Raw genomic sequence first — 69740 nt, forward strand, 5'->3', positions numbered from 1 at the left:
TGGAGGCGCAACATTACTGAAATGATACAGACTTCGTTGTCAAGTGCAGTCGGATACTGAGAGCTGTACTCAGCTCTGTGGTGAAGGTGGTCATGGTGGAGCGATTTCTGAGAGAAAGCCAACAGAGCGGGCGAGAGAGAAAAAGAGAAAGATGGAGGGGGAGAGAGAGAGAGACAGAGAGAGAGAGAGAGAGAGAGGGGGGGGGGGGGGGGTGAGAACTTGTGACTGCTAAAAATGACACTGGGCTGCCACGGTAGGGCTTAGCGGGAGATGGCCTTGTTAAATACTTATCACATTTTATTGGATTTTTGTCTCCCCCTTTTCCTCTGGGGAAGGATGTGCTGGGTTATGTGTGTGAGAGAGAGACATAGAGAGATACAGAGAGAAAGTTGGCTATACAAACAATGATGTGTGCGCGTTTCCCTCAAGAAGAATAACCTCGTTTCAGCTGTTACAAGGTACAGAAATCACCGCATACTGTAACCTATGGACACGTCTGTCCAAGCTTGCCCAGTATTTAATATGTCCTCATTCTCCCCTGCGTATGTACGGGTCCCCCATCTCTCTGCCCTGTCTCTGCAGGGCCGCTCTGTCCCCAAACAGTCCCCTCTCAGGTGACAGGCCTCTGGTCCTTGTCATTTCAACGCTGCCGGTGGCTCAGATATCTGGGTCATCTGCCTGCATGTGGGGGGGTGGGGGGGCGATGTACTAGCGTGTGTCCATCTGTGGGTGTGTGCTCCAGAAGTGGAGTGCAGTTACCTTTGGTGGCCACGCGGATGACATCGATACCGTGACTCATCATGGCACAGGAGGGGAAAAACTCCTCCTGGAGGACCATGGCCTCGATGCGTACCTCGAACCTGCAGGGGGGGGGACATGGAGTTCAGGGGACACTTGCGCAGGGGACAAAGTGTGCACTGGGGTTTGAGAGCAGGGTACAAAGGGACAGGGGGGGGGGGGGTGCCAGTCACAGCCTTACCGTGGTACCTGGATTAGGAGGTACATGAAAGAGTCGGCTAGAGTCAGCTTGCTGGAGTCTCCCTTGAACTCTTTGAGTTTCTTAATCTAAGGAGGGAAAAGACAACGTTGATCTCGTGCTGACTTGTTTTTACTGATCGGCTCTTGTACAGAGAGCAGAGGATGGTACAATATGTTCTCACACACTAAACAGGCGTGTACACACACACACACCTCCTCAGACTCAGGCAGCAGCTTGAGCAGGTCTTTCAGCAGCTCGGCACCATACAGCTTGCCGTCCCCCTGGCGTATGTCCTCCACAATGGAGTGGTTGGACCTGGAGAAAGAACACACACACACACACATTGGTGTGTGCACGAGTGGAGCTTCATAGGCAGGAGCGCCTATTCATCTATTGTTTACACTTAAGTGTGTCTCCTTCTATTTCCCTCTCTCCCTCTCTTGCTCCCTGTACAGGATAATAAAATCAGTTCTCTCACATGGGTGGTCTGATGTGTGAGCTGAATGGACAGGCTCAATGTGGATTTATTGGCAAGCAGGAGAAATACAACCGTTTTTCTATCTGGGACTTCTGGGTATAAGTAGAACGCAACCACTTAATAGTGCAGCTCTAGACAGGAAGTTACCACATTTTGACACAAGATGGACAGGCATAGTATATAGACTATGAATGACATTTTATGCGCTGGTAGGATGTAAGTGTTGATGGAGGTGTTCTTGGGACACATTCAAATGCAATGGAAATATAGTCAGTCATGCAAACATGCTATGAGATCAGCTGGCGAAGCTTGTATGCAAAGCAGCAGCAACAACGTTCTCCACACCCCTCCCTCTCCCCCCCCCCCCATCTCTTTTACTCCACACACCTATGTAGGCTATAGTACTGGCATGCACATACAGTACCAAAGCCTTTAGGTTGAAAACATGTTCTTCCGGAAAGATTCTGATGTGTCTATTGGACCGGCCAAGCTCAGGTTGCATTGAGGCCCCTCACTATTGAGAACTACTTAGAACAACTCTTTTCTCGCCTGAAGTCTTGAAAACCTTTTTTGTTCACACACACACACACACCCTTAAGGTTTCAGCCCCTATGCTGGATCCAAATGTCATGTGACCTCAGTTTCCCAGGTACCTGCTACCTCACGCAAGCCGTTGGGACCTCGCCACTTAAACCCGCCACACACCCGCATTGGGTTTCACACACCGAGACCCACACGCGTCCCTCCCCCAGAGCGCTCAGCAGCATTACACACACGCTCCACTGCTCTCACACACAGGGCACTGCGGCCCAAGACTTACTTCTTGAACTGTTTGAGGAAAATGCCCACGTTCATTCCCCGCTTTGAATCCAGAATGCTGATCTGGAAGGAGATAACAGAAAGGTGACTCAGCATAGATTTTATGGTACATGGGGGTACATGGGTTTATGGGACAGTGTTTTATAGTCAGTTTACTACTTCAACCCTTCTCAGTCAAATTGGTGATTTAAAATGTGACCCTGCTGCACCTGCGAATGTGTTATTCTCCACAGCTCTCATGTTTCCAAACCTCCCAGTGATGAAATCATCTCATTAAATCCAAACAGGCTTGTGCACTTGCGCGTGGCCGTACACACAAAAACACACGCGCGCACACACACACACACACACACACACACACACACACACGCACACACACACACACACACACACACACACAATCCTTCTCCTTCACAAACATACAAGCTCCTCCCTCCTCCAGATCTCAGGGGACCAGTGTGTGTTCCCTGCTGCCTCTGATGTAACCTGGAGCTTCACACGGTGACACTATAGGGCTTCTGAAATTCCACCTGGGCCACACGTGTAGTGCGCACCACCATCGTAGACAATAATGTCAGGCTCTGCCTTCAATTCCCAGGTGAACAAGTTGTACTCTTAGTCCTCAAGCCGGATACTTCTAGGCCTGATTATAGAGTTAAGGCATCACTGTGGGTCTATTAACAGAGGTCCAGTACAGGATAAGTGAATGAGTGTGTGTGTGTGTGTGTTTAAGGCAAACTGTGGTAGGGAGACTGATTAGTGGCAAACTTACCAAATTGTAAAAAAAAAAAAAAAAAATGCATTTAAGAGACATATACTTTACATGAGATGGAGCTCACTGGCAACAAAACATTACGGGAGGTGAGAAACGTAACGTTACAGTAGTTATGGTAACAGGCGTCAGGGTCTCCTGCACCAGCAAACAACAACCAGTTCTGTATTACAGAGCAGCATTAAAAAGCACTTCAGATATAGCTCTGGTACACAACACTATTGTTCCTGTAGCCATAGTATCTACGGTCTGCCTCCACTCAAAAGGCACTGCATGTGCGTGTGTGTAGAAGCTATATTTGGACTCCCTGAGGACAGAACAAGAGGTTTGTGGACGTGATAACAATTGTTCTATCATGTATGGTTACTGAAGGCACCATTGTGAGAAGCAGAGGGGATGCTGGGAAGTCCTTCTGTGTTCTGAGCCTCCTGACCCCTCACTAGAGTATCGCTTTACAGGACTGATCGTCAGGGCTGTCCAGGACAATGATCTGACACACCACCACAGATCAATACCTACATGTACAGCCAATGCAGTTGTGTTACTGTTTTGGTTAAATGTGAGTAACAGCAATATTCCTGGAAAAGAATTCCAGACTGTATATGGACAGCAGTGGATTCCCTGAATGAACAGACTAGTATGACACACAGTAAAGGGTTTTTGGCATTCTCATACTTATGTTTCATATTTACAGTCAGGCAGTTTTTCCTCACAAGACCACACCGCAAAGGTCCTGAGGTCCTACTGTGACCTCAGAGACCCCTCCTGTGCGGAAGCCCTCCAGGTTCCCATCAGCCCCTGGGGGCCGTGTCACTCACCTCGTCCTTGCTGCTCTCCTTGAAGGAGCGAGAGCGCGCGATGCGTGCCGAGGATCCGGCGGCCGGGGTGTCGCCCGGCCTCGACCCCGCTTCCTCCTGCTGGCCGAACAGCTCCTCCACGGAGCGCACGTCGATCTGGTACTGCTGCTGCCGCACCGCCATGGTCCAGATGTTGGGCTTGCCCCGCACCTTCTCCTCGGGGATGGGCTTCCAGAAGAAGCTGCGCACGCGGCGCTTCTTCCTGGGGCCGTGGTTGGATAGGGACGCGGGCAGAGGGGGCGGGACCCCAGGGAAAGGTGGGGGGAGGGGAGGGGGAGGCGGGGCTTCATGGCGGTGGGAGAGGGGCGGGTCGGAGGAGCTGACTCCAGACATGGGGTCGGAGGTGGTGGCGGCACTGCTGCTACCTTCGCTGCTGCAGCTCTCTCTCTCATTTGTCGGGGATTGGCTACTCATAACATGCATCACAGCCCGACAGGGGGTAGGCTGGGTGGGGGGCGGGGCTAGTGCCAAGGGGGAGGGGCCGACATGCAAGTGCCACTCTAGGCCCTCCTTGTAGGTTCAGGGGAATTTAAGTCAATTTAAGTTTATCACATCAGCTTTCCTCAGGTGCACTAATACTATGTCTGCAGGACTTCACCAAGACAGTCTAAATGGTCTAAACGCTTTAAAGAGTCAGATGGCTGAGCGGTTAGGGAATTGGGCTATTAATCAGAAGGTTGCCGGTTCAATTCCCGGCCGTGCAAAATGACGTTGTGTCCTTGGGCAAGGCACTTCACCCTACTTCCGTTGGGGGGAATGTCCCTGTACTTACTGTAAGTCGCTCTGGATAAGAGCATCTGCTAAATGACTAAATTTAAATGTAAATGTATGTAAATTCCTAAATGCTCCTAGAGTCTAAGCCTTTCCCTGAGTTTAAGAGAGGGTCGGTTTTGTATGTGATGTCAAAATTAAGTAGTCAGCATGTTCCCTGGCTCTGTCCATCTTCCTCGCCCAGCAGGTATCCCATCATGCTGTGCAGGGCATGCGGAGGGCACCTCCCGTGGGGGCGGAGCTTATGGGAATAGCCATGGTTCTGCAGGAGGAACAAAAACAACACAGGGGAGGATTATCTGTGGGCGCTCAAGCATATCACACCGGGGGGACCTGAAATTAAGGGGTACCAAACATCAAAGAGCCCGAGGTCCCCCCAGCCCAAGGAATCACAGTCCAGGGAACTACAGACATCATTGTTTCACGTGGAAGTCCTTGAAGTCAACCTGTAGGGTGTAAAATGGCCAGTGACACTCCAGGCAGGAGGCCTGACATTACCCTTGGGGGAGGCAGCAGGAATGGTTAACTGTAGCAGAGTTTGTTTTGAACAGTTTGGAATCTTGGGAAGGTCAAAAAAACGAGGTTATACTGTAATGATAGTGTATGTTCAATTTTAATTTGAATTGGGTGCTGTATATTTGCCGTTTATATCTTTGAGGAAGTGACTTTAAATGGATAAGCACACAGATCCCTTACTTGACAGTGAAAATGCCACAGGCTGCCCTGACTCTCCATCTGTATCTGTTTACCATAGTACTGTGACTGGACAAGGGGTGGATCAATGGGAATATGTGTATCCTTGTCACTGAGCTTTGCATAAAATGTATAAGATATCTAAGTTTGCATAATAACTTGTATTTCAATAAGGAAATGAGCTGATTAAACCACTACCTAGCGTTTGCCTACGTATGAGAGAAAGAGAGGTGAACAGATGTTCCCAGAGCATGACTACACAAAATGACTTCACTTGAAAAGGAAAGTCCCTCAAAGTTAACGTGAGCAGTCCCTGGAACATGGTGGAGGCGATGTCTGTCGGCGCCCCGTGAACCTGACACCCAGGGGAGGGGTCGTTACTAATTAACGTCTCTGATGTCACAGACTACCTCATGTTCCACAGTCGTCCGTGCTGTCTTCCGTCCCGGCCTGCCTGGCTTGTGTCTTATTCATGAGCGAGATGTGGAGAGGGGAGGAGAGCGTCTGGCCCACCCTGCGGCTCCGTGTTGAAGGCCCAGGGACGTGACGGGGCTCTAGAGGGGAGGGGCCGCGGCTGGGTACAGTATGAGGTAGGGGGGTTTGAGGAAGGGTTAAGTCTGTCTGCTGGCTCGCTCATCGCTCCTCTCTCCCTCTCTCCCCGTCGTCTTTGCAGCAAAGTCAGCTGCTTCGGAGTCGCATGGTTCACACACGCACTCTCTCACACACACACACACACACACAAAAAAAAACTGCTGCAAGCTCTGATTCTGTGAGAGAGGTGACTATTGCAGCTGCTGTCCTTGATGGACATTCTACAAGCATACATAGCAATCTTAATGCTATAAAGTCAATAAATGCTTAATGCGTTCTCTCAAGTATCCTTCTGGAGATTTTCCTAAAAACGTCCCATTTAGAAGCTGAGCCTCATGGCAGAAGCGCCCTCATTTGAAATCACCCGTCAACTCCCTTTGCCAAAGATGTCTCAGGCTTGTGTTCCTCCTACAGACACAAAGCTAGCAATGACAGTTATTCTACAAACAACAGTGCAGACATGCCATGTCGCTGGAGGCAGACTGACACAAAAGCCAGGGAAATACTCCAAAACACCTAAGGTGTCTGTTTCTCCCTCCAGACACCTGAAACCACCTGTAACACTATGAAGGGCCCTGGGGGAGCAGACAGACAGGCCTGAATGACCGTACCCCAGCGCTCTGTGTACCTGGAGCACACAGCTCTGAAGGAGGGACACAGGTGGGTAGGAGGGGGTGTGACTGGACAGAGTCCTGCAGCTGTCCTATCCTGCAGCCTTTGGGTTAGAGTTAGGGTAACACTTCAGATCCAGGTGCTTGTAATAAGTGTCAGTTCAAATGTAAGAAGGCCCTTATCTGATACTTTTTAACATGAATATGTCTTAGTAAGACTTACTAACTTACTAAGGCCTTACCTACTGACTGACGTTTATAACCTTAGAATTTGGATGTAAAGTGTTTCCCAGCCTTCCTATCACCATCATCAGTCACCATTAGTGACAGGACTGCCCCTCCCAGACTTGATACGCTAATGTAGCTCCAGCCTGTATCCAGAAAGGGTGGAGGGTCGAGACAGTGGGACAATGGCTCTCCAATTCTGGTCTTTAAAAGTAGTGGGCGGGGCTGGGTTGGGTTGGGGTGGGGGGTGGATGACAAGGAAGGCCTTGGAGGTCATACATAGTATCTACTCACGAGACTGGGAGGGTTGAGTGTGTGTGGGCTGTCAACTTTGACAAGGGGCTCACCTAATATGAACCCCTCACCAAAACCTAAACCCTCCCAGACAAAAAGTGCTACAGTACTACAGTAGCCAAAACATCTCCTTATTTGGGGGGGTCAAAGGGCCACTTTCTGCCCCAGATCAGAGAGGAAAGACTCGAACACAGCGTCCCCCAGGAAGCTGTTACATCCTGTCACTTCCTGAGCTGGTTAATCCCTCACTGGGTCTTTCATTCCCACAGCAGGTTCAGAGGGGCACGCTCGCTCAAGGGGGTTTGCTCAATCCTGCTCCGTCATCATCGCCAGGGAAACACTTGGTGGAGGGCTCCGGCGCTCGATCTTTTTGTTTTTTTTGTTTTTTATCCTTCCAACAGCCTTGATCTGCACGTGGGATTACGCAGGAGGCTTCAGGTTGTCAACAGTCAGGGAGCGACACCAGGGGTTAAAGGCACATCACCGTTGAAACTCAGTGGTCTAAATGGCCACTGGCTTCATTCCCTCAACCTGATATGACTCAGTCTGTTGACACATTAGATGGAGGGTGGAAAAGTGTACACACATTCACACACACACACATACACAGACAGAGAGACCCAGACAAAAGATTAACTTAGCCAAACACATCTATGAAACTGAACCTTAATGGTACATGAGGCAAACAGGCAGACCCTTGACAGTACAACAGTTCCTGGCTACTGCAGTGATAGCACAGCATTTCATTCAGATTTAACAGATGGCCACAGGCTGCATCAACAATGTCTCATCTATCTGGGGTGTTTCCTGATACGTCCCTCAGCCACACCTGTCTGCTCCATCCATTTCATACTTCACTGGATATCCCTTCCTGGTGGCGTCTGTGTAAACCAGACTAAACTTGTCACTGTGGGCCTACATGACAAGAAAGGGAGTCAAATAGTTGTGCAGAGTGAAACAATATGATGTCATATTGTGTGTTTTTTTTCTGATATCTATCAAAGTCATTTTTGCAGACTATTGAATACTTAACATCTGCTGCAGTGATGTCGTTTTTACTTCTAGATGTGTCACGTTATTGAAGGAGAGGAGATGTATTGCATGTGGTCTGCAGTCTCATATTGAGTGTATGGTTATGTTCTGACTATAGAACAACTCCATACTGGTAGATAAATATGAGAGTCTCAATAAAAGCACGAGCTAAGCTGTCGGAAGTTGGGCAACAACACGGACAACAATGTTTTTATTTGAGAAATTCAAATCAGACTTGAGAAGAAGGGGGGATAAGGACTTACCAAATACTTGATACGATTGAAAGCTTAGTGCTTGTGTGGAACTTTTTACGTAAATTTGGTCTAAGAAACTTGGACCAAATTGGTTTGAGGATCACTGAATATTCACATTATTGAAATAATCTCTCTTTCCGTCTCACATTCTGAGACTGACCGGTTGTCCTAAGCAGAGACACACCAGCATCCATCTAACAGGGCCACATATACCTTACATACGTTTTCATACAAATGCTTTATTCATGACCCCAAAAAGGAACACATACTTTGCATGTGTCATATCAATATTGAAAGTTGTTTCCCCTTCAGGTTGTGTTTCAAAGATTTCAATCATGATTAACTTTTGTTTGATCAACATGGTGCATTTGAATCTCAAATTGTGAGTTCTACCAGGTTGGCGTTCATTCAGAAGGTTACATAGATGGATCTTATAAAAATTATGAATGCAGAATTTAACTAAATTTAAACAGGTCTGACCTGTAGATCGAGGGTGGCTGGTACAGACTGGCAGAAAGGGCAGAGATATACAAAAAACAACACAAACCAAAGTGAAACTGGCAGAACGTTCCGGCTCATTCCACTGGGTGTCAGAGAAATAAATGAGGTTTCTTATTCCCAAATCTGTTAATGAGCTTTTGTCAGATTACCACATTGTTTTCTTGCCTACTCCCAGACCCCTGTAAGACCTACTGTTGTCTGAACTTTCTGGAGGGAAGTCAAAACGCAGATGAACAGAACAGAAAGATTGTTCTCAAACTAGACTGTTGCATCCAACTGCTGTATACTCAAGGAGTATATCATTCACATATATCTTTCACCCTGTTCTACTAAATCCATTACCATTTAGCATCAAATGTGAATATTCTTCCACAACTCAAAGAAGGTCTGTACCATATCAAGTCTTTTTTCATACCAACATGAACCTAGTTTCTAATGTAATCACTGGGCAGGTGACAATAATCAGTACTCTAAACTGCCCTGATTCTCCCCCGTCATGATACAACAGTGACCTATAAAGTTTGTCAACTATTCATACCCTGCAATTCCTTCTCTCTTTAGTATGAACCCACTCGCTGTGAGAGAGAGAGGGCTCTGTCTGGAGGTGACGGTAATGACACTTCAGTTCATTTCTCGACTTAGTGCCTCAAATCTTCTTTCCCTCCGCCAGTGGAGTGTGATACGACACAGAGAGACGAGGCCTACGTTCACGCATCGTCTGAGTATACTCATGATCTTTGACATTTTACAGTGGAGGAAGAAAGAAATAGAGCAAGCAAGCAACCATTCGACAGCGCAAACGAATACGAAAACAACATTGTAACTCTTCAAGGCCTGTAAATGTTTCACATCAGGCAAACAACAACATAATCAGTATCATGACATCCAGCAGTATGGCAGAGCCTGTCAGTGCACAGCTAATCTCAGTCCATCTCTCCTGTGCCGTCCTCATTATTGATCTACTGGCTCATTAGAGAGCATAAATCCACTGCGGAAACACTGAGCCAACCTTGCGGCTAGTCCCCGTGCTAACTCAAGCTGGCCGGAGATGTTGTTTTCACACGTTATGCACACACACACACCCTCACACACACGCATGACTGACACATATAAAACGAGGCTCGGATTGCTGTTGCTGCGTGAGGCCGATGTTGGCAGCTCTGCATTTGAGTTTGACCTGGTAGGTACCTGTAACATTGGTGCTTGTGGGAGGAAAAGTGGGTTTCTGGGTTACAGAGCCCTTATCGTACGATAGCGGCACAATAATTGGGCCATTGGCTTCCTTGCTTCGGAGACCATTCAGATGTGAAAGATTGTGCTTTGTGAAATGAAGGTTAGGGAAGCCTAGGAGCCTGGGGTAGCAAATGTGTTTCTACAGTGGGTCTTAATATATCAATAATATCACAGAACTCAGCATGCACTTAGTCACACTCTTCTTCAATACTCTTTCTATTCTGTCCACTTCCCAAGGCAGGCAGACATGAAAGTTAGAATCATTAACTAAGAGCAACATATTTTGATTTGCTTCAAGACTCTTGCAGGGTCAGTGTCTTCTCATCATGTTATGGTCTATAAGGCACCGCACACACACACGTACCCTGTAGCATACACACCCCATTGACTATGGATAGTGCTGAGACAGGCAGAAAGAGATTGCTTGCATGTCAAATGGCCATTAATTTACAGTACCTTAAACATCAAATCCCTGCCTCGACTTATTTATGACAATAAGGGGTATCATTAATTTAATCTTTGTTCATCTACATAAATAAACCACTTCTACACGGTACAGTACATGTGTATAGGTTTCAGAACCCGTCTGAACACAGTTGGTCTTCACGTAACGTGTCCACAAGCAAAGCACCAATCCCTTAATCATAGCCTGTGGGTCTGAAGGCAGGAGGCGGGGGGAAGACAGGTTCTGTTTTGCTCTGTCATTGTGAGATCTACTGTACCAGTATAGGCTAGATGCTGACGAGGAGCCACTGTTATGAATAAGGTGAAATATCCAAACATGGGCCTCAGAGAGTACATGGCCACTCTTACGCTGACATAGATACAAATAGCAAACATACAGACTGGATTTCCCCATCGTAAGTCATATCATACAGTACCATTACTGGAACTCACTTGTATTGTGATACCTCCGACGTGCCACAGCAAGCCTGACGATTCCCTGCTAAAGTCTCTAAAATACCCATTTAGTGTATGGTGCTTCAACCATATGTGTTACAGCAACATAAAAACACAACTGCCACCCAAGAGCAAAATTCTTTATCCCATAGCTGATTAACGACTTAAATCTTAGTCTAGAACATAGGTTCATGTGTCTACGAAAGTAATTCTGTAAAGTAATTCCATCTTTTTATCAATTTTTAAGGATAGTTGAATAAAAACAACAGGGATTCTATTGAGAGGACAGAGTGTATGCCCCACAGGGAAACATGGTGAACTGAAGCAAGCATCAAAACAAAGGTTTGAATCTGTCTCCTTTGTTCTGTTGCAAACAGGTGGTGAGTGTCTGGGCTGAAGCTGAACTAACGCTCAGCTCTTCACTCTAACTGCTGTTATCTTTATAATTGAACCCAGCAGACTAGCCTGGTCCCAAGTTTCTGTCACTATTATGGTCAGACATACTGGTCAAACATCACATGCTTAGTACAATTGCTTAAGCTTGGAAAGAAACACTTAAATTACTAAGGTTAAATGATGTAAACTCCAAACAGGTGTTTGTTGACAACACTAGTATGATGAGGAGAGAGAAGGAGAGGTTGTTGGGGTTACCATATAGATAACCGGTGGAAAGATGGGAGGGGCTTGAAAACACCTGATGTTTACTTGGTGGTGTGTGTGTGTGTGTGTGTGGAGGGGGGGGGGTACCTGAGGCATAGGCTCACTCAAAGCAAGACTAATGAGAAAAGAAGTCATAAGGCCAAACAAGGAGTAACTCACACAGCTTGAATTACCTTAGTGCCCAGAAGGACACTCCCATATAACCGGACAGGAAACCCCTGGAAGCAATCTTAATTCGAGCAAAACCCCCAAAGCCAACATGCTACCTATAATTTACCTGTATTCATGTATTACATGTATACATTTCAAGCCTTTCAAATTCATGTATAGATGAAATATGTTTAAAATAAGTCTATATTTGAGCCCTTACATTCTGCTTGAGTGAAACCAATCATACAGTATTCGGAACAGGTTTGCCTTTCCACCACAAATTCTAATTTGTCTTCCAGTCTGTCAATGCAGACGGAAGACTTGACATTTTCTGCTCTGTACCAACACCATGCAGTTTACAACTCTGACCTTTTCCACTGCCAGGGCATAGCAGTCCAACAGCAGTTTACATTCGCTTTTCAACATGTAATATCAGTGAGACTAGTACACTGTTACTGGAATAACTTTCAATTCACCCAGTGTTTAGGTTACATCTCTATCACAAGCTACAGTATTTAAAATACCAAAACACAGATTTGACTATTTTTAACACTGTAGTCTTCAACTAAAAACACATTTCACATTCCATCCCAGTATAATAATATGAATTCAGTTCTCAAAAACTGTTCCCCCTTACTATGTCTCCACAAAATTGAGTTTCACCCCTTAGTCTCTATCTCCTGGGTAACAGGGGTGAAACCATCCTCCCCCTTGACCTGTCCCTGTGAGCTTCTTTTCCCTTCTCTGGAACATTGTTCCTAACACTTGAATGGATCGCTCCCTAATTCATCCCAGCATGAGAAATATAATACAAAGACCAAAGAAGTCAGGATCTGGGGACTTGTCTACACAGACATATTTACAAAGACTTACATAAAGACAGACAGATTAAGGGGTCACAAAAAAACTGGTTGATTCAAGAACATGCACAATAAAGATAGAATTGTTAGAACAGTTATGAACTTGTTTCCAATTGTGTAGAAGAGTTAGATGCTTCAGGCAAAAGCAATTAAATAATTATGAGAAATTGTCTGACACACAAAGCCTACAATTTTCTATAACAAATATTATGAGTCCCCTATTGATTCATGCAATTTACAGTAGCCTACTAATGAAATGAATATCGACATTGCATAATGTTTAAAAAAGAGGCAAACATCTGTTTACAATCTGCTGGAGTCAGAGATCTAGTTGATGTCACCCAGTGTAATTTTTTATAAAAGACTGACTACTACTCATGTGTAAGAGGATTCAATTAGTAAATTTGACCTCGAGGAATTAGTTTATCTGCATTTTAAGCAGTAGCCTACTGTAGTATAATGAACGCAATGGTTTCGTAACCACGCTTTATTCTCTCTAGTCCACATTTTGAATACTATAAACCGTGACAAGATAGGACAAATTAAGGTTAGGTGAAATCCATATATTTTTTTAAGATTCCCGGAACTTTACGTGAAAACATTTAACAGCCACCTAATTTCTTAATCACAGGTTAGGCTTCATCACAAACACAGCTGCACTGAGTAAACCTCCTTGATTGCAGACCCTTAAATTCAAAGTCATAACAAATATCAATGCATGACTCACCGTTTCTTACAGACAGAATGGTAGGACACATATTAAATAATCCGCAAGGATAACGTAGTGGTTAGTAAGAGCGCTTTCCAGAGACTGAAAAGGTGTTGCGTTGTAATTTGTTCGTTGGTGCAGCATCGGTGTCCTCTGTAGCTGCTGCTCAGGAGGAGACCAGCAGGAATTAGTAAAGGGCGGCACAGGCGGCAGTAGCATCAGCCGCGACCAAGGCGGTCGCGTGCATTCTCTCAAACGTGATTGGTCCAGGTGAACGCGATGCGACCACCCCTTGCTTGCGGCCCAGCGCGCGACACTATAGGAGGCTGCGACAAGTGGTGCACTTCTCTCTCTTCCAGTCTATTGTTTTGTTATTACAAGGTGATACATTGTTATGTGTGACCGGTTAATGCACCAGTCTAGGAAATAATGTTTCTTGTATAATTTAAATTACAAATAAAAAGTTGAGGCGCAGAAGTTTTAACTACTGTGCCTTAGTTAGTTGATGTCTAATCACTTGATAAACTCTAGATGGAACTGATAGTTTGACTCTATTAGTTAGTCATTGCCCAGACAGAAATAGATAAATTAATCATTGAATGAAACATCTGCAGGGTATTCATTAAAAAAAGGCATGAATGAATTAGTTCTCAGTGCATTTGAAACCTTATTTCTAACCACACCCTTTCCTTCTCACTTACCCTGCAGCTATCTATCTCTTGCTGAGGTGTATAATAAAAGTTTTACTCAACTGGAGATTTGGAGCAATTAGGAAAAACAGGGAAAGCAAATTATTTTGTTTTAATTATCTTGAAAAGAAATTTGAGTACATTGCAGTTGACATTGGTTGTTGATGCAAACCTAATTTGGGATCTATATTAAAATTATTCCAAAATATATAGCAAAAATCACAAGCACATTTCAATCCATGACTGTCAATTTTTGTGTTCCATCCGAAGGATAAAACATGTTTTCCGTAAGTACAAAACACACAATAACATCATGCTGATGTTAGTCAAAACCATTGCCTTGTTTTGATGTCCTTGGGGAGGTGGATGGCTTGCATGTGTGCTGTATAGATGCTTGATGAGCACTTAAGCAAATGGGCCTCTAACCCTTGTGTAATAGTGTAGATTGGCTGTCACTTTGTATGCTAGATCAGCGGATCTGTGGACAAACATGCATATAGTGATCAGATTTAGAACACACACCCGCACACTTGTGTGTGATTGTTTGTGGGGGGTTGGTACTGTCACCATGGTGCCATATAAATGCTGACAGTTGTTGCAGTCGAGTGACACTGGAAATGCCAAAGTGAATTCATAGCTTTTGTTGCCATTACCTGTTGGCTATCAAAATAACGTTATTAAGAACTGTATTTCACATGTCCTAACCATACTTTTTGACAGTTCTGGATCCCCCAGACACAGAATAATACATAGGGAGAAAGATGGGCAAGATGTGTATTCATTATTGACACCATGCGCCCTGGGCCTGTCACATGTATTTTTAATACAGATGGGGAAGATTTAACTTTTGAATTGGCCGTGAAGTCAGTGAAACCAAAAATGACTGCGTTCGATGTATTCCCAAGCTCTGTAGCCTGGTTGATAAATGGCAGAGCCTGGGGCCATGCTTTTTGTAGAACATCTCTGGCTCCTGAAGAGTCTGTAAGCTTCCAGCCTTACATTATAATGTTGGTTTACATTACATTTAACACAGAGGTTCCACCCCACTTCCTCTCTATGTTTAAGAGGATAATCAAGTTCCTGTGAAGTTTATAAAAGAAGCTGGGTGTGGCATTGATGAAAAGAAAAAGTTGTCCACCTGTAGAAGCCTCAACTCAAAGGAAATGGACCTGGAGGGAGTCCAAGCTGCAACATGACCCACCTACCACCCCAAGATCCCTACACTGAAGCACTTTTAAGTCAATAGAGGTGCACCCATTCTCAATAGTGAAGGACCATAATAACAAATCTAAAGCATTGGTCTAAAGACAGTACCTCTGCACACTAGGCTTTGGTGTTAACATGAACAAATGCATCATAAAAAAAACATGAAATGTACTGGAAACAAATTGAGTCGTTCTTTTCTCAAGACATTTTTATTTAATTTTTCCCAAAAGATGTTACACAACATTCAGAAACCAGTTTTTTTAACATTTGTTAATAAACAAGTCATATTTACAAGATATAACTCCACAAGTCTTCAGAAAAAGAGGAAATTACAAATATATATGTTCATCTATGTTTACATCAGAAAGTTTGTGAACATCAGATTGTTGTACAATTTACACGCACACACACTCGCTATACGAAGGAAAGACAAAGCGTCAAAGGAAAGTCAAGGTTGGTTTAGAATACCAGTCTTCTTAAAAAAAATGATTCAACCCACATAAATGAGGTTAGCAGCTCAGACAGATAATGCTGGTCTTTCCTATGTACAAACAGTTTCATTCCGTTTTGGTTTACATATCATTCAGTTCTTAAAATGTGTTGTCATTAGTTGCAAAAATACATAAATGTGTGGTATAATATCCTAAAAAGCAGAAAGATACATGGAGTAACATTTCAAAAAGTCTGAATGTCATTAGTGTCTGTGTGATTGCTGTCTAACGCTGGGATGTTGCTAACGATCCCACTAGGAAACGTGTTCCGTTCGTGTGCATGTGTTTGATTGGTCCATTATCCACATCTGACCAGTTTGGGACTGAAACTGGCTGAGTGTTGGTATTTTGAAAAAATTACTTATTAAATGATTCTTCATTGAGGCATATGTGCAATGTGATAGTACTGGAGTGCAACATCAAACAACAGGGCAGGTAAAAAGACATAGATACAAGGCACGTCAAGTTGCAAGGTAAGGTTGGACCTTTAACTTATCTGGAATTACTCAAATGTAAAGTCCTCCAGACAGAGGGTGAATGGGGAAGTATTTCTTAAAACTGGACATCATTAGGTTCTACAAACTGCATGACAATCCTGTCACTGACACTGAATTAACCAATGAAAGACAGGTATACAGGTTTAGCTCACACTGTATACACAGTGATTTCCTGACAACCTGAACACATTCCTATTGTCATACATATGTTAAAACCTATGTCATATCATGGTTGTGGTGCTTCATTTAATCCTAATGATTACTTCCCCAAGAACCACTCACATATGGGTGACCAGATATTTATTGATTTTTACAAACCCCTTTCTCCGAAAGCGGAGATGTCAAAATGTTAGAAGTACTGTCCTACTGAAGCACTAATGTAGCACCACCTCTTCTGATTTGCAGATATCCATCATTCATATGTTGGAATAAAATAGGCCTTTACACGTTCCTAACGTATTTAGAGTCTTCAACTGCTTGTAACTTGATCGTCAGAACATACAAAAGTGCTTTCCCCATGATTTTCGAAAGTTCTGCCACAGTTCAAGTAAAAAAGATGAAGAAAAGAGAGACTAACTTCACTACACAATATGTCAAAGAATCCCATCAGTAGCAGAAAATAGGAGCATAACTTATTTTTTTCTTTGAGTTTGATGTATATATAAGTTTTTTTTTTTTCTTTCTTAGTTTGATTTCCTAATTTCTTTGTTTTTTTTGCTTTGCCTAAGAGGTACACAATTCTGAAATAAGAGGAAAAATAAGAAGCTTGGAGAGGCTTTTGAATGGCTTCTCTGGAATTCTGGAATCTTCCCTTCCCGCCAAAACTCTCAATTGAACCCGAGTGAGGTTTCTAAAGAGAGGGTGAGGGTGTTTAGTGCTGCTCCAGCCAAGATGGAGTGTCCCCACCGGGCATTTTCAATTTGATATGGAACTGCTTGAGCGTCTGTTCCAGCTGCTGCTGGTTCCCTGCATAGTACGCTGCTATGGCATTGTGGAAGAGGGTTAGCTGGTTGTGCAAAACCTTCACCTTGAGGAGGAAAAAAAAACACATACAGCAGGGTAAGTCACTGCGGATTGTAAATACTCTAAACCATTAGGGGATTTCTCTCGACAGAAAACTGTGATTGATTGATACAAAGCTCTCCCAGTGTAATGTACAGTTGTATTAAGTACACACTTTAGACAGGCCAAATGGAAGGTTTGTTGAAGAACTTCTGCTAATGTGCAGACTGTAAAACCTTGCTTTCAAAGATCAGCTAAGGTCAGCGATGTTAGTTAAGTAAAACCGAATTAATTCTAACAATCACTCTGTTTACCGACACTCAGGGCCGGCCCAAGCCTTTATGGGGCCTTAAGCAGAATTGATTTGGGGGCCCCTCCGAATTTGTATAATTACCATTAAAATAATATATATACGTTTTGAATTAAGCTGTAATTTCATGTGCTCTTGGGGGCCCTCTGGTGGCCACGGGGGCCCTAAGCAGCCGCTTAGTTTGCTTATGCCTTGGGCCGGCTCTGCCAACACTGTACATATTTAGGCACACATATCAGTTTCTGAAAGAAGCCCATCTTCAATCCCACCTTATTTTCCTCCAGGAACTTTAGCTTTACGGACACATCATTGCGCATCTTCTCATACTTGTCGCGATGGATCTGGAACTGCAGCTGGGACTGCTCTATCTTGGGCAGGGTGGTGGCGTCGCGGGGGCCCAGGTTCAGCTCCTCCAGGTCCGTACGGTACGCATCATACTCAACCCTGGAGAAGAGGGCAAGGGTCAACCACTGACTTTATTTGAAGTGTATTCTATTTTAAGGATACTCCAGTAGTACATCAAACTAAAATGTGATTAAACTGAAAAAAAAGCTGAAAATTAAAAAATATGTTGAATATTTATAATACGTAATTCTATGTGTAAATACTATGTAGATACAAAAAAAAGCTGTGCCACATTCTGTGTCTGTGCAGCAGACAACACAAGACGGTGAAGGGGGACATCACTGCTATTACCTGGCTGTTTCATACTGTTTGATGTTGATGATGGTGTCCTCAATTGTTTTGTCCACCAGGGTGTTGACACTGCTGATGAAGAAGGTGATGGCTCCTAGAAGGGTTTCTCCATTTTTGGACAAGAGCTTTTGGGTATCAGCGTTGTAGCCAAACTCCTCCTGAAAGAGGAAACATTCACACAATACAGTTATTCAGTTTTTAAGACTTGTAAGTCTCACACACAAACACTATAATTTAGAAACAGGTGTGTGTGTGTGTGTGTGTGTGTGTGTGTGTGTGTGTGTGTGTGTGTGTGTGTGTGGGTAGACATCCGATAACACAGAAGTAACATGGAATACCCAGTTTACGGCCCCAAATTGTCTTTACAACTGACGTTTACACAGCAACCATAAACAAAACAGATTGTTAATGCTCAACCAGATATGAAAATAAAATAATGTAGTTGCTGCATGCATCAATAATGCACCACCAGTATAACTTTTATTTTCATGTGTTTTGATTCATTCACATGAAATGGATGCAGCTTTATCACTTTTTTATTACAGGTTGCCTTACCAAACCTGCATAATAATATAAACAGGACCATACAGAACATGAATCAAGGCAGACTGATGTATGACATCAATAATGTACTATCGCTGAGGTTTCTGAAGAATACATAGGCTGTTCAGAACGACATATACAAAGACCGTATGAATGTATGAATACATATAAAATAAGAATACTCCATAAGGTGTTTGAGAAGCTAGACCAGCAGTCTAGAACCAGAGCTTCCATGGTAACGGTGATGCTTTTTGGGCAAACCCGGAAGTGACCAGACATCTACGGCTTACGTGGAGTTCAGGTGACTTGAGGCTGAGGTCGGCGAAGGCGTCTCCCAGCTGCCTCTGTGTCTGCATCATCTGGGACAGCTGATTGGCCAGAGTCTGGGCCAGCTTCACCACGTTCTCGTACTTCCTCTTGTTGTCTCTCAGCACCTCGATCTGGGCCTCCAGCTCCAAGTCCACGGTCCGAGAGCCGCGGCCCAGCTTCTCCGACAGAATCTGTCTGGTGCACTGGTGCAAGGAGGGGGGGGGGGGGGGCACATAGGGACGGCTAGGGTTAGTGTCAGGCTACTGGTATTTGGCATCCATTGTTGAGTGCTACTCACAGTTTATATCAACCTAAACAATAATGATAAGTATTTAAAACCTAGTTCTGGATAAGTCCAAGTACTCTGTGTTGATTAGGTAAAGAGAAGAAATAACTCATCAACTAGATTAGAAATGCCAATAATCATTCTCTCTGGGGCTCAGTCACTTCAATGATGTTGAATATGAAGTCAAACAGTAGTTAAACATGAACATGATCAGATAAAACGGACTAGAGATCCCTTCACCTATTGGTGAGCATGTGTGTGCGTGTGTGTGTGTGAGATTGAGACTGTGATTGTGTGTGAGGGACTGTAAGAATGTGAGTATGTGTGTGTGAGAGCTGCCAGAAGCAGATGCCAGTGGCTTCAGTCCCCCTGCTGAGATCCCAACAGACTGGGAGAAAACTGAATGAGGAAGAGAAGAGGTACGGAGAAATCAAAAAAGGAAAAGGAGAAAATGTATATATATTAAAAAAAACTTTACTTTGTAGGTGTTGACACTCCACTTCCTCACTAGGTCCAGCTTCTCCATGGCCGGGTTCTTCAGATCATCTGCCAGAACCACCGCTCCGCTCTGGGAAGGCCCTCTCATAGTGCCTGTACAGAACGACCATGTGTTTGTTATGGGAGTCACCGCACACAACATTAACCAGTCATGACGCAGTGGTGGAGACTAGAGTCCGGCTGGAACAATGTACAGTTAAGAGTACCATTACAGAAAGGTATGTATGTGTTGTTGTTTCTTTCAACAACAACAATTATTTCTTTTGTGAATGGAAACAACTAAATTGGGATTGTTTTTAGTTGAGCAAGGAAGAATAAATCAGCAAGGAGCGACATCAGCCAGGCTGTGCAGTACAAGAGGGGAACAGGCTGCAGGCAGAAATGCTCATTGAAAGTCCTGTAAAGACGCAAGCTTGGCAGACCCAGCAGTGTTAGAGCATGAGGAAGACCGTCCGTGCTAGCAATACTTCCCCCACAGTGTTAGGGGTCACCAGGGGTCACAAAGAAGGTACGAACCGAAAGTGAGAGGGCATCCGGCACAGCACGGACAAGCAGATGAGGAGGGAGCCAGGAAACTGCCATTACGTCAGGTGATGAACAGGAAGAAGAGGAAGAGGAGGGGGGGGTTTGTGTCTGAAACTAACCCGTCTGCTAACCCGGACCAAAGAACAGGGAGAGACATAAGCCTAATCAGAAGTAGCAATACAGTATAGCTGCTGTTAGTGCTGGGTGTAGCTAGCGACAGGTCCACAACATCTCCTCTCTCTCTCTCGGTACCTGTCTCAGCCTGACTATCGCTGGCAGAGCGCGCCAGGCGGCTAGCCACGGCCGAGCTGGGAGCCACAGATGCCACAGGAGACGTGGGCTGGCTCGCTGACCCTGGGAACAGTCAGAGTAGCCGTTAGAGAGCTTCGTTCCAAACCACACCCTTTAACGCTAGGGCTGAAACCTGGAGTTGACGGTGTGCGTTTTGTTTGCAAGATGGACTAATGGAGCTGCATTATGATAATAGCCTAAACCACCTCGATGAAATCTCATTTAAAAGGGTGGTGCTAATGCAATTCAACTCCAACTTCTTCTTTATTCATTGCCAGGTGTGAGCAAATATCAACATGACCTGGGGCAGGGACAGCCCCAACTTGACACGGAAACAACAGACTCTGTTGCCAAGGGGGAAGAAGGGGGATTTATTTACATCTGTAATCGAGGAAGTTGTAATGACATGGAAATGCGGGGGCCACAAAATGGAGATCAGAGGCAATTCATTAAAACTCAATTGGAAGGCCTCCTTTATAAATTCAAATGTCTCTCCTCTCTGCCGCCAGGCAGAGTAGGGCAGTTTGTCAGGGGACACACACTAAGGTTCTCACGTTTCTCTGTTGAATGTGGCACAACGCAATGCAGGCAAAAATACCACAATACACTGAGGAAGAGTATCATTAAAAAGTCTAATTCATTACTATCTGGCTCTCTGTTTGAGCACACAGCTGCCTTTGACACAAAAAAAGTCTTCAGCGGCATAAAAGAAAAAAAACAATGAAATTCAGTAAACCGGACGTTACAAAAATGAAGAGGAAACACAGCACGTTAAAAGGGAAATGTTGAGAAGCAATAGATGCTTTAAACCAGGGGTGTTCAAGTCCGGGTCCTCGGGGTCCGCTGTCCTGTATGTTAGTATGACAGGATAGTGGACCCTGAGGACCAGGAATGAACACCCCTGCTTTAAACAAATGACCCAACATGCGTTTAGGGCTACAGTTCAGTTGAGTTGACAGGATATTGCTGCTACCTCTGTATGGTCCTGATTCGATGATGCCTTCTGCTGAGGCGAAGCTGCTGTGGCTGACGTGCGCCTCTGTGGCGCTCAGGGCTCTGGGGGGGCCTCGGGAGGAATCCTGGGGGGGGGGGGGACAAGTGACACACCAGGACTTGTGAGTGTGTGAAGAGCGTACGTGTGTGTGGGGTGAGGGGGCATAGACTGTCTTTCAAACTTCTATACAAAGTCACTTCACACACCGGCATGTAGCAAGACAAATGTTATTGACAGGCTGGGTTCATGTCCAGAAACCAAAGCTTCCAACTCTGTCCATGACTTCAGACAGTCTAACCAATCAGTTCATTATAAGGTGGAGGACAGAGGCTCGGTCTTGTTGGGCAAACTGCTGATTTCGACATGTTCCAAGTAACAAAAGCAACCGTCTTTGGCCTGCTCTGCTGTAAGCTTCAATCTACTTGTATACCACAAGGCTGTGGTTACCAAGTTTGTTTAAGCTTCATTTAAACTGCTCTCAGCTTTGACAATGTCCATGTATGACTTGTAATGACTGGATGTGACTGTGGACTGGACTCCATTGTATTCTAGTGTACCTCATACACCTAGGTGTCGTTCCTGTTCTTGAATTCTGCAAATAACAGTTCGCACAGTGGGACAGAATGTACTGTTTGTGTGAATGGTATCCATGTTTACAATGTGTTTGGAGTGTGTGTATTAAGCCGGTTGTGTGCAGCATGCAGGATATCTGTGTGTGGTTGTGTGTGTGTGATTGTGAGCATGCGTGAAGGGGTGTCCTCACCCTTGTGAACACATCTTCGCGGCCGTCGTCCAGGCCTCCATTGCTGGTGACGGAGATCTCAGCTGCAGGACTTCTAAGGGCCTCCTCTGTCATCGTGCTTTCCTGCGCGGAGAGCAGAAGAACTCCATGTAAAACCCTGTAGTGGACAAAGCTTTAGAAAGGGGAGTCCTGTAGAGTTATCCGTCAAATGTTTGGATATGAACCAAGAGAGAGAGAAGGGGGAGGCTCCATGCAGAAGTTTGGCGGGTGTGGGCTGCCATCTTGTGGGCGAGATGGTCCAACTTTGATATCAGACCGTAACCGTAACCATAACCATGGCAACGTCATCCCACAAAGCCACACTGAGTCATCTACAGAGCAGGAGTAACATAGTAACATACAGACGAGCGCACGCTTAAGAACCAGGTCTGCTCATTCATCATCCTCCGTGGCTGTGTTACACACTAGGATGGTTTTGCTGTGTCAAGGATTTGTTGAAGATTGGTGACCCAAAATGATTGATTAGCGGTACATCCAAATGATACATTACTATCATGTTATGCTTAAGGAAAATTGACTAATTGTCTAGGATTAGGCTTTATCCATGTCTGGGAAACTGGGCCTTTGACATGCTGAACCAGACACACAAAAAATTAAAAGTCTACCTGTTCGACCACCACAACCTATACTTCTACAAGGAAGTTTGGCATAGAATGCCATACCACTCTAAACCAAACAAATACAGGAAAAAGGCATAGACCTACAGTGTCACAATATGTGTGACCCCATGACACTATGGTGAAATATAAATCTATGTTTTCTAAGTATGTTGTCTAAGTACCTTTTCTACAATTGGCATGTCATGAGGTTGAGGCAAGGTTTATTTCTCTCAGGAAACACCATCATCTATTTCTGGACTCTACTTCTCTGTAGCCCTAGACGGCGATCTAAATAATGCAGGTATCCACCAGATACAGCTGGCCTACACAGACTTGTAGTTCAAATGAATCACTTGGAAAAAAAGAGTTGGGATGCTAAATGTGCCACAGATGAGATCCACCCTACGGACACCCGAACAGGTACGGGAGTTCATGTCAACTCTACGAAGCCTTTAAGAAGATTGTAAAATGTCATCAGAGCCAAAAGCAACCTGTGAGTTTACAAGGTTGCCTGCCCATGAGACTGACTGACAGGATCAAGTTCAGGAATTATCATGCAAGTAGGCCAATTCAATCAGACTGAACCGGATGCTCAATCTCTGAATACAATAATCTCCTGCTTACTATTATATCCCACTGCATAGAAATTGACAAAATATTACAGACAAGGGCCTAAAGTGTACTGCTGTGTGCCATCTGATCATATGCTCGCCTCAGACAACAACAACTAGAAGCTGGTTGTGTTCCAAAGTTTGTCCGTGTCATTTTGTGAGATCATCGGGATTAAAGGAAGGCCTATGGCCCGCGTCCTATGTTCAGTCTACGAACAGCATATAGTACTGTTTTAACGCCCTATCAATTAAACAACTTACTTTTTAGTAAGAGAATATACTAAGCCTTTAAAAGTTCAAACGCTCCAAACAAGCGACATGATCTTGGAGACATGATTGTGATTGCTTTGGCAGCAGAGTATGCCATCCTGGCACTGCACACAGAACTGCAGGTATCAGATTCCAACACACAACATAAATAGTTAAGAGCCACACGACGCCCACGTACGCTTAGAACACAAAGACAGCAGCATGCAGGCTTGTCTATAGAGAAGCAGAACAGAGAGCAGATCATCTGAGATGAGGAGGGAGGTGCGTCTACAGTCTGGGACAGCATGGCCTTCTGCAGGGGTTGGCTTGAAAACAAATACAAAATGGAACAAACCAAAAAGTCAGTCATTCTCAAGTCTGAGTCACAAAGAAAGAAACAAAAACAAAAAAAACTGTCATGGAGCCTATCGAACCATTCTCAGTCGATAGCCCTCTATTCAAAACCACGTGTGATGCAACAATGGGAACAAGCCCAGTGATGGAGTGCCGACAGCTTGGAATGGTCAGGCACAGCGACAGCAGATCTGGTGCTGCATGGGAACACTAAGGCAGGGGCCAAATCCCTCTGCCTACAGCCACTGCCCAGCCATGTGACGCTCTGCTGAATACAAGTGCTGTATCCACACACACACAGGAAACACTGGGATGGATTCTTATCATAGCCGGGATCAGTCACATGTACAGGCCTCTGTCAAAGTCAAACCAGTGAAAATGCAGGTTTAGGCTTGAAAGTGGAAATGATTGTCACAGCAGTTGCTCGATGAGCTTCTCGTAGTCAATGGATTGCGAATGTATACATCATTGGCGTGAAGAAAGAGCAGCTAGTGGAGTTGCAGCAATCAGCTACAAACTACAACATGTCACAGTACAGCAAACCTTTCAGCAAGAACCCAACCAAGCAAAGACAAAAAAAGCACAGACACACCATACCGCCGGCCTGTTTTACAACTTAAAGTTCCACAACAAATTTAAATAATTTTGCAAAGCTACCAACCAAGCAAAAAAGAAAAGATCCCAAACGATACCATTTGCGTGAAAGCATTCATCAAAGGTTGATTTGATTTGAGCAAAATGTTGAACTTGAGTGCTGCAGTGAAAAATTTCAAGAGAGTAGCTAGGTTGATTGCCAACGACAAAGATAAGATGTCACCTTTGTGCAAGAGTGAGAATCTTGAACGTTTCCCTTCGGTGTATTCTGGTCTGCTGTCTCAGTTTGGTCATTTTGTGTTTCTGCACCAGCGCTGACAGAGACGGCACTGACAGCAGAGGGTGGAGCAGCAGTCCCGTGATCTGGAGTCTCCACGCCGTCTGGAATCTCACTGCTTATCTGAGCACCACCGTCGCTGTCGTCATCCTCATCAACAACATCATCATCATCGTGTGCCTCGGCCCTCTTTCCTGTGTCATCTTTGTCAACTTGCACATTGTCCTTGACTGAATGAGAAACTGGGTCAGGATGTTCTTCGTAAACTGTTGCATGTTCAGCACCAGGATATCTGTTAGCGTCCTCCTCTCCCTCACTTTGGGATTCCTCAGTGTTCTGAGCTTCGTTCTTTGAATCCATTCGCAAGCCCCCGTCTGAGATTACCCCAGACTCAGCCTCAAGACTAACTTCGGACATGCCTGTAAACAAACACACAGGTGGGCATGAACACATATCCCTGGAAAACCGGTATCCGGGCAGGTTTTGGCACGTTCAGAGAAAGGGGTGGTCAACACCTGAGGCAGAGTAGCAGTCATTTCAAGTTATTCAGAAGCAGGTTGATGGCATTGACACAACAGGTTGTTCTGTTCCGCAAAATAGAATCAACCAGTATAAATCAATGGTGGGATGTTTGCAGAACCATCTTAATAAACATACCTTTACAGTGACTGTGCGATTCAACCATTGTTCCACAGAGCGACAATAAACACTGAGGTGGTTCAATGTGCAAATGCTATGTACACCGAGATTTGACAAGATGCAGATGTATTAAATCAAGAAAAAAGTGAAGGTCTATAAAGTTTGGGTTTCAGGACCAGATGATTATCCCATGTCTGATCACACCTGCAGCAGCAACTCATGTTCTCTTAATAAAAAGACAGATTACAAGCCTACCTGGTTCCATCCTTGTAGCCAGTCTGTTGGATATTTAAAATTGTTATCTGTTCTTCAGTGGACTGTAGACATAAGACAGTGTCTTTTTATGACTGAATAATGGCCACTTCCTTGTGAATGTAACTGGGCGCTTTAACCCTTTAAATTGTTCATGTCGCCTACTATTAGTATATCATTATCACTAAAATTGTACGGTATGATTTGTAATGATGGGCAAGTGCGTAGAAACGGTTTGTTTTGGTATGTTTAGTTACCCAAAAAAATCTTATCATACGATTTTATTTTTGGTACTAATAGCACTAAATCTGATCAAAATTAATGACGTGTACCTTTAAGAAAAATAAGGCCAATAAAATGTAAGTTGACACGTAAACTGTAGGCTACTGAGTTGATAACCTGACAAATTAACCAACAATACTTCTGCTTATGCAAACTACCAAAAAGCTAGTTACATGCAGTCTACTTAGTACTACAGTACTGTAGTGTTTGACTTATCTAGATTTTACTGGCAAACACCTGTAGCTAGCTAACACATTGTTGCTAGTGGCTAGTCTATACAGTAGCTTATGCAAACTAGGTTAAAACCTGGCGATCAAAACCTCTAACGTTTAGAAAATGCCAAATATTTAGGAAGTTAGAGCTAGTGTTCTTTGGTTAGCTAGACAGGGTAGCTATCTGTGGCGGGCTTGATGTGTACATCGTCAGCTAGTAGTACTAGTTGGTACAGTACTGTCTACAGTAGCCACTATTAGCTAATAATGCACTCTAAAATGTAATCCTGTCCATTTGTCGTTTGCGTTAGCAATAGCCAGCAAGTTAACTTTACGAATACAAACTGTGAGCTAGCAAGTGTGTTTTGCTGCTACCAACCACTTACGTAGCAAAAGTGACACATCATAAGCTAGCCACATACTGCTAGCTAGCTTCTACCAAACAACACACCCTGACTGTGTTGGACTGATGTGTAGCCTATCATTCTTGGCAACTTTACCTTAACACGTAAGTTAGCAAGCAAGATAGAAAGTAATCCAAATCTTCCTTTCTGATACCGAAATGTCCCACTCCTGTCCTCTCGGCAGAAAAACGTAAATTTTCTCAATTGTACTTTTATTCCGCACCCATTGGGTTTACTCGATAAAGTCGTTCAGACCCGGAAAAGTGAGTGTAGTTTTCTTGCTGCACACCAGAGTGCACAGTGGTCACTTAGTAACATTGCAAAAGCTTAGACGAATCTTGTTGTGTACTCTCGAACCATCCCGCGGTGCTTACCATGTTCGGTTTCAAGGCAATCGACTGAACGCATACAGAGAGTGGGGCACCACTGTGTCTTCTTGTTGGGTTTTAATATTGTTATAGTATTTTAATCTTGTAGCAGAAGCAGCATACGTGAATAAAGCGGGGGTGTTCCCATCGCATCCAATTAGTTGGCTTTCGTTTGATTCCAATAAAGGACGGAAACTAGCGTTACTGACAGGTTTTGCCAAATCGAATGGACCTGCAGATTTTGCGCACGACGGAGTCTTTCTCCCCCTGGTGATTGACTGCAGTAGTTTTTAGCGACAGTAAATGAGATTAAGATTGAGAAATGACCAAATACATATGATGGAATTATTAAACGACTATAGAAACTTTCATGATTTATATTAACTTTTTGAGTTGGTTAAGTTTCGTTGCAGAAATAAACTGCATTACCCATCAGCCAGAGAATAGACAAGCGTTGCCAGAATGAAGAGACTCCCCCTTCCCTTTTCCTGAATAAATGTGAAATCGGTGTATGTGTTCATTGGAAATGGGTCACACTTTAAACACAAAATGTACTATCTTTTTAACCAGCGAAAGCAATACCATAACATACATATTTGTGGCACCAAAAACAGACAAACAGACAAACAGACAGACAGACAGACGGACAGAAAGATAGATAGATATATGGACAGAAAGACAGACAGACAGATAGATAGCCCCCTGCCTGACTGAAAACTAAATAATATCACACAAGCAACTGACAATAAAATCTAAAAGAACACCATGTTTCTGTAGAACATAGCTAGCATGATGTTTTTCAGATTTCTTCTGCTATCATGTATGTCACAGTCACGACACGTCTTAACTTTAAATAAAAGGATATTGGTGTGGTAATGGAAAAGGCCTCGCAAGGAGTTTAGGACGTCTTGATAGGGGGATATTAAAGTACCTGGCAACCCCCGACGCAATTCTTGCCTGAGTATGTATCTACAGTGGCCATATTGAAATCTCAAATCTAGCAGTAGTCTGAAAATTCAGTGTCGCTGTCTCATTTGGAGACTCTGAAATATTGCTATCCTTTATTTATATCAGGGGGTTTGGGCCAGACATTCCACCTGAGACCCTGCCTTTACTGGACGGCAAGTTGTCTCTGAGTTTCGTGGAAAAATGAGTCCAACTGATGCTAAAAGAGGAGCTAAACGCAGGAAGAACAAGCGGGGCGGTGGCAGTAGCTGCAGCACTGTCTGCAGTACCAGTGGCAAGGCCGGGGTTTCAGCCACGGCCCTGAGTCCTCAATCCACGGCAACACCCTCTGTCTTGGGTTTTTTGACATCGGGGAGTACTGGGAATGGGAACATTGGTTCCATCACTGGCATGAACGGAGAGGTAAGAATGCTACAGTCGACGGCAAGTGCATGAAAGCTCAAAACGAGCGCTCGAGATTGCCATTAGATAGGAAGCCAATGTAGCTATCTAGCTTGTCTCGTTAGCTAAGTTAGCTTGCTGCTAGCTCTCACATCAACGACACAGACATCTTGGCCTGACATTTCTGAGACCAGACAACCTAGCTAGCTCGCGAGCTAAAAACGGTTAGCTTGTTAAATATTGATATGACAACGTATTATAGACTATAGCTGTCTAGCAATCTATGTGATATATATTTCCAATGCTAGCTCACCATATTGGTTTCTATGCGCTGCCGTGTAACATTATTGTTGACAGTTGCTTGTGCAGTAGACTCACTCAATGTTTACTATAGTACTGTTATTTGACAGGTACACAAATGGCTATCTCAGCTAGCTAGCTATCTAGCTAGTAGTCTAGTTAACTGCAGTAGTAGCTAGCTAACTGTCTAAAATTAACTAGCATAGACTTGTGCACAGCCACTGGCGCAGTCTTTCTTCTATGTTAACATCTTGTAGTTAGAGCTAACATAGCTTGTCTAGACTAGATGGCTTGCTAGATGCCGGTTCGCCTTCTCGATATAAGCCTTCTCGATATAACTCCGAGCTAGAATAATAAGAGAGTTTGTAAAATAATCTAAAGTTAGCCTAACACAGTAACTACTAGTAGTTTCCAAGAGATATATCCTTGTCGTCTCGCATCTTAAAGGGTAGTGCTAAAGCTAGGCTAGCTGTAATCAGAAAGTCTCTGTCAAGAGTCAACTGTCATCGGATTAGCCTGCTAAGTTTAGTGTATGTTTACTCAAACGGATAATTTAATAGGGAACTAGCTAGCAAGGTTACCACTCAAGCCTGGCGTTGATGTTTAATGGAAAATAAACCCCAAACAACCAAAACACCTTGTCACACAGCCAATGAATAAAAATGTATGCAAAGTCAGCTAAATAGATCTCATTGTTTTGCTCCTAAACTAGACTAAAACAAAATGGTGTAACGAGTTAAGTCGTGCTAGATGTTGACAACCTGGTTCAGTTTCCAATTCAGTGTAAATGTATGGGTCATATTATGCTTTGTAGTGGCAACCTTTAATGTAAATTGGGTTTAGTAGATTTACTGCTGTACATCGGTAAATTATCCAAAATGTAATTTGTAGATGTCTGTTCGGACTCACACTCATTTAGATTTTTCTAGATAACATGAAGTGGTGGTTTGATGTAATATGAACTTTCTGCCAATATGTTTCTTGCTTGGAATCTGGTGCCAGTCTTGAGGGGCTAGTCTGAAACTGACATTGCAAAGACAAAAGTCTGACTTGCTCAATTCGACTGACTGTTTCCAGAACAGGGCTTTTTCTGTAGCGAGACAAAACGTGATATGACCATTCTAGACACTGGATTTTAAATCTTAGTTGAAATCTGGTGTCTACAGCTGCTCTTCCTGTAAGTCATGTGCACTTATATCCCTGTGTACCCCCAGTGGTGACATGTTCTTAAACAAATCTAAAAATTAATACAATGTCCAACAATATTGAATACAGACTAGTTTAAGTCCCTGTTTTGATGTATTTTTGTTGAGATCTGTAGGTCAACATTCCTCAAATTGAATCTAGCAACTCCTAATCCAGGCTCCACTATGATTATGTTACGATTAAGTTCTCAGTACTCACACACACACAAGTGGACTCACTGACTGCCTGAATATACTGCTAGCCAAAGCATTAACACGAAATGCAATATATCTATACATGATCCTGTCTACCTCACTAGCTAATCTGTGTCCAAATCACATGATGGAATTAAACGATACAGAGTTCAAATACAGCCTAATGTAGAGAATGTTTCTCAGACAAACGTTGACAATGTGTTTGCAGTTTGGCGGGTTAGCATTGGATTTATTATTGTTTGTTTATTTCTCCCAGGTCCCAATGAACGGAAATGTTACACAGTTTACAGAGGGCCCTGTGAATTCCGACTTCTCCGGAGTCCTGCAGGTAAAGCCCTGCTGTAGCTATCTAAGACTTCTTGAGTCTGATGCCAGTGAAGAGCATCAGTGTTACCGTGTTGTCTGCCAGCATTGTGTCAACTCAAATTTTGGGCTACTGGAACCCTCCAGAGTTGCTAGTAGTTGTGCTACCAGGAGGTTGAGTGAGAAGAATACTTCACTGGTTCACCAAGGTCTAGGGCCTCTTGTCAGTTCAGTCATCCCCATTGCATCCCAATCGTTGCCTCTAATATTTTTCTGTTTAGCATTATTGCCTCACTATGTGTAAAGCACCTTGGGGTCTTTTAAAAGGCGCTTATATCAATGAAAGTTATTCTTCTTCTTGAATGCTAGCCTTTTCTTCCCGTCTCCATTCCAGACTCCGTTCACCTTTGGGCTCAACCAGCGAGCGCCCTACACCACAGGTGACCGTTGCCTTCTCTGTAGGAGTGAACGCAAGGACAACGGCCTCCAGCAGGAGGTGGGCCTACCGGGGCAGAATGGCACCACAGCATCCGCCAAGCCCCCCAGTGCCCTGCAGCTGCCCCTGTGGGTGTGTCCCGACTGCAGACACACGGTTGAGAAGGAGGACCATCATGCCGTTCTGGAGGACTCACTGGGGGTGAGGACGCGGGAGATCCCCCCTTGGGAGCGTTATATTGGAGTCATATGTTCAGTGGATGACAGTAGTTGCTGTTGTTGATGGCTCGCTCCACATTGTGGAGGCTTGGCTGCACGCTGCCCATCAGGAGGGGGGACCCTCTCTGGCAGCCACATTAGAAACCTGAGTGGCGCCGCTTTGTTGTCTGTGGTCTGCATAGACCAACACACAATCACGTTTCGGTGTCTAATAGATAACGTCATTCCTATTGTGTGTAAAAGTGATATGATGGTTCATCTCCACACTTGGTCATGTATTGTATCTTGTGCTGTATGGCATCCCATGGGTGTTATTGTTTATGTTGGATCTCCTCCAGTGTTCTTAACCAGCTCAAATATCCTTCAAGAAGGCATTGATTTCAAATCAGACCCTGTCCCTGACGGTTCTCCCTTCCTCCAGAACCAGAACTTCCTGTTGCATATGCCGCTGGGTAACGGAGGCGTGGTCCAGGAGCCGGTTTCCGGGGGTCGCCTGACCAGCACTGCGCCTACATTACCCATGCTTCCTGCCCCAGACCTCACCGCCCCGCTGACGGCTGATACTGTGTGCAGCTGCGAGGCCTGCAATGAGAGACGGTTAGTAGCTGTGTTGTCGCTTCTGAGTGGAAGACATGATGGTGTTATCGTTGCGCCGTCCCAGAATCGGGCGTATGTAATATTGGAGTTTAGCTGTTCTTGTTGAACTGTGTGTTGACATTTGCAGACCATTCTTTGTCACTAACCACTGAAATACGTTAAGAACTGTGCTTCTGGGCCATGATCACCTGCTGTCGTTCCTATGTGCATTATTTGTATTTTATTATATCGATTTGGATAAAGCATCTGATAATGGATAAATTAGCAAATGTGCATCCTGTCTCTAGGGATACACCGATCCATAACAAGACCAGAAAATGATGATGCGTAGTGTCTAATTGTCTGCCCATGCAACGTTCATAAAACGGTCACCCCTGCCGTGACCTATCGTTGACCTTGGTGATCTTGTGGATATCCAATTACGTATCGTCTCTTGATTGCTCTTGTCTGACACAAAGGAACCAATGGGCTCTTTTTCATAGAATATTTTTTTCCAGAGCCTACCTAACCAACACTCATAGCAGACTAAACTAGAGAGGGTACAATTTCTGGGGAAATTGTGGGGTGTGCTTGCGTCGGTCTGAATCTCGGAGCAAAACGAAGCACAGCTGTCAGCTATAGTTGGGTATATACAGGTAGCAAAATGGTGTTCACTTCACTTATGTACTGAACCAGACTGTTTGACTTACTGTAATATAATCCTAAACTGTGCAACGATACAGTGACACATCACACAAGCTTGAGTTCAAATACATTATTTAATGTGACATTACGTACTGTACATTCAGTCGGGGTCAGATGGCTGAGCGGTTAAGGATTCGGGCTATTAATCAGAAGGTTGCCGGTTCGACAACCTTGACTAAATGTAAATTCAAGTCTTAAATTGCTGAGCAACAGCACAAACACAGGCAGGGATACAATAGCAACGCTACTGCTAAATAACTATTTAGCTGGTCGGCTCCATGACGCCGGGTAAGTAGGGCTCGTGAGACTGCTACTTCTCAAGAGCCCTTGACTGCTCACCAAAAGAATGAAGGGGAACGTATCTATGCGTCGTTGCTAAGGTGTGCTGACGTTGTGACGTTAGGCTAGCACTGAGTTCCCCTTTGCCACACAAAACTATTTGCAACAAAAAACGTAATTCAAGCCTAAACAGTGTAACGGAACGTAAATAAAAATACAAGCAACGCAATTGCTAACAAGACGAACCTTTTGACACCGACGTTGTCTATGTAGTCCAAATATTGAGGGATCCTTGGGGTGGGAAAATAAATAATAATAATAAATATATATGAGAGAACAATGGTTTGTGCTTGCCGAAGGTATTCGCACAGCATCAAGGGCCCAGGTCTTAAGCAGTATGTTGCCCCCCACCCCCCATAGGGAGATCTCTGCAGAGTCGGAGCGCGAGTCGCAGCAGCTACAGAACCATTGGTCGGAGGTGCGCTACCTAGTGCGTGGCATCTACCGGCAGACAAGCACGCCTTGCGACAAGGAGGGAATGAAGGAGCTGGTGGACAGGTAATTCGGCCTTTCTCTCTTTTGTTTTCTCTCGCACGCACACACTCTCCCTCTCCGTGTCTCTCTCTTTGTCTCTGTCCTCTCTCTTCTCTCTCCCCACCACCCCTCTCTCTTCTGATGTCTTCATTCTTCATATGTTCCCTATCCACTTCATTCCATCCTTTTCCTCCAGCGGTAAAGGCGCACTTAAGCTCTACACAGATCTACTTTCATCTGGCATCTCCCTCAGAGCGGGGCTAGATCTAATTGTGCCTTCCCCCTGCCCCTCCACCCCTGCCCCTCCACCCCTGCCCCTCCACCCCTGCCCCTCCACCCCTGCCCCTCCACCTCTGCCCCTCCACCACGCAGGCTGTGTGAGAAGGACCCCTACCAGCTGTACCAGCGCCTGGAGCAGCAGGCCAGGGAGTACGTCCTGGAGATGAAGGTGCGGCTCCTCAAGCACCTGTCGTCGGGCTCCAAGTCCCCCCCCACCACAGCGGCAGGTCCGGCCCGGGCGGGCTCGGCAGGGGGTGTTGGTGCCCCCCAGGGCCCCCCCCAGGGCCCCCCCCAGGCCCATCAGTTCATCTCCCTGCTGCTGGAGGAGTACAGCGCCCTCTGTCAGGCAGCACGGACCATCAGCAGCTTCCTGCTCACACTGGTCAGTGGTTAGCTGCAGGCCCATCGGTTAGGTGATGTTTGCCAGTCCTGATTATATATGTGTGTGTGTGTGTGTTCTTGCATTCACACCAAACTTTGGTTTATCAACTCGGAACAGAAGAAGATGTTCAGAAGATGTGTAAAATGTTTTTTTTGTAATTTGACCAGCATGGCCCCCAGCAATGCTTCTTACAGCTATGTTATTAAGGAACCTTTTGCTTTGTAGTTACCGATGTAATGAGCTTTTGTTGCTGAGTGACAGGACCATCCTATAGACCAGGCCGCTGAGTGTTTCTCTGGGTTGCTTAGGAGAACGAGCACCTCCAGAAGTTTCAGGTGACGTGGGAGCTGCACAACAAGCACCTTTTTGAGAACCTGGTGTTCTCTGAACCCATCTTGCACAGCAGTTTACCTGCACTGGTCGCACAGCTGAGGTAAAACACTGTGCTGGCTAGAGCCTTCTTCTTTACGCTAAATCGCAGCTTTTGTTTAACTTTTAGATTTCTAATGTGTATGTTGCGTGGTTTTGCATAATGTAGTTATGTGTTTCTTTCAGGACGAGGGTAAAATAAATGTCGTTTTCCAAGGCAAAAAGTTCCAACCTAGAAGGTATTTCTATGATTTGTTTGTATTCAGGCACGGCACAGCCTCTCATGACTCGTACAGCGAGGACATGTTCAGGACCCTGCTGGAGAGCCACCAGCGGCTGGAGCAGGAGATGGCTGCTGTGGCCACAGAGTGGCAGGACTGTGAGAAGAGGATTGACGACTATGTCGACGAACAGGTGGGCACGAGCAGACGTGCACACACATTCACCTACACACAATGCTGTGTACATTCCCTGGCTTTTCAGATGGTACAAATGTACTTTTAGCACTGGGAAGTTTGACATTAAATATTCACTAATTTCTTCTCTGCTTTGTTTGGCAGCTGCTTTTCAAGGGGGATGGACAAAGTCTAGCTCACCGACGGCCAGAGCCACACAAGTCTTTAGTTAGTAAAAATGTAAGCGGTTTAAAATGGAAACAAACTTTCAGGGCATTTAAAATGACCACACTCTGATGTTGACCGTTTTCTGTCAGGTGAAGTGCATTTCAAATCTAATATTCCTGCCCATTTCCTGTTTCTTGTCTTTCAGACTTTGAAAACAAAACAAAGAATGCTGAAGGAAGACTGGGAATTTTTCAAGCAGACAAGGTTCATAGAGGAACAGGTAAATAAAATGTAACTATGTCAAAACTTGTTTTTCTTCTTTTCTTTGGTAGAGTTACATACAAACGGTCTCTTCATTTCTTGTCAGTTGACCAATAGTAAGAAGTCCCTTGCTGGAGACAGTAACTTCACAGACACCATGAGGATGCTGTCGTCCCGACTCAGCATTCCTGACTGTCCCAACTGCAACTACAGAAGAAGGTGAGTCCCCCAGGAGCCCTGCCATCTGCCCACAGTGTCTAGCAGTCCTACTTCTTTCTTGTGAGATAAGACGCAGTACCTGGAGTTGATGGTACCAAAAACACCCCTACAACTTCTCAGCCCTGGTACCTCCTCCATGTCTCCCCCAAGGTGCACCTGTGACGACTGCAGCCTCAGCCATATTCTCACGTGTGGCATCCTGGACTCCTCCATCGCCGAGGACCTCCACATCAAGCTGCCCCTGCAGGCCGAGGCGCCCCCTCTCCCGCCGCACCACCCCCACCCCTCCCACCACCACCCCCACCGGGACTACCTGGTGCTGCACCCTCCCAGCCTCTCCTCGGGGGCCAGCTCGGCCTCCGGCTCGGCCTCCAGCTCCCCCATCACCATCCAGCAGCACCCGCGCCTCATCCTGCCCCAGGGGGGCGGCAACACCTTGTGAGTACAGTTGGCATGGAGACAAGCGGAGTCAGCAGGTACAGAGCAATGCGGAAACTGTCCTTGGAAAAGCTCATGTTCCATGGACTGATTTTGTAGCTGTGACAGGTGTCTGATGGCCTGTGTAGACCAGCCGGTCCACACCGGTTTAGACCACAAGTATGTTGTGGTTAATCAGACCGGGCTTTTCAGTACATTTCTAAGGAAGTCTGATGGTCACTGTTGTTCTGCCTCTTGATTAAGGCATTCATCTCTTCTGTTGACTTTCTCTTTCTCTCTTTGTCATTCCCTCGTCGTTCTCCCTTCCCCCCTCCGTCTGTCTCCTGTCACAGCGGCAGTGATGATGATGAAGTGCCTCCACTGTCAGCCAAGTTCGGGGACATCTACCCCATGAGTGGCTACGAGGACCCAGGAGTCTTGCCCGCCATGAACGGCCTGCACAGCCAGCTCAATGGAGGAGGAGAGAACAAAGAGGTGTGTGCTAATTGGGTGTTCACACAGTCCCTTTTTTCTCTCATGTGTCTCCCCTTCCTTCCCCCATACCCTCCCTCCCTCCCTGCCCCACCACCCTCTCCAAACTCCATTCTCTCCAAACTCTCATCAACCTGTGGATCTCCCCCCCCCCTCTCTCTCCTCTCTCTCCTTCCCTCCCCTCTCCAGTCTCCTCAAGGTAGTAGCAGCAGCAGCAGCTCGTCTGAAGGCGACGAGGAGGAGGCCGACGTGGAGAGTGGCGGTGAGCCTCCCGGACACAAGAGGGAGCACTCCCCTGGGAAGAGCAACAGCCCTCCCCCATCTTACCACCACCACCAGGTACAACACACACCCAGTCTGTCACAGCTGTGTAAGCACTCTTGAAACTGGGGGGGGAGTGTTTTTGGAAGGTGGGTTGACTGCTGTCCAAGACTGTTAGGTCCCAGACGAACATGAAGACATGCCGGCGGCCATCTTGTGTCTTCGTCTTCTCACAGATGGAACAGATCCAGCACGCTTGCGAGTGCCACGTCTGCTACCAGGACAGCTCCTCCTCCGCCCTGGGCCATCCCGGGGCGCCCCTCCCCCCTAGCCGTCTCCACGGTGCCCCCGCCCCCCACTTCTTCACTTCGGATGCCAAGGCCCCTCCGTCTCACCCGGCGCTCCAACTCTACCCCCACATCCATGGCCACCTGCCCCTCCACACCCTGTCCCACCTGCCCCGGCCTCTGCTGCACCCGACGCTCTACCCTCCCAGCCCCCCGCTTTCTCACAATAAGGTGAGTGGTTTGCGTCATATTGCATATGACTGCAACAACCCCCCCAATCTGAGCTCATATTTCCCCATCAGGGGGGTGGGGGTTGTGGCCCTGACGACCACCACATGACACAGAAAGAGATAGTTTGACAGGCGCAGACATACAGTTCATGGCTTTTTTTGTAAGGATGTGACACTTAATGTATTGTCCCTTACTGGTGTTTTTGGTGGTTTCAACTAGGGAACTTTCACTGCATTTCCTCCTAAGTGGGGATTTACACAGAGGAAGTGTGATTCACGTCTGTATTGTTGCTGCAATGGCAGAGTTTCCCCACAAGAGGTCTCACTGCATTATCAGAGTTTTTAATTAGAGAGAAAGATTGAAATCACTATCAAAACTAGATTTATATATATGTATATATAAAAAATCATAAATATTTTTAGTAGTTGTATATGTATTTTCCATTCAATAACTAGTAATTTGAAGAAAAAGCTATGACATAATAAAAAATGTAGATATTATATAAATACTCATTACTCAGTATTTTTCACCTTCCCGCTTCCAGATCAATATTAACATAATTCTCTCACTTTCCATCCCTCTTCTTCTTCCCTCCCTTCCTCCCTTCTTCCTTCCCTCAGCCTCTCCCTCCCGCCCCAACGTCAAACCACTCAGCGGCCAAACAGCCGGCGTTCAGCCCCACCCTGCCAGACCACGTCTATCAGAGCTGCTTCGGTAATGGTGGGGGCGGGGCGGGAGACTGGAACAGCTCGCTGCAGTGCCTGTCGCTCAAGTTTGAGAACCTGTGTGATGCCGCCATGATGAAGAACTGGAACCCCTCCATGCTGCTGCAGGAACCTCTCCCAGGTGGGCTTGGAAGCTCAGGAGGACCCAACATACTGACCCGTTCATGTTCCCTCTGAGACTGGGGATCTAGGGTTCAGATTGGGCCTGCGTGTCATCAAGCTGGAGATATTCTTACATCAGTCCTTAATCAATATATATGTGATTCATTTTGAATTGCCAATCAATCATTTTGTGAGTTCTCTGTAGATAGATAGTAAGAGAGTGAACGTATCCACTGAACAGACGGACTGGTTTGGACTGGTTTGATCTGGTCTAACCAGTGGGTCCTCATTTTCCCCCCACAGGAGACATCCTAGGACCACCCCTCCCTGACGTGCCCCTGCCTCCCCCCTCCTCCTCCCACCACGGGGACCACCCCATATCAGGGGAGTCTCCCCTCCTCCTCCCTCCGCCTTCTTCCTCTTCCTCCTCCTCCTCATCGTCCTACTCCTCGTCAGAGCACAGGGAGCAGAAGAAGAGTGGCGCCAAGAAGAAGTGTCTTTATAATTTCCAGGATGCCTTCCTGGAGGCCAACCGGGTAGTGATGGCCACTTCGGCCTCCACAGCCTCCGTCTCCTGCACCGCCACCACTGTCCAGTCAAGTAATAACCCATCCATCCACCTAGCATCTAAAAGACCCAACTCCTTAGGTAAAACTGGAGGTAGAGGCTAGCGGCTAGGCGAGGTGCTAGAGGCTAGCAACTAGGCTAGGCGGGGTGGTAGAAGCTTGCAGCTAGGCTAGGCGGGGTGGTAGAAGCTAGCAGCTAGGCTAGGCGGGGTGGTAGAGGCTAGCAGCTAGGCTAGACGGGGTGGTAGAAGCTAGCAGCTAGGCTAGGCGGGGTGGTAGAGGCTAGCAGCTAGGCTAGGCGGGGTGGTAGAGGCTAGCAGCTAGGCTAGGCGGGGTGGTAAAAGCTAGCAGCTAGGCTAGGCGGGGTGATAGACTAGCAGCTAGGCTAGGCGAGGTGGTAGAAGCTAGCAGCTAGGCTAGGCGGGGTGGTAGAGGCTAGGCTAGGCGGGGTGGTAGAGGCTAGCAGCTAGGCTAGGCGGGGTGGTAGAAGCTAGCAGCTAGGCTAGGCGGGGTGATAGACTAGCAGCTAGGCTAGGCGGGTGGTAGAGGCTAGCAGCTAGGCGGGGTGGTAGAGGCTAGCAGCTAGGCTAGGCGGGGTGATAGACTAGCAGCTAGGCTAGGCGGGTGGTAGAGGCTAGCAGCTAGGCTAGGCGGGGTGGTAGAGGCTAGCAGCTAGGCTAGGCTGGATGGTAGAGGCTAGCAGCTAAGCTAGGCGGGGTGGTAGAGGCTAGCAGCTAGGCTAGGCGGGGTGGTAGAGGCTAGCAGCTAGGCTAGGCGGGGTGGTAGAGGCTAAATGGTTGGGCTGTTGTATGGGTTTGAAGAGGGTGTTAGCTTAGCTTAGCCTGCCATTGTAATACCTGCGTCACCTTTTGTAATGTCAGTATCCGTACCTCCCACCCGCTACCTCCTCAAGGTTTTTCACCTGTGTTCCTGTTTCCTCCCTCCTCAGGTGACGTCTTTCACAGTCTAGGCAAAGAGGACCACAGGCTGATGCCCCCAGGTGCCCCTAGGAACAGCCCGACTGGCCTGGCCTTGCTCCCCCCGCTCTCCGACCAAGCCCTGCCCCTCGCCCCCTCCACGCACCTCCCCAGCATGGCCTTGCAGCCCTTCCCACAGATGGCTGCCCCGGTACCAAGCTTCATGGAGGCCCACCAGGGCATGTGCCTCTCCCCAGCTGAGCCCCCAGCCCCCCCGGCTGAGGGTCCCATCAGCGCCCCTCCCAGCATCTGCAGGTAAGTTCACTTCCAGATCTAGAAGCGGCGAATCCCAAACACAATCTTAAATATACGGTACTAAACACAGTAATAATCCGAAACGTTAAACTCACCCGCTGTTGCAACTTGACCTTGCCACCCCAGTGACCCGGAGTGTGAGGGCCACCGCTGTGAAGGCAGCGGGGCGTACGAGCACCAGGCGTACGACGGCGAGGAAAGCCAGGACGAGGACAGCTGTTCGGAGCACAGCTCCTCCACCTCCACCTCCACCAACCAGAAGGAGGGGAAGTACTGTGACTGCTGCTACTGCGAGTTCTTCGGGCACGGCGGGGTGAGAGACATAAGCATATATTAACACACACACACACACACTGAACAAAAGCATACACCTTTCCCCCGCGTTACATAATGTGAACACGCACAACCTTTTGATATATATCTATTCACACACTGTCTTAACTGGCTGTACAACAGTGTCTAATCGTGTGAATGACATGATAAGCATTATAACCTGTGCTGGTCTCTCTCCCCCCCCCTTCACTCACTATCTCCAGCCCCCGGCCGCCCCCACTAGCCGTAACTACGCGGAGATGCGTGAGAAGCTGCGGCTGCGCCTGACCCGGAGGAAGGAGGAGCAGCCCAAGCGGGAGGAGCCCCCCCCGGTGGCGGAGCGGGACATGGGCGTGGAGGACCACCGCAGGGTGGAGGACCTGCTCCAGTTCATCAACAGCGCCGACAATAAGCCCGCCTCCAGTTCCAAGGCCGCCAAGAGGGCCCGACACAAACAGAAGAAGGTGAGACGGTGACCTCTGACCTCCCTCTCCGTCCTAGCTCCGACTCCTCTGCCGTATCGTGGAGTTGCCTCAGAGATCGGGGGGTCCCATCTGACTTGAGGTAGTAGAGCTAAGCCGTGTGTGTGTGTGTGCGTGTGCGTGTGTGTTAGATGGAGGAGAAGGCGCGTGTGGAGGCAGAGGCCCGGGAGCGAGAGGAGCAGCACTTCCTGGAGGAGCAGCAGCGGCTTCAGCGGGAGGAGGAGGAGGAGGCGCAGCTGCAGCGGGACCTCCTCCGGCTCCAGGAGCTGCAGCACCTCCGCGCCGCCAAGAAGAAGAGGAAGGAGCGCCCCAAGGACCCGGCGCCTCCCAACAACCCCCAGCCCCTCAAACAGACGGCCCAGAACGTTCTGGAGAACCTGCAGAACGGAAAGTCCCAGTTCCTCCACAGCTTGATGTGCCTCCCTGGGCACAAGGAGCCACGGCTGGACTCTTCTGCGCCCCATATCGCTGTCAACGGGCACCCTGCTCAGCCTCCAGCCCCCTCCCCACAGCACAGCCCAAAGAGCACCAGGGAGAAGGCCTCTGGCACGGACACCCTCAGCATCACCCCACTGCAGAACGGCACCACAGCACTCCAACCAGACATCAACGGCAGAGCCAAGCCTAAACAGCAGCAGCCTGGCAGACCGCCTACCGGCACTAACGGGGCCAGGAAACCCCATGAGGGCACGCCCAAGGGCTTAGACCTGGCAACCAAGATAGCAAGCAACAGCACCACCAACAGCACTACGATCAGCTCCACTGCAACAGACACCAAAGCAGATCAGCCCAGGCCTGTTGAAGAGCCAGGCCCGGTCCAGTCCCCCGAGCGCAGGAGGGAGGAGAGGAGCAACGGCACCCCCGGAAGGAAGCCGCAGCAGCTGCTAACCAATCAGGCCAAGGAGGAGAGAAGGCCGCCTGTCTCCAACCCCTCCCCACCCCCAGTCCTGGTCCCGGTTGCGCCCCCGGCCCTTCACACAGAGCTGCCCCAGCAGAATGGGAAGGTCCCCAGGGCAGAGTCCCCCCACCCCAGGACCAGCCACCAGGCCAAGGCAGAGTCCCCCCAGCCCACCAGGGCCAAGGCCAAGAAGAACAAGAAGAAGAAGGGGGAGAAAACAAACAGCTCCATAGGTTAGTGTCCACCCAGCAGACAGGTTAACCAATCCAAATTCTGGTCTGTTAAAAACAAATTCTGTTTTGGATTTGACCCTTGCTTGTTTTTGTTTTTTTGCATCCTTTCAGATGATGTGTTTCTGCCCAAAGACATCGACCTGGACAGCACTGACATTGATGAGACTGAGAGGGAGGTTGAGTATTTTAAAAGGTGGGTGTTCCAATAATACAAAAATAAACAGCAAAATACAATACATTTATTTCACCCCAAAAATGTAAAAGGACAAACTGAGGAAAAAGCTTCTGTGTGACCGATGATTAAAAAGTGTTTGTTTGGACCGTCCCCCCAGGTTCTGTCTGGATTCTGCCCGTCAGACCCGACAAAGACTCTCTATCAACTGGTCCAATTTTAGCTTGAAGAAAGCCACGTTCGCCGCACACTGACAGGGCCTTGCGGAGGGCCAACTGGCTGGAACTTGAAGCAAGACGCAATCATCCCCACATAGTCCCCCTCTCGCCCTTCCCTGACCCTCCTCCACTCTAAGGCTATCAACTGTCGACCCCCGCCCAGACTCGTCTACCTGTTTCGTCTCCCGCTGTGCCCAAATCTCGCCCACGCTGCCTTGCCCTGTCCTCGTCACTGTGGCTCCACCAGGAACCCAACATGACCGGTTCTCCTCTTGCGGAACTCTTGAGAAGAAAACAAATAATCTAAAAGTGAAGACGCCACCAATAAAAAAGGAAAAAACACATCACAAAATGCTACTTTCTATCAATGATTACTTTTTTTTTCTTGTGGGAGCGCTTGTGTGCTTTTAGTCCATCAGTGGGGAGTTGCTCTTGACTTTAAGCAATGTTCTAAAAATCGTATGTTTTGTTTGTTTGGCTTAGTAGTCAAAAATATGCTTGAATATTCTTGGATGAAAAAAAACACACAAAAAACAAGACATGCGTTTGCTGAAACCCAGTGCTGATAAAAAAGAGATGAATTTAAAAGCCTTTAATTCTGTTACTGTGGCTTATTACCCCCCCGTTACCTCAATTTCCTAGCACGGAATCTCATTCAGATAACTTGACGAGGGAATGGGGTTGGTGTCTCTTCCCCCCCCCCCCCTCCTTTTCCCAACCCCAACTGAGACAAAGGCTTGATACTTGACTACGTTCTGTTCTGTTGGGGTTTATTCAGTTCCATTTAACAGACCGTTGAGTAAGTGTTTTTTTGTTTTTTTTTTTCTTTTTTGTTTTTTTGACTTGTAGCCAGCTTGTATCAGAACTTTCAGAATGAAATTTAAAAAAAGAACAATACTCACACTATCAATCTGTTAGAGTGTATATTGTATTAACACTGAAGCCAAACTGGCTACTTTTTAACATATTGTTAAGTAATATTAAAATCTTGTCTTTCTTTTTTGAAAGATGGAATACAATAGTGTGGCAGGATGCGTGTGTTGTGTCAAACCTTCTTTCTTCATATCTTTGTGCAGCAGATAGTCTATCATCTTGGTTTACTCTTTAAATATCAGTCCAATGGATTTGTCAATAGATGTTTGCATGCGTAGGAAGTGTAGTATTACATGGCATGTGACGTGCATGTGACCAACTGGTCCCAGGTGAGTCAACTTTACTGGATTTACCAGGGTGGGGGGGAGGTGTCAGCTGTTTGATTTTACTCGATCGCCCCCCTGGGGGAACTGATCAGGGTGTCATGTGGGGATCTTTGTGTAAAAGCTATGTGTATGTGCCCGAGGCCCTGGAGAGACTACCTCAACTGGTGAAGTTTGCGTTGATGTTTGAGTACCAAACAGAGGTAATGCTATTTTGATTAGATGGATTGGGGTGGCTGTGGTGTTGCTAGGCTCCTATGTATCCATGTTCTCTACTGTGTCACTGTTGACATGCACAGCATGTTCTGATTATACAGGAGGATTGGTGGTACCGTATGAGTTTATATGGAGGGTTTCAAAGATGTTAATCCAGTTAACAGAGTTAAAACCACACAAACCCCCCCCCCCACCCCACACACTCGTCAGGTGTGACACCTACACAGAGGGAACTTTTCTGAGGCGGGGGCTATACAGTATCTTTTTTTTTTTTTTTTTACATCCTTTGTCTTTTTTTTTAAACATCCTGTCAGAAGGGCCTTTTTGCTCGTTTTGGTAACCGCTCTTACCGTCATGTGACAACCTGGTGAGGGTGAAATAACTAAAGGCAGCCCTCTGGGGGGGAGGATTTGTCGACTGGATGATTTATAAAAATGTTGAAGAGGTTTTTAAGAAATGTCCCTTCTGCTTTCAAACTTCATGTAAAAAAACAAAACAAAAAAAAGCCTACAACTTGCCCGCCAGCACCAGGCCCCAGACCTTCTTTCTGCGCACACACACGCAGAAAATGAGGCCAACGTGCACTGACTCCACCCCAACTATTTCTTTTTTTTTTCATGTTTTACACGCAGTTCTTAGAAATCATGTCGTTATTCATACGGGGAGGACTTCATGTATGCCTTGTTTAGCATCTATCCATCCATTAATCTATTATTTCTTTGTTGAGCCATTCAATTATCTATTTCTTTTATAATGCTTTGGTGAAGCTAGGTTAAACACTAAAACCTAGCACAGACAGGAAGTGAGCCAGTCTGACTAAACACATGATCATTGTAATTTTCCTCATACTGGACTATGCTTTTGACTTTCAATGCCAACATTCCCCTTTCTTACACATTCAGTCAAGGAGGGAGAGAAGGGAAATTCACAGCCCATCATAAGATGATGCCATAGAAATAGTCGTCACAGTAGAGATTATTTTGATTTTGATATGTGTCAGGGTTCATGTCTGTGTCCTTCTGTCTGGCTGTGCAGCATGTTATCTGTCAGCCAGCGGTGATGTAAGAATGGAGGTGCCCTGCTTGGCCAAGGGAGCGAGATGAAGGAGAAGCCACGCTAATAAACGGCCACCAAACACCAGACTGACAAGGTTTCCTGTCAGGCACAGGGAGATCATGGAAAACCCAATTCAAATGAGACAAACCAGTATTTAGATATCTGTGGCCAGGGTATTTATAAAATGATGTATGTACTGTATGTAACAAGCAAACTTGGTCTGCAACAATGCTTAGGTAAGGGATACGTATCAAAATAAGATCCACATGAATGGCCTGACCCAAGGTTTCCCAGCAGAACATTACCCAAAGCATCACACTGCCTCTGCCGCCTTGCCGTCTTCCCATAGTGCATCCTGGTATGATGTGTTCCCCAGGTAAGCGACGCACACGTCCACATCCACGTCACGTCAAAGAAAATGTGCTTCATCAGACCAGGCCACCACCTTCCATTGCTCTGTGGTCCAGTTCTGATGCTCACAGGCTTGCCTTCGCTCCCCATGTGCGTCAATGAGCCTTGGCCACACATGGCCTTGTCAAAGTCGCTCAAATCCTTATGCTGCCCATTTTTCACATGAACGCATAAACTTTGAAGATAACTTTTTCACTTTCATTCCTTATCTATCCCACCCACTGACAGTGTTATTCACTTCACCTGTCAGTGGTTATAATGTTATGGCTTTGTCTATATATTTATTTATACACTGTATAATATATATATATATATATATATATGTTTATTTTTTATCAAATGTGGTTCCTTCATCCTTGTTCATTGAGTTAACTCCAGACCTGGGACATGTCCCCATATTAGAGCCCAGGCTCCCTGAGCCAGAGAGATGCAGGAAAGCACCGTCTTGCTGGCTACGCAGGGTTGGGGTGTCTCAATGACAGGGGGCATAGCTCCTATAGGGCCATTAGGAGCCATCAGGCCTCTCAGATGGCTACCCGCAGCTTGTAATCAGTGGAGGGGGATCTTTTCATTGCAAACAGCCTGGGGCGTCGAAGACGTTGTGTACACCTCCATGGAACGGAGGGAAAGAGAAAGCACCCAGCTCACTTGAATTCACAATTGGAATTGCCTGGCAGAAGCACTCAGAGTTACTGGGTTGACCCTCGCTTGGCATAAAGACTTCGACGAAAGCAATCGACGCCAGCCGCCCCAACTTCAACTAATAATGATCTCCAGTTCCGAGTCTAGAGTCTATAGCTCCTCTTTCAAGTGAACTAGAGAGCGTCTGCTTTTCGGGAATTCCCTGTGTCTATGGTGGGAAATTCCCATTCTTTTCGGATACACAAGAGATTAAAGGCCATATCTATCCATTCTGTGTTTGTCTGGATGTCAGGCACACAGGAAAAAAGGTTTTCCCAATCCATGATGGGGTATAGGGACAGATCTGAGGAACACCACATTATGAAAAGCTGTTGGCGCCAGCAACGGATGTTCTGTCATTTGACTGCAGATTCATAGTTGTGTTCTTTCTGAGAAAAGGTCTCTGAGAATAGAAGAGGGATGTGTGACCTAATTGTTTCCACTCTATAATGAGGTGGGCGGTTTGTGTGTTGTGTGGCGTTCACAAATCCAAATGTGTGTGGGTATAAGTGTTCAAGGGGGGAGTCCCTGGGAGCCCACCCATAACTTTACCCAAGGCAGCATGTGTATGGTTAATGTGACTGTCAACCTCTGAACAATCTGAAACGCTCAAGTCGTCATGAACTCCCTGATCACATGACAGCTCAGGGGACACACAGAACCTCTATGTAAATGTTTAAACACCATGGGAACTAGTTGACGGTTATCAAACATCTTCCCCAAATACGGTCCCTACGTCATCCCAAAACTATGATTTGGCTGATCTTAGGTCTTCGAAACCTGATGGGTTTTCTCTCGTTGACCTTCTAGTTGCGTTTGACACAGTTTTACCAAGGTGTTTCTTGTAAAATGTGCTTCTTTCCCACAAGTGGTACTCAACCAAGGCAGAGTTTTGATATTCTAGTGCCATAGCCAGGTGAACCTGTTGGGCTGTTGTACTATTTAGTAGGTCCCTTTACAAAATTAAACAGAAAAATTGCAGTTAAAACCAGAAATATCCTAGTCCTATTGTTGCTATGGCTGCTTCTTTGCAACCGCATAAATACACAAGGTCTACAGGGTGTATACAGTCGTGGCCATAAGTTTTGGCAATGACAAATGTGTTTTGCAAAGTTTGCTGGTTCAGTATTGTTTTCACGTTTGTATAGAATACTGGAATCACAATAAGGCACATTTCATATTTTTTCAAGCTTTTTTGGGGCAAAAATTATCAATATATGCATAGTCCCCTCTTTTACAGCAGTCAATCTGCCCTTAAAATCCAATCAGAATGATAGAGTGATTTCACCTTGCTAGAACTAGTTCACACTTTCCCCTGTGCTGATGATATGACTTACTTAAATTATGTTAGCAGTCATTTTATGCCAAGGCCCAGCAAGCTTTGCAAACACAAAATGTATGTCGCTCCCAATACTGTTGGCCACGGCTGTACACACATTCCTCTCATAAGGTTGACACACACACACACAAAGACCTTTAGTGCTTCGTCTACCCCTTCTTTCAACTTTGAAAATAACCGCCCACTTAATTTTAACTCAGACAAACTACACTCACAACAACTAACAGGTCCTAAACTTTGTGTTCCTTTCCTCTCAGAAGGATTGAATTGAGGTCTTGACATGAGACAACTGATCCTGATTCAGTTGAAACGAGAACTAGTGTCTGACTGGTCCGGTCTGTCCTTTTGTAGTGTTCACTTCAGCCATAGGACAGCTGGGAATGTGGCACACTGTACAGCATGCCCATTCAGACTACTCAGGGAAGGGGGTTTCCACCCTGTCCACATATACATACACACACACACACACTCAATGTTTCAGCTGTGGTCAGAGGCACGTGGTCTCTCTACCACTACTCTACACAAGCAAATAGACACACTGACATGCACAGACAGTTCAGCAGCTTTTGAGTGTTTATCTGATGTCAGAAACAAATACATACGCACACAACCACATCATTACCATCACAATCATTCTGCTGCTTTTTTCTCTTCCTCCCCACCGACCCAGAACATGTCCGGCAGTTACCATACTGACTAACCCCACACAGCCTCCCTACTATCTGATTTCACAGAATAATGTGACACCATGTGATCGAGGCAAACACAAAACTTTTATTATAAAAAAATAAATATTTGTGAACAACAGCAAGGGATATTGTGATATTTCATAGAACTGAGCTAAAACAATGTCAGTCATGATTCAACTGAAAAAGCACTTTCTTTTGCATTTCAGTTGACATAATGGAGCATTATGGGTTTATTGCAAGAATGTAACGTGTTGGGTGCAAAAATTATTAATCCTTTTGGTTTTCACTGTTACGTGCCAGTTTCTAGAACAACACGGATAAAATAAATTAGATATAATACTGTGATTGAACTCTGTCTGTGGCATGTACAGTAGCTAGTTCAAAAAATATATCGGGTAAACTGAATAGATAATTTACAGACTCAAAAAGTATCATTAAAACATGTACAGCTAATAGCACCACATTAAGAATAAACTCAAAATCTTTAACCAGAGGGAAGCTTATGTATTTAAACTCAGTTAATTTATAATCTGTGCATCTAGGAAATCAATTTGGCATGAGATGAGAAGGATGTGCAACACGGTCATCATTTCATGCGAAGAATATTAATGGAGGTATATTTTATATTGCAGTGATATTCAATCACCTAGTATTTATACTGTCCATTCAAACAGACATCTTATGTTCTTGCCACAAAACACCCCTGCATTATTTGGGGGTCAATCTTATGTGAAACATAGTGGGACTGCTAAATAAAACATTTGACACTTATGACATTTAAGAGGTTTAGACCCTGAACTCGAAGTCAGTTCTTATTTGAAATACATTTCAAAAGTCCAAAACGTTCAGCCACATTTAGTGTTTTTCTCCAGTGCTCGGCTTTCGTCAGGTCCGGAATAGAATAACAGGTCAGGAAGAGATAATAGTCTAGAAGTCTCATTCATGTTTTGTACCTTTCACAGCCTGGCGCACTCCTCACAGTGGTTCAGATACTCTGTGGCCTGGTTTTCGTCAAACGTTGTGAAGCATCGTGGGCACTGTAGTTCTGACAGTCCCCGGCTCTCCATCCAGGCTGGGACAAGCAACTCTGTCTGTGCTGCTGCTGATTGGCTGGTCTGGTGCTTGGCAACCGGCAGGTCCGTGCTAGTCCTTAACAACGATTGGGCCGTGTCCATACGACGGTGAGGTGAGACTCGGACTCCGGTATGAACTCTGCATGTGGCCGTTGCGTCCTTACCACGACTCTGTCAAAGATACAGAACCACATTTAGCCTGACCACAACTGCTTGTCCTTAATATTGCTTATTATTGACCAGGAATTAGACAGCTATATCATAGAATAAGATGTCTATGTCCAGTGCTGTCCATGTTGTGTGAGACCTGGTAGCTCGTGGTACACTAAGGCCTCACCTGTGCGTGGAGCTGCTGCTGTAGGCGAGAGACCTCCTCCTTCAGATCCTGGATCTTGCCCTGTGCTCTCTCCCGGTCCGCTCGCTCCGACTTGAAGTCCTCTGTATAGATAAGAACCTGTGGGAGATCAAGAGAGGGAGGGATGAGGTCAGGTGAAGTCCTACCCAGGTGTGGTTCTGTTATCATATCATAATGAGGAAGGACACAAGTCGGGTTTCATGATCCAAAAACACTGGAATATGTTGCATTATAAGAATAAGAGAGAGCAATATATCCATATATGACACTGACCTGTTGCTCTAGCGTTTGAATACATTCCTGGTTTTTCCTCCTCATGCCCTCCAAGTCTCTTCCAAGTCTCCCACAGTCTCTCATCTTCTCTTCCAGTAAGCCATTAAGCCTGGCTATCTCCTTCTGGAGCAACCCGCTACTAGGTGAGGCCAAGCCAGGCACCAAGCCTGATCCAGACCCGGACCTAGGCCCAGGCCCTTCTACTGGGCTAGTGCTGGAGGTAGCCTGGGCACTGAACTCTTTCAGTCGCTGGCACAGTCCTCTGACGTACTCTTCCCTGCTCGCATCATATTTCTGCCATTTAGCGTTCAGAGCTTCAACCTGGGAAGAAGAAAAGGATAGTCATTCCCCCGTAACATTTCATTCTGTGTGCAAAGGATTTTTCTGGTTGGGCCACTCAAATTTGCATGCAATGGTCGGTTCATTGTTAGGGGTAAGACCTGTTCTTACATGAGCCACGCTGTGTTTCAGCTGTCGGTTCTGCTCCTGCAGTTTTTTTACCAGTGCTTCCTGAGACCCGTCTGACATCTTCAAGAACAAACAGAAATCAAACCTCAAAATGAAACAGTCTCTCAGGGAATTCCAGAAACAATCAATGTCAGTCATGTACATCACTGACAGACGTGTAAAGGAAAATAATGGGACATTTTAGTAGACTAGATGACTGACAATTTCAGTTTCTAAATGAATAAATGCGGCATCAAAAACTCACCAACCTTTACAATACATGGACTTACTAATAAAATGCACTTTGATTTTGACTCTTCATGGGAAAATCAATACTTACGGCAAATGTGAGACATCATAAATAGGAAATTCACTAATTGTGTTGCCGAGCAATTATTCTCTTTTTCAGTCACAAATTCAGCAGATCAGGAGGCACAAAATAGCAAAGGTTCTTGGTAACGTCGTTACAAGTCACAGTTAAAAGTATTTTCTGACTGGGTCTGCTACGACTACAATATTACACACCTGCTTTGCCCTCTGTTGCATCTGTTCCTCCTCCGTCACCCCTCCCTTCTTCTCTTTCTCCAGTCTGCCCAGCAGCTCCTGGCATACCCGGACTGTTGCTGCCAGCTGGGCTCGCAGCTGGTCTGCTTCCTCCACCAGGGAGTTGCACAGCACAGCTCGCGTGGCCTGGGCTCGATCCTTCTCCTCCAGCGCTCCCCGCAGCCTCTGGATCTCCTCGTCCTTCTCATGCTCTGGTTGGAGGGTGACGGTCTCCAGCTCCCTCTCCTTCTCTCTCAGTTGCTGCTTCAGCCTCTGGATTTCCTGGAGAGAGAGAGACACGGAGAACGTGAAATGGGGAGAGATAGAGAGAGGGAGATATATGGAGAGAGAGAGTAATGGAGGAAGAGATGGAGAGTTAGGAGAATGACGGGGAGAAATAGAGAGGGTGGAGGAGAGGAGCAGTGTGAGGACGCAAGTTTTAGAAGATGTCAATCATACTCAAGCACACAATATTGTAATCCCCTAGTAGGTACAGTATATAGTTTCCCTTTGTGGGAACACACTGAGGGTTTGAACATGAATTGTATGGGTTGTTCTTGGTAGAAGAAAGAATTGTTGCTCAACTGTCTTGACAACCCGTAAAACAACAGTTGCACCTGCACCCACACAGACGCTGTGAGATGGAAAAGTAGGGTTGCTGCTACAGCAACACCCACTGTACTTGTATGGTGGGTCTGAAGAATAAAGATTTGTATCAAGTTTTTTGACAGTTTCACTAAAAATAAACTAGGCCTATATGTAAAAGATATGACTTTAGATCAATCATTATATGCTTATAATATATAGCTCTGTAATATATTACATATATATTATATATAATATATAGTTTCCTTATCAAAGAGTGTGAACACATCTATACAGAGTATTTGTCAATTATTATGAAACATGATAAGGAGTTTGTCAAATTTACCTGACAAACACGTCAAATTCCCCAGGGAAACGTCTTACTATACTGTTCCGATCTACTTTGTTCTGCTAATTTTAGCAGGGCATGTTATGCAAATTTCGTGGCTATAAAACTGATAATGTTGTATAGGGAGAGATGTCAAGTCATAAATTATTGTAATTTAAACATTTTTAACGCATTAGCTATACACACATGAAAATATAGTAAATCAAAAAACAATAGACTAACCAGTTACAAAATAAATATTGAGTTACACGTTACTTGATCTGCATGATTTATTTTCCATGCATGACAATTCAGATTGCCAATAAATAGGCTACTTACTTGTTGACTCAACTCTGCTTGATGGGACGTGTTCACCTGTGTCTCGTAAAATTGTTGCTTTATTTTGCAGATTTCTTTACATAAACTTTCAATTAAGCACGTGGATGGTCCAATCACAACTGACTCTTGTCCTTCGACATTAATATCGATTCTCTCATATTTACCCAATTTTGCTTTAAGATCAGCAATTAAATTGTCCCTTTTGATAATCTGCTTATTCAAAGTATCCATCTGTTGTCGCGTTTCGTGATAAAATGTGTTCAAAGTATTACAACTCCGGATTTTTGCTTTCAACGAATCATTGTCCACATTTACACTATCCATGGCAAGCGAGTATTTCCGAAGATTAAACTAAAAGGAGAGAGGGTAGCGAATGTTATCAATATTCCATAATTTGTTGTCCAATTTTCGTGCTTCGAGAGTTCTTCGCTAATAAAGCCAAATACTTTCTAAATTAAACAAGGAGGTCAACAAGCTAAGAGATGTGGCGCATCTCAATTTCGAAATGGTAATATTCCGACTGTACAGGGGATTTCCTTGTGGGGAGTTCCCCATTTCAATAGGCGGACTTTTCTTGTACTTTACTTTGCTTGTAGCTATGCCTACTAGGTTGGGTAAATGAACCACTCTGTTCAGCGTAGAAATGTAATTTCTAAGACACTTGTATTATGATTGTCATTTATGAAAATGTACACATTATTTAGATTAAGTAGCTGAAGAGCCTGTCGATAGTTTGTGCACATGCGTATTCAAGCCTGGGCTTCTGGACTCTGATCCATGTTAGTCAAGCTGCATAACGTGCTTAAATTCACACACCATGCAATTGCATCAGAATATTTGACCCAGACTTCAACTGAAATATCAACGGAAGCTGTAAACTGAAATGTGATGCAAGTTGTAAAAATGAGAAGAAAGTGCTTGAATGCCCACCCCTCGTTAAATGCCGTTCTCCAGCAACTAACACATTTAACATAAAAGACCATTCCTAAAACGAAACTATATCATAAAATGTGCATAAAATTTATGGCCAGTACGGGTATCGAACCCGCGACCTTGGCGTTATTAGCACCACGCTCTAACCAACTGAGCTAACCGGCCGATGAGACTGAGTACGAGCATTTAGAGAATATCAATTGTCAACACTTGATAGAGCTACACTTGAAACGTTATCCCGAATTCAAGAAATTTATCGTAAAAACGTATTACAGTACAAAGCCATTTACAGAAAAATACAGACAAATAGGGCTACATTTAATTTCAAACTTTGCAGATGCCTATGAACTGACCACCTGCTATCTATAACATTAGTTTGAAGTCATAATTAAAGCTGACCATCAATTGAGGTACTGAAGCACAATACAACATGAAAAAGCTTAATATCTCTATGTGTAATGCAGTGTAGGATTGAGAGACGTTCATCAAGGTGTTCATTATCTCCGTAGATGCAATTCATGCACCTCTTCTGGCATCATTAGGTGTTCCACTGGGTAATGAGCGTCATCACCTATGTCCTGGAAGACATACTCGTCACTGTCGCAGGCAGTGCTATCGACACCTCCCCGGCAGTCCCTGGTTTCCATCTGCTGTGTGTCTGCGCTGTCGCTGGTCTCACTTTCTGTGCTCTCGCTGGTGTCACTGCTGTCACTGGCCTCAGAGGTCTCACTGCTCTCACTGGAGTCAGTGTTAGCCTCTGGCACATTGCTGATATCACAACCTTCTCTGTCATCATGGTCCTCTCTGGGAATGGTCGCAATTTGACCATCTAACGGTTGGGAAATACTTTCCACCAAAAAGATGTCTCCATTGCTTGGTACTGTGGTGCCCTTCCGGTTGACTGTCATGGCAGTGGTTGTGTGAATGGAGGTGTGCAGTTGTTCTCCCTCCTCAACATTCTGATGATCTGGTTGACCTTTGACCTTGACACTGCCGTTGACCTTGGGGCTCAGGACTTGGATGACATTTGCAAACATCCGGATCCAACTCTGGACATGGACAAGATTATTCAATAAACTAAACTGTTATAAAAAACATGACTTCACAACAAAACAACGGTTAAAGCTCCTAGATATATGGGCATAAATCACATTCATTTATAAATGACACCTACGTGTCTCATGATGGCAAGCTTGTAAGCACAGGTCTGTTATGTCATAATATCAATAGTCTTGTCTCACCTTGCGAATGTTCTCCTCACTGCCCAGGCTGTTGTCACTGGTTACACCCATCTCATGTGACGTGTTCTGCACCGACATTTACAGAAAGAAAAGACCTTTCACAATATTCCTGACATAAGAACACTAATCTTTCTTTAATGGGCAATGACTAATACATCAAATGATGACCCTGATGTTACATCATAGTTACACATTATATTATGTGGTCATGATAAGATGAACTACCAACAATGCATTTTATTTCTTAACACTTTATCTTTATCTTATTATCTTACTGTGTCTTGGAGTGATTGGCTCTGACTCTTTTCAGAACTCTGTTGGTGGGAAACAGACAAACAGCTGCTTTTACTGTAACACCACCACTGAGGGACTAGTAACGTAATTTAAGAAAACAAAATATGCAACAAGACCAGAGCTTGTTTTGGTTGTTTTGTCAACATAATTTGTCTATGTAATTGTGTCTACTGATGCATCCACACCCACCTCATCATCAGAATTGGATTCCAATGATTCTGACTCTGACTCGGATTCTGAAGTCTGAAAAGAGAAACCCAGCTGTGACCTACGTGATAACAATGCAGAGGACCTCAACATGAACACATCTGCTGGGTTCTGGAAGGTGTCTTGGCTTTATCAAAGTAGACGTTTCTAACCTGGTTTTCAGATGTATCTTCTGATGTGTTTTCCTCAGAGCTCTGCAACACAAGAGTAGCAACAGAGATCCATTAAAATCGCAGACCCTAATAACCATGAAACAACAAACAAGAATACTTTACCCTCAAAACACTTCACACCCACCTGAAGTTCTGAAGTGTCACTTTGATCTGACGATTGTGAGCCAGACAAACTTTGGGTCTGAAAGACAAAAAAAAACCCAGCCAGAAAGAACAGTTCATTTTAATGACAACTCCGCCCGCCAACGTCAACAATCATCATGTTCATTTGGAATTTAAACATGCCCTATTGTGGCCCCAACAAGCTAACATCACCTACACAGTCTGATACATGGATGTACACAATGCAGAGAAGGCTAACCTCAAACGTTTACTAAACCTGAGGTTTGGCACAGGTATAAATTACTGCAATTGTCAGCTTTTCTTGCTGAAATGGGGATGTGTAAGAGACGGAGGCAGACAGGTTGATTGCACTCAGGAGACGTGTGTCTGTGTGGAGATTTCAAGAGCCTACACCCAATGCCACAACCAAGTGCAATGGATTCTGATTGCATGTTGTGATAGTACTCACCGCATTTGATTCAGACACACATGGCTCCATGTCTACTCTGTGCAAAATCTGTTGAAAGACAATTTTAAGTTGGAGACAGACAGGGTGTGAGAACAGAAATAGAAAGCATACAAATCTTATGTACATTTGACAATTAATTTGTTGCTTTTTCTCTTCAACCTAGGAATGTTACTTACTGGGTTGGCAGAAACTGCTCCCACCAGACAGAGTATTACTGTGGTAATCTTCATTCTATGATAAACACAGATTTGATTTAAGTTTTACACATTTTACAATGTGTAAAACATGACTTAGTAGTAAATACAATGATCATAAACTTGATCAGAAAATGCATTTCAGACCAAACTCCCCACCACCCCACCACCACCACCACCAACACCTCCTCCACAGCAAACAGTCTGCATGTGATAAACATGCACTTAATTATGACCTCATCACAGAAAGTAACACATTCCATATCCCATTCTCAGATGTCAGACAAACATGCAACTTTGTACAAGTTATTTGGTCTTTTACCTTCCGCTCTGCTGTAACCAGATGCAGTAGACTGCTCAGCCAATGGTTCCTATGTGGCGTACAGAGGTAGGCTGCAGTGCTACGCTTTATCTCAGAAGTGTGGAGACTGGATGCTGAGACAATCACATTAGTGGATGTGGTGACTGTGGAAGCAGGCAGAGCTATATAACGAAGCAGGAACACCAATTAACATTGTTGCATCATTTCCTCCCAGGCGACAAAGCTCCGCCAAGCTGCATCGCCAGTCAACAGGGAAGGTGGGCTTGTTGGAGAGCCTGGACACACACACACACACACACACACACACACACACACACACACACACACACACACACACACACAAGACACATGCATAAATGCAAACAGGCTTGTGCACACACGCACACATGCACAAGACATTTACACACACTTGTACACTGGATTGCACACACCTACACACACAACATACCCAAACAAACATGGACAAAAGCAAGTATGTACACAAATACACACACACACACACAGTTGCAAACACACTTATTCACACAAGCTAGCACAGACACAGCCCTCCTCTCTCTCTCATACACACACACACACACACACACACACACACACACACATACGGATCCATCCATCCAAACAATCCCTCCTCCTCTCCATCCTCCCCCTCCCTGTCAAAAGTTAAATGTAATTTAGGAGTCTTAACTATAGGGTCTGTGGTGCCTTTAAAAAACATGTTCACCCACACCAGGAAGAAGGGAGGGTCAAATAAGAACACGGCTACATCCTGTCAAGGAGTTCCGCTTTACAAACCCCTGGGCCTTCATCAGATAAACTAACTCATGCTGAGATACTCTAATTGTGCTACACCATCCTATTCTAAATTAAATTATACCACTGTCCAACATTTCTGCAGGAATTATTTGAACTTATTCAGCAGTAATGTAGAGTAATGGGTTCCCATGTATGTTTCTTTGTAAAGGTTTTTAGGACTCAACAGGAGTGTTGTCATATTCAGTGTCATTGAAACAACATTTTGAATACTTAATTTGTATTAATACAAAATGTGATTAAGTCATTTTAATAGATTAAGAACATAACAGCTCACTTATCATATGTTGCCTGAGTTACCTGCCTGTATGACCACCAACATATCCTCTCCTAGAAATCCACATCAATAGTTTCCTGGATATCCATATTTGGACAATCATTCTTTGGAATTCCGTGTTTTGACCTCACTCTAAGTCAGTTATTTCAGCTATGCCAACACAACGTGTAATTAGAGCAGCTCCGCACCACACTGGTGCTGCATGGGAAACCACTGATCCCCCCAGTCATGGTATGGGTCTGGTCAGGAACGAGGAGGAGAGGAGGAGGAGAGGAGCAGACTCAGTACACAGCATTGTTGTCATTGAGCAATGTGTTTTCTCCCTCTAACGAATACTGAAGTTTCAATGTCTTCTATGTGGGGTGTAACAGTGTTGGTGGTTGAAGCAGATAACTCAAACTGATTGTGATTTAGGACTCTGTAATGTAGGAGTTAATGCAAATGTTTCGAACGTTGTGTAAAAAAAAACTAGAAACATTGTTTTGAAGCTTGATTGTTTGAAAGCCTATCCTCTAACAAGTGTCATCTACAAAGTATGACGGTACTACGTAAGATTGAAACTAATAGGAGGATGTTTGGAAGTGTGTTAAAACTGTGTGCATGTTTACAATGCTTCGAATGAGCTCTAAGCTATTTTGGGAGATGGGTTGCTTCTTGATTCTGTGTGTGTGTGTGTGCGTGTGTGTGTGTGTGTTTGGTAGAGACAGTATACAGTGTTTACGCTCATCTAACATAGATATGACAAGCAACCTGTGGTAAACTGGAGATAGGGGGTCATCTAGTGGTGAAAGTATTTCACTACAACATTTGGTAACAACTTTGTGAGTTAAATATCTGTTTCTATGAGATACTGTAGATAGAGGCCACTTAGTGGTGCAAATATGTCACTGCAACAGTTTACAATTCCCGAGTTATTTTTTATTCTGGACATCTGTGATAAGCTTACATTTTACTCTAACTATAATGATGTATCCTACTGTGAGTTTGTTATGCCATACAATTTCTTAAAAAGGCCATCAAAAACCATAGAGGGATACTTGATAATTTGTCCATTGGTTCTTAGACTAGCATAACCTAACTTTATCAAGTTGCTGTTTTATACACCACGCTAGATCTTTTTCATTACTACTAATACAATTATACAATAACATTCTCTTTCTGGTTATCTCTCTGTCTCTTTGTCTCTTTGTCTCTCTCGCTCTGTCTCCTTCTTTCTCTCTCTCTCTCTCTCTCTCTCTCTCTCTCTCTCTCTCTCTCTCTCTCTCTCTCTCTCTCTCTCTCTCTCTCTCTCTCTCTCTCTCTCTCTCTCTCTCTCTCTCTCTCTCTCTCTCTCTCTCTCTCCCAATTTCCCATCCCTAGATGGCACATTGTACAGAGACCCTAGGACCTTTGTATGTGTGGCTGTCTTGGGTGAGAGCAAACCTCTCCCCTGGTCCAGCGCTGGTTTGTGTCAGTGTGTGTTTGAACAATTCTTTACCCTCTTCTCAAAGCCAAACCAAGGTAATATCTTAGTTATTGTAGTATGTCTTTTTTATGAAGGTCTTTAGTAAGAGTATAAATTACTGTTATCACAATAGGACTTTTTGATTTATAGCAACATATTATAAAACTGGGCATTAATAATTTTACAATGATTGTACAATTGTGTTTTGGAAGTTAAGTATTAATATCAACATACCGCAGAATGTGTTTGTTTAAGTAATGAAAAATTGTCTTGTTTTACAATGCATACCAAATCATGCACAATTGGATTTTCTCATTATTATTCTTTATTGACATGAGAATGATGGCTTCTTTAGAACTCACTAATTGAAGTATTTCTAACATTGCACAATATTTGAACATTACGCAGTCTCAATAACTTGTCAGTGATGTATTATATTTGACAGGACTGCTTTAAGAACCCCCACTCCCTTTTCTGGAGGCTTGGGGCTTCATGGGTTTATTGTCTCCCAGGGTTGATCCAGTAATGCCTGCATTGTAGCTCCCCCTGAGAGACAAAAAAAGTTTGTGGACTTTGTCGGTTCTTTTTCCAGTCTGGTGGGTTGTGGTGTTTGCTTTAGCCCTCACCCCCTCACCCCCTCACCCCCTCACCCGCTCCCCCAACTCAACCACTGTGAGAGGGGGCGCATCACGCTGCCCATCTCCGTGGCAACGGACCTGGGAGGCCTCTGTGTCATCACGGCTGTCTTGGCAGCATACAGACACACGGGGGGGAAAGGACGCCCCCCGCATGTTGTTTGCGTAAGAACAGTCAGGCTGCTGAGGGGCTGAGACGTCCTTGTACTGGATCGTCACTTCACTTGGACCCAAGATTTGAATGATATCTGTTTATCATTCATTTCTGTGGCTCCGGTCTTCTGTTGCAAGAATCATGCAATGCTCAGTGACAATATCCATACTTTAGGATTCCCTGAATTGCAGTTAAATCTAATTGGACCGACATAATTTCTCCTGTTGTAGGTATGGGGACCAGTTTGCTGTTCGTCTGCTTGTTGGCCTCAGCATTTGCAGTGTCTGTGAGTAGCACCTTCTTTCTCAGTAAACTCAGTGTTTCAACATGCAACACCATTTACATCCAATCCTTCACTGTCCTCAAGGTCAAAGGCAAACCTCATGAAAAACACCAAGCTTCAGTCAAGTCCTCACACACAACGACTGAAAAGGTACAGTATGGAGCATTCAGGTTGTGTTAGGGTTAGGGAATTCCCACAGTCCTTTCCGTTAGGATAGGACCCCTTTGTCATGAAAGTAGACATTGTAAAGTGACTCCTTCATCTAGCACCAAGTTGTCTTGGAATCCCATTGCGTTTACAGTAACACTCATACTTTACAACCTGGTCACTCAGGATGCTGTCTCTGAAGGGGCCAACAAGGGCCAGGTCCTTCCCACCAACATAAAGGCCAGCAGTCTAGAACTGGAGGACGAGGAGCTGAGCTCCCAGGACAACGCTAACGCTGACAAGGAGGAGGAGGAGGAGAGGGAGGAAGGGGACGAGGAAAGCAAGAGAAGCACCCCAGTCCTTCTGAGCCAAGAGGAGCTGGTGGATCTCCTGCAGAAGGAGGCCAGGGAGGAGGTGGCGGCAGAGGACGTGGGGGAAGAGGAAGGAAAGGTAGAGATAGAATCTGCCGGGACTGTGGAGGAGGTCACTGCCAAGCAAGAGGAAGAGGTGGAGGGAGAGGTGGAGGTGGAGGGAGAGGTGGAGGTGGAGGGAGAGGTGGAGAAGGAAGGGGAGGATGAAGAAGGGGTCAGTGTGAAAGAGGTAGAGGTAAAGGGGGAGGAAGAGGAAGAGACTGACAAGAATGTGCAGGAGGAGGATAGTGAGGAAGAGGAGGAGGATAGTGAAGAGGAGGAAGCTGCTGATAAGCAAAAGGAGGAGGAGGAGTCCTTGGCTGTGGATGGAGAGGGAGAGCAAGGGGCTGATGTGAAGGAAATAGGTAGCAGCACAGAGTCTGATATCCCCAATGACATGGACTACACAATGCCCCTGGAGACTCAGACCCCTGAAGGGAAACCCCTCGCTGATCACACTCGGCTCCTCTTGGAAGAGAAAACATTGGATGAAGTGAAGGCGTCGGAGCAAAAGGAGGAAGAGACTGCCACTGAGGAAGAAATCCCCACTACAATCGACGACTACGAGTCACAACAAGATGTTCAAAACACGGAAGCGTTGGAGGACGAGGAGGTGAGTGACGAAGAAAAACTCCCAGAGGAAAACAAAAACCCGGGCAAAGATTCCCAGGCTGTACCCCAGGAGAATAGCTCCACTCAGGAAGAGGACAGCCCAGAAGTTGACCAGGATTCTAAGAATAGCGTGGAGCTGGATGGGAGTAGGGAGGAGGACAAGGAAAAGGAGAGCATCAGCCACACCAAAGGAAAGATAAGGAAGATGAAGAAGAATCTGAGGGTGAGGAAGCACCCTGCTCAGAGGGATGAGGCCAGCCAGGACGCTCAGAGGGATGAGGCCAGCCAGGACGCTCAGAGGGATGAGGCCAGCCAGGACGCTCAGAGGGATGAGGCCAGCCAGGACGCTCAGAGGGATGAGGCCAGCCAGGACGCTCAGAGGGATGAGGCCCAAGCAGGACAGACCAGCCAGGACTCCCAGAAGTCCGAAGGACAGGTGGAGCACAGCTTGCCCGCTGACAATGCTGTCAACAAGCCACAGAGGAAGAGGGCTGGGAAATGGGTAAATACATACAGTATGCAGGGCATTAGTGTTAACAGTAACTGTCATAGTGTGACAAGGCCCATTCACAAATACAATTCATTAACATTTAAATTAATTGAAATTTGAATGGCCAATTTAACTGTGACCAAGCAATATAAAACTGAAAATCCACATTAATGCACTTAGCTGTTCTTCATCATGGCTATACAGTGTGCTATGCCCTTCTTTTTCATGGTTATTTAATGTGTCTCCCTCTATGGTGTGTTGTTCAAAGGCTTCAGTGGGCATGAACCCAGTCCAAGTCAGGGCCAGGGTGGATCTCTACCCCAGGACCAGGCCCTCTCTATGGACCAGCATTCACAGAGGAGAAGCATCCTCTGGTAAGTGTCAATTCAGCGGTTAAATCTCTCTCTCACACACACTCATGCTCAAGCAGACACATTAGCTCTCTCTCTCTCTCTCTCTCTCTCTCTCTCTCTCTCTCTCTCTCTCTCTCTCTCTCTCTCTCTCTCTCACACACACTCATGCTCAAGCAGACACATTAGCTCTCTCTCTCTCTCTCTCTCTCTCTCTCTCTCTCTCTCACATACACACACACACACACACATGAACACATACACTCAATAAATAAATATATAAATATGCTGACTGGCCCGTTTTACTAACCCTCCCAGAATAATAGTGTCATTCATTTTCACGGTCACTACCAAAACACAACTGTGTCCAGCTTAAGGAGTCAATGAGAGAGATCATGTTGAATTCAGGCTCTGTACAAACTACTGCAGCTCTGGAATGTAGGGCTCTGGTGTACTGTGGATGTAGTGCTTGTGTTCCCTAGTCCCTACGGCATCCAGCCAGGACAGGGAGGGCCATGATGAATACATGCAACAACAACTAAACATTATGGATGGACATGATAGTTAACACAGTAGCGTGAAATAGCTTTGCTGATAGGTTTGGGTTCTATCAAAATCAGGTTATTTACTGTACGGTACATACATATATGTATCTTCTGGGTCTGAGGAGAACCTACATTCCTGTTCTGTTTGTGTTCCCCTCAGACCCCTGTGATACCTTCCACTGCAAGCGTGGGAAGACTTGCAAGCTGGGCGAGGACAACAAGCCCACTTGTGTGTGCCAGCAGCCCTCCGCCTGTCCTCACAGCAAGTCGGACGTTGACCATGTGAGTGCAATGTCTTTGGAGGGCTCCACAAGTTGTGGATGGAAGGTTGGAAGGAAACCATGGAAGAAAAAATTTGGAGTGTAGTATTTAGCTACAATACCAATTGCTTTTTAATGCAATGTATACATTTGTTGTAGGTTTGTGGATCTGATAACACCACTTATGATACCTCATGCGACCTGTTTGCTACTAAGTGCAACCTGGAGGGAACCAGGAGGGGCCATAGGCTCCACTTGGACTACACCGGGCCCTGCAAACGTAAGATGGCCACCGTCCCAACCACCATGCCAATCATCTGCCAGTCTCCTAGAAGTAGCGACAGAAAATGGGTTGAACTGAAACAAATTCACACTGTATTTTCTACCACTTCTTTTCCCATCATCACTGTGTTTATCTCTCTGTAAATCCCCCCCTCTCTTCCTCTGTCTCTCAGTCATAGCCCCATGTCTGAGCTCAGAGTTGGTCCAGTTTCCTCTGCGTATGAGGGACTGGCTGAAGAACGTACTGTTGCAACTCTACGAACACGACAGCAAGACTCCTGGGTTCCTCACTTCTAAACAGCGCTTCAGAGTAAGAATGAAACACTTGATGGATAACTGTTTGACTGTAAACCTTCTAAGATCCCTAAAGTTGATCTAAATATGAAAAGAATCATTCATAAAATGACCATATCCCAAAACCCCTCAGGTGAGGAAGATCTTTGAGAGCGAGAGACGTCTCCACGCCGGAGACCATCCCATAGAGCTGCTTGCTCAAGACTTTGAGAAGAACTACAACATGTACATATACCCTGTCCACTGGCAGTTTGCCCAAATGGACCAGCACCCAGCAGACAGGTATTCAGACATCAGGAAGGTATCGAATGGTTGATAGAAACTAACAAGCAGTTAATGTTCATGAAACAAGAATGTACAGTTTATGAAACCAAGCATGGATATAATACTCAGGTCAGTTATCCATCACACTGGGACAAAAATTCAGCATTGATTCCCATTGCTGACTTGTATATATTTCATATGTAAGCTTTATGTAATATGATCATTAGAAACTCCAGGTGAGCATTCAGACCCATACATGCATCCCCCCTCCCCCTTCCGCTTATCTCCCCTTCCTTCCCCCTTCTGGTGCCCTCATCCTTCCCCCCTATGTCAACCTGGTGCACCCTCATCCTTCCCCTCTATGTCAACCCTCCCAGGCTCCTGTCCCACACGGAGCTGGCCCCTCTCAGGGTCCCCCTCGTTCCCATGGAGCACTGCACCTCCCTGTTCTTCCAGGAGTGTGACGTCGACAAGGACAAGCAGGTGTCCTTCAGGGAGTGGGCTCACTGCTTTGGCATCAAGAACGGTGAGGAAGTGCTTTCTCTAACCGTTCAGTTTGGATGCCATTTTGGTTTCTACTTTGGCTGATGTGTGGTGAGGTTGTGTTGTTGGCCCTCTGGGGTTAGTGTTAGACCAGGCTGTATGGTCAGAGACCTTAATTGACATATTGTCCTATTTTTGGCCCAACAGAGGATATGGACGTCAACCTGCTTTTCTGAGCTTCTTCTCTGTACCTAATCAACTGTCTTTATGACAGAGCAAGCAGAGACAACACACCATTACCTGAACAGGAGAGGTTGGCTGAGTCAGTCACGGTGTGCCCTGAACAAGTATAGATAACTAGAACAAAACAGAAATTATCATCTCTGTGTCTTGGCCATTCTTCCTGGTAAATGGAAGATGATATTTTGTGTTACTTTGACTGTGCCTTAAAACAGACAAAGGCAGACCATTTGGGTCTTTACATGTGTTTATATTCTGTGATATGTAGATGCATCCGGTAGAATTTCTGTGTGTTAGCTGATAAGAAGGAAATTATATTTTAACCTTGAATAATAATAGTGTTTTGATCGCATTCCTAAAGGGACAAAGTTTACAATCTCTCCTTCATAGCTGACTGAGAAAACCATATTATATACTGTGTCATCAATGTCTTACCAGTTTTACTGTTGTGCTGAATCTTAAAAATACATATATATATTTTGGAATATATTAAAATACTGTTGGTCATAAGCCACATACAAGCATGACATTTCTCTATGAAACAAAACAAAATTGAGTTTGAAGAAGTTATTTATTTCCATGAAAAGAAGTACTGAGTGTTGAATGCTGTACATGTTAATTGTGTTTCACTTCTTTCTGTTGTCTTCTTTAACAATTCTAATAAAATCTTTTTTTGACCTCGACACATTTCTCATTCCCTAAATGTACCTCTCACAATGAACACCACACATGACAGTAAAAATGACCTTCCCGCTCTGTAGATAATGAAAGCATGAGCGTTGAGGACATCAGACTCTAAAGCTGGGGTTAACCCAACTAGGTCATGATCCACACATCCTCCAGAAATACATCCTAATTGTGAGCTTTGGTCTTTTACATGGTCAAGAGGGTGAGAATGACTAACATGTTGAGATCAGCTTTGGAGCTTGACTCTGATTGGACTGTGAACAGTTGGACAGATGGAGGGAGTCCTCTTTAAAAGCACATTGTCTCCACTTCATCACTCAAACACACTTCATCAACAGAATAAGATCAAACTTTGATAAGTCTTGCTTTGTATTGCTTGCCTTGTTTACATCTCTTTGTAGAAGAGAACATCATGTTATGCTTTCTTTGGGTCATGTTTCCAATCTTTGCACTACTGGTAAGAATGAAAGACATGTCCTACAACACTGTAGATCCATTGGGATGCCTCTCATGTTTCTTCTCCTGGTGTTTCAGGTGGACGCTGGAGGAGCGGGGTCGGGCAGCGCAGAGGCAAAGGTACGCACACTGCTGCTACCTTTTCAATATGTACGATTCTTCTCAGGAGATGTACAGTGGCTTCCTGTCTTTATGTGTACCGTTTACTGTTTCTGGAACGTTCTACAGGCTGGTGGCGGCAATGGGAAGGCTGGCGGAGGGGTGAAAGGAGGAGTGATGGGTAATGTTGCCAACCAGGGGGCTATGAATGGTGTCATGATGAACGGGCAACCCTTTCTAGCCCAGGTTTGTACTGTTAGGGACCTTGTATACTCAACATGCACTATTGGGTACCTTACATACTGATGAAGTCAACATCACACATAAACACATGGCGTGCTTCTTCCGTGATGCATATATATTTTTTTTACATAGGTCATCCCAGTTGGTGGGTCATTCTTGATTCAACAGCCGGGTGCTCCTATTGGTCAGGCTGCTGTACCTCAGTTGGTCTCCATTGGACCATTCCGGCAGTTTGGAGCACTTCCCGTAGGGCAGGCTGGAGCAGCCAATGGGGTGCCACAGCTACAGGGACAGCTGCCTCAGCTACCCAATGGGGTCAGTGTGTTTTATCGGCCCAGCATTACATACATACCAAACTGGGAACCATTGAAAATGTAAAAATAATATAGGATCATAATGATAAAAAAAATTGTAAGCAAACCTTATTGCATGAACAGCAATTTAAAAAGTATCATGTGGGTTGAATGAACCTGTGTTGGCAGGCAGTACCACTGTATGCCATACTGCCCCAGCCCAATGCCATGGGAGGTCCCCAGGCTCCAGTGTTCATCCCTGCTCAAGTACAGGTATCCTCACCTGAACGGATTGATACATATCGCAGACTTTAAGATGTCATTTAAGGTCACCCAACATTCCGATTTAAATAGGGGCCTTGTCTGGGAACTGAACAGACATGCCATACTGTTATGGAGCCCTTATCACTCATCTCTCCCCTCTCCAGATGATCCCGGTGGGAGGGGGGAACATGCAGCAGCCAGGAGCAGCGCCCAGGGGAGCTGCCAAAGTCAAGGTAACCCCAAACACCAGTGCATCACTCAGTCTCCTTCCTCTGAGGTCGCTTGAAAAAACCCTAAATAAACCGTCATTCCGTGATGTAAGTCTAACAAGCAAGTTATGTTACTAACAAGACACTGGGGAGCAACGTGTACCAATGATAATGGCACTGATGGTGTGTTTCCTGCTTCTGTGTGTTGACAGAGGTGGCTAGTTGGAGGTGAGGTGGAAGAGTCTTCAGGGACAGGTACTACGATGGAAGTCAAGCAGACCTCTTGAAACATCTACATTTATCATTACTGATGTGGTTCTTTGTTTAACTGATTGGACCATATCTGTGTTGGTAACCTATTTTGATTAAATCATTTTTCTGTAATGTCAATGGATTTAAATAAATGATTAAAGAGGAATCGATGAAAACGATTTTGTGCTTACTTTGTTAGCACTTTTATATGCTTGAATATAAGTTGAGACGTTATCCTTGGTGATGCTGGGAGTGAAGAAAGTCATCTCCTCTTTCTATCTTTGTTGTGTCTGTCTCACATTCACACCCAGCTGCACACACAGTGATGGTATGTCATGGGAAAAGTCTCAAAAACATCATATTCATCTTTGCTGATGTTACAAAACCATAATGAATCAATCTGAAGTCACAGTGTACAATTAAACAGGCTGCATGACAGTCTATAATCAAGGTAAACCCCCAGACTACCACAGGTGCTGGTTACCTGGAACACACCAACCCCACACAATCTAATCGTTGCATTGCACAATATGCATCCGACCACACTAGAGCAGAGTCATGGCCCAGATAACATCCGGTGGAAAAAGTCTGCTGTACAACCACCCCTCCCTCCCTCCCTCCCTCCCTCCCTCCCTCCCTCCCTCCCTCCCTCCCTCCCTCCCTCCCTCCCTCCCTCCCTCCCTCCCTCCCTCCCTCCCTCCCTCCCTCCCTCCCTCCCTCCCTCCCTCCCTCCCTCCCTCCCTCTGTCTCTCTGTGTCACTGTCTCTCTGTGTCTCTGTCTCTCTATGGTCAATAGTGGTCAATAGTTTCGGCACCTAACCCGTCTCTGATGGGATGTTGGTGCACCCTGTATAAGCCTCCTGTAGAGGAGCATGAAGCCAATTTACAGTTGAGAATAATTCATGGGGCCATCACATGGTCTATGGGGGGAGTTTTAATTGTATCTATTGGAGGACCCAGGTACACAGCACAGGAGAGGAGGAGACCATGGCTCCAGAATTATTTACTTTGGCAGCAAAGTTGGCAATATGAAAGACACGGAAGAGTAGCTCTCGGGAATATGGCTACTTGATGCATAGGCAGTGTTGCTGGGGCTGGTCATGGCAAGGTTACGCATTGAGTTTTCTATTGTAAGCTGGTTGGAAAGATGGAATGTTATTGCTTTGTAGATGGAGAGGGGTGTTCTGTGCCTAATGAATGGGGAGGGGGCTTCAGTGCTTAATTTGTAACCAATTAGTTATTTTTTTTAGTTTTTGTTTATCATCATTATGCGTAAATAGGTTGTGCTACATGTCCAGTGTGGTGTAACTATCCAATAAAGATGAAAACAACCTTAGCTCTCTCTGTTTCTCTCTGTCTCCATCTCTGTTTTGATCTCTGTCGGTCTCTGTCTCTCTCCCTCTATCTCTCTCTGTCTTTCTCTTTCCCTCATGGTCTTCTTGTCTGTGGCTGTCCACTCAAAGTCCCTGTCTCTCTCTCTGCCTTGTCCCCACATACTGTACACTATATGCAATCCTGAAACAGGCTACCAAAACACTCCCCATCTCATGAGCATGTGGCTGCAACCCACCAGCTGCAGGATGTTGTAGCACTCAGGCAGCTGACAGCCCTGACACACCCCAAACGCAGCAACAGTATTGAAGGGAGGGGAACCTCTGCTAGGAGTTCAATGGGATTTTTTAAGATTTTTTTTTTACAAGACCAGTCTATTACTTATGAATCTTTTGAGTTCTATTACAGTGAAACTCAGATTATCTGGAGGACCCCATCCAGTCCCTCATAGTCTGCTTGTCTGTGGCTGTCCCCTCAAAGTCCCTGTTAGTGTCTCATTTTTCCTTATACCACAACAGGTTACCACTTTACCTTAAGAGGTTTCACAATCTACTAAGACAGCTGTCTTTTCACCTGACTCAGAACATCTGTTTTTGACTGGTCACTGTCCGGCTGTTGTCTTTCAGCATGTCCGGAACAATGGCAAATTTCTCCATTGCAGTGTTGAAGTCATTCAAGGCGAAACCACAAGCTTTTGAACATTATTGAGTGTTTAAACGCTTTTGTCAAATGGTAACAACATGGTCACTTTTGTAATTCTGACTTGCAGGTGACAAATATGAGTAATTATGACTGTTTACTAATTTCTAATTGGCCACTGTGTGAGGTCTAACGCCAATAAAAAGCAGCAGTATGCTCAGTGTTCGTATCACTGGGCGACGGAAAACCTGGCAAAGCAGACATCTTGAGAAGAACCGATATATACATCAAAGGTCTATGTTCATCAATTAATCACATTCGGCAGGGTCATTTATAATCTAAAACTGTAAGGTGTATGATCTATTGTCCCTTTGTAGTTCCTTTGCCCATTCTGTGTGTTCGTAAATACTTGTTTTATTTTTCAGCCGTGACCAAAATGAAGCTTACTCTCCTGGCTGTCTTCATCGCTGCCTTCTTCCAGGTGAGTCGACCTGAAACAGTAGATGGTCAGACATCAAGGTAAAACAAACAAGTTGCACATCGTAAATTACTTTTTGTCTCCTCTTCATCCCCTCATTAGGTCAACGAAGGCAAGGTAAGAAACATAATGGAATATTGTTTATCTTAATGCTTAAAACAAGAAAACAGGATCCCTGACTTTGATTCTCTCTACCGTTCAGAAACTACGTCTTCTGGCTGGTGTTAATGGAGGGGTTCTGACAGGGGTGAACCCTGGGCTGGTGGTAGGGGGGGTGAACCCTGCTCTCCTTGGAGGGGCTGGCTTTCTTGGGCAGCCCCAGTTTGGCCAGGTCAGTCCCAGTTCTCACCCCTTCCAGAGGTTCTCTCGTCCAGGTTCACATTAAACTTTGTTCTTGATGAATTTAGTCAATCTGGCTACCTTATTTTAGCTTGGATTTTGAGACTGCAGAAGCAGGTATTCTTCTTCTTCAAACTAGAGAGAAGTGTCAATGATCCACCTGTTTCTTCCCACCCTCCTCTCTCCATCCAGATGGTCCCTGGGTTCGGGTTCCTGCAACCCCAAGCCTTCCCTGCTGGACCCTTCGGTCTCCCCAATGCTGGTCTGCAGCCTCAGCAGTTCCCTGGGCAATACCAGTATCCAGGCATGCCAGCAAACGGGGTACAAATTAAAAAATCCCTTTGTTACTGTCTTTCAATTCAGAATATATATTTTGAATTTTTGGTATATTTTGGTGGCGTTACTGTTAGTGTTGTAATTGGGGGAAAATATCCCAGAGATTTGACGTTGTCATGTGTCTCTTTGCTTCTGGTAGCTGCCTTACCCAGGCTTCCCTCAGATGGCAGGAATGATGCCCCCACAACAGCAAGTCATGGTACAGTCCATTTTACAATACTAATATCTGTTAGTATTGTAAAACTAGTACTCAGTGCCTCATGTAAAAAATTACTAATGTCATTAGAAATATCAGCACAGACTTTGTACAAATCCACATAATTACTGGCAGTAAAGTATTTATTGTGATGAAATTGACATTGTACATGTCTCTGTTTGCTGACTAGGGAGGACCAGGAAATGCTGGGAATGGCATGCAGCAACAAGGTCCTCCACAGTCTGACCCTGTCAAAAGATTCAAGGTACCTACCAGCTGTGTGTGTGACTGGGTTTGCTTGCT

The 69740-nt window shown here is 45.3% G+C and overlaps 6 protein-coding genes and 1 non-coding gene across 13 annotated transcripts in view; 2 read left to right on the forward strand and 5 right to left on the reverse strand.

Moving 5' to 3' along the window:
• The window catches only part of fhdc1 (FH2 domain containing 1), an 11982-nt gene extending 7654 nt beyond the window's left edge, over positions 1-4328 (reverse strand). The window contains exons 1-5 of the mRNA XM_067250543.1: positions 3867-4328; positions 2278-2339; positions 1192-1294; positions 980-1065; positions 760-860 (exon numbers count right to left, since the gene is read on the reverse strand). Of these exons, the coding sequence (XP_067106644.1) occupies positions 760-860; positions 980-1065; positions 1192-1294; positions 2278-2339; positions 3867-4328 (814 nt within the window). The remainder of the gene's footprint in view (positions 1-759; positions 861-979; positions 1066-1191; positions 1295-2277; positions 2340-3866) is intronic.
• Positions 4329-15474: 11146 nt separating this feature from the next.
• On the reverse strand, positions 15475-27246 carry arfip1 (ADP-ribosylation factor interacting protein 1 (arfaptin 1)). Of its 6 annotated transcripts, XM_067250594.1 has the most exons (11): positions 27098-27233; positions 26107-26168; positions 25159-25631; positions 22490-22591; positions 21706-21811; positions 20694-20795; positions 19897-20009; positions 19114-19335; positions 18281-18438; positions 17854-18028; positions 15475-17299 (listed from the first exon to the last, which is right to left on the reverse strand). In XM_067250594.1, exons 2-11 carry the CDS (start codon positions 26114-26116, stop codon positions 17144-17146), a joined length of 1617 nt encoding a protein of 538 aa, XP_067106695.1. In that variant the 5' UTR covers positions 26117-26168; positions 27098-27233; the 3' UTR covers positions 15475-17143. The 6 variants fall into 6 exon arrangements, with proteins under 6 accessions (XP_067106695.1, XP_067106697.1, XP_067106696.1 ...); XM_067250596.1 differs by lacking the exon at positions 20694-20795; XM_067250595.1 differs by lacking the exon at positions 26107-26168 and having other exon boundaries at positions 27098-27231.
• A 1221-nt stretch (positions 27247-28467) lies between these two features.
• fam193a (family with sequence similarity 193 member A) lies at positions 28468-43200 on the forward strand. Of its 2 annotated transcripts, none has more exons than XM_067250801.1 (23): positions 28468-28737; positions 30673-30744; positions 31114-31356; positions 31795-31970; positions 33354-33491; positions 33840-34128; positions 34437-34561; positions 34764-34911; positions 35058-35132; positions 35266-35340; positions 35428-35540; positions 35691-35978; positions 36311-36452; positions 36639-36788; positions 36947-37228; positions 37849-38074; positions 38359-38703; positions 39571-39853; positions 39980-40166; positions 40390-40629; positions 40779-41778; positions 41890-41971; positions 42111-43200. In XM_067250801.1, exons 1-23 carry the CDS (start codon positions 28519-28521, stop codon positions 42202-42204), a joined length of 4992 nt encoding a protein of 1663 aa, XP_067106902.1. In that variant the 5' UTR covers positions 28468-28518; the 3' UTR covers positions 42205-43200. The 2 variants fall into 2 exon arrangements, with proteins under 2 accessions (XP_067106902.1, XP_067106903.1); XM_067250802.1 differs by having other exon boundaries at positions 38359-38655.
• Positions 43201-47820: 4620 nt separating this feature from the next.
• On the reverse strand, positions 47821-52160 carry tnip2 (TNFAIP3 interacting protein 2). The gene is made up of 6 exons (XM_067250627.1): positions 51700-52160; positions 50430-50729; positions 49908-49985; positions 49458-49778; positions 49167-49283; positions 47821-49000 (listed from the first exon to the last, which is right to left on the reverse strand). Exons 1-6 carry the CDS (start codon positions 52021-52023, stop codon positions 48713-48715), a joined length of 1428 nt encoding a protein of 475 aa, XP_067106728.1. The 5' UTR covers positions 52024-52160; the 3' UTR covers positions 47821-48712.
• Positions 52161-52723: 563 nt separating this feature from the next.
• trnai-aau (transfer RNA isoleucine (anticodon AAU)) lies at positions 52724-52797 on the reverse strand. Its single transcript has one exon. It is a non-coding gene; the product is annotated as a tRNA-Ile (tRNA).
• Positions 52798-52945: 148 nt separating this feature from the next.
• Positions 52946-55761, reverse strand: scpp1 (secretory calcium-binding phosphoprotein 1). The gene is made up of 9 exons (XM_067250948.1): positions 55635-55761; positions 55295-55349; positions 55119-55166; positions 54672-54728; positions 54527-54568; positions 54357-54410; positions 54149-54187; positions 53874-53939; positions 52946-53681 (listed from the first exon to the last, which is right to left on the reverse strand). Exons 2-9 carry the CDS (start codon positions 55346-55348, stop codon positions 53130-53132), a joined length of 912 nt encoding a protein of 303 aa, XP_067107049.1. The 5' UTR covers position 55349; positions 55635-55761; the 3' UTR covers positions 52946-53129.
• A 3425-nt stretch (positions 55762-59186) lies between these two features.
• sparcl1 (SPARC-like 1) lies at positions 59187-63610 on the forward strand. Its single transcript, XM_067250267.1, has 11 exons — positions 59187-59240; positions 59571-60287; positions 60330-60411; positions 60514-60908; positions 61165-61270; positions 61952-62073; positions 62211-62331; positions 62507-62643; positions 62761-62909; positions 63269-63417; positions 63582-63610. Exons 1-11 carry the CDS (start codon positions 59187-59189, stop codon positions 63608-63610), a joined length of 2061 nt encoding a protein of 686 aa, XP_067106368.1.
• Positions 63611-69740: the final 6130 nt, after the last annotated feature.

Source organism: Osmerus mordax, chromosome 14 (assembly GCF_038355195.1).
Source record: "Osmerus mordax isolate fOsmMor3 chromosome 14, fOsmMor3.pri, whole genome shotgun sequence".
NCBI classification, from domain to species: Eukaryota; Metazoa; Chordata; class Actinopteri; order Osmeriformes; family Osmeridae; genus Osmerus; species Osmerus mordax.

Bases quoted from the DNA above. Each gene is read 5' to 3' on its own strand.
- sparcl1 (XM_067250267.1), top strand. From the start codon at position 59,187: ATGGGGACCAGTTTGCTGTTCGTCTGCTTGTTGGCCTCAGCATTTGCA. The intron at 60,288-60,329 runs GTGAAGGCGTCG...ACTGCCACTGAG, and splicing joins AAGAGAAAACATTGGATGAA to GAAGAAATCCCCACTACAAT. The intron at 62,910-63,268 runs GTATTCAGACAT...CAACCCTCCCAG, and splicing joins GACCAGCACCCAGCAGACAG to GCTCCTGTCCCACACGGAGC.
- tnip2 (XM_067250627.1), bottom strand. From the start codon at position 52,023: ATGGATAGTGTAAATGTGGACAATGATTCGTTGAAAGCAAAAATCCGG. The intron at 49,986-50,429 runs GTGTGTAATATT...TTGTTCTTGAAG, and splicing joins TGCAACAGAGGGCAAAGCAG to ATGTCAGACGGGTCTCAGGA. The intron at 49,001-49,166 runs GTGAGGCCTTAG...TATCTTTGACAG, and splicing joins AGCAGCAGCTCCACGCACAG to AGTCGTGGTAAGGACGCAAC.
- scpp1 (XM_067250948.1), bottom strand. From the start codon at position 55,348: ATGAAGATTACCACAGTAATACTCTGTCTGGTGGGAGCAGTTTCTGCC. The intron at 54,188-54,356 runs GTGGGTGTGGAT...TCCCACCAACAG, and splicing joins AATCCAATTCTGATGATGAG to AGTTCTGAAAAGAGTCAGAG. The intron at 53,940-54,148 runs GTAAGATAATAA...ATGTCGGTGCAG, and splicing joins GCCAATCACTCCAAGACACA to AACACGTCACATGAGATGGG.
- arfip1 (XM_067250594.1), bottom strand. The intron at 20,010-20,693 runs GTACCGAGAGAG...CGTTCTGTACAG, and splicing joins CGATAGTCAGGCTGAGACAG to GCACTATGAGAGGGCCTTCC. The intron at 18,029-18,280 runs GTAATAGCAGTG...CCTCTTCTCCAG, and splicing joins AAACAGTATGAAACAGCCAG to GGTTGAGTATGATGCGTACC.
- fam193a (XM_067250801.1), top strand. From the start codon at position 28,519: ATGAGTCCAACTGATGCTAAAAGAGGAGCTAAACGCAGGAAGAACAAG. The intron at 28,738-30,672 runs GTAAGAATGCTA...TATTTCTCCCAG, and splicing joins TCACTGGCATGAACGGAGAG to GTCCCAATGAACGGAAATGT. The intron at 37,229-37,848 runs GTGAGTGGTTTG...TCCTTCCCTCAG, and splicing joins CCCCGCTTTCTCACAATAAG to CCTCTCCCTCCCGCCCCAAC.